Source organism: Meles meles, chromosome 5 (genome assembly GCF_922984935.1).
Source record: "Meles meles chromosome 5, mMelMel3.1 paternal haplotype, whole genome shotgun sequence".
In the NCBI taxonomy this organism is placed as follows: domain Eukaryota; kingdom Metazoa; phylum Chordata; class Mammalia; order Carnivora; family Mustelidae; genus Meles; species Meles meles.
Window position 1 is genome coordinate 43,295,923 of NC_060070.1, and position 72,089 is coordinate 43,368,011.

Consider the following 72,089-nt stretch of genomic DNA (forward strand, 5'->3'; position numbering starts at 1 on the left):
TATGTTGAGCCTTTACTTTAAGTTGATTGCCAATAATCTAGAGAAATACTTAAAGGAGTGTGTAGAAAAAGAAGACAGAGAGTCTGGGGAAAGGGACACATAGGGGAAGAGGAAAGAAAACTTTTGATTAGCTATTATAATTGTCTTCAAACCTGTAAAGGGCTTTCATGTGAGTCTGACTTATAATAGGAGGAACTTTCTAATATTTAGACCTATTTGATGAACAAATATATTTATTTATTTGGAGATTCCACAGGTTTTATTAACTCTTATGATTTAAAGTGTTCTGTAGGCTTTTCAGCAAAGAATGGACTTCATGGGAGAGAAAAGAAAGATTTAAAAAATCCTAAATAAATATGTAGAAATGAAAAATATGGTTATCTGAAAAATTTTTAAATACACTTGATAAGATAAACACTGTATATTACACACTGCCCAAAACAATATCAATGAATCGAGAAATATAATAGAAACGATACAACATAAAACACACAGAGAAAAAAATGAATAAAAAAAAGACCTATGAGACTTCATTTACTACATTTATATGTAGTAAATATACTAATAGAAGTCACAGAAAAGGGGAGAGGGGTGTTATGGGAGTAGAAAACATATTCGAATTAATAGTGTTGAGAAATTTCCAGATGTCTTGAAAACAGTAAACCTGATGATTAAAAATCCAATAAACACAGAGCAGAAAAAATATAAAGAAAACCAGACTAAGTCACATCATAATCAAATTGCTAAACATCAGTGCTAAGGAGTAAGTCTTAATTTCAGACAGAGAAAAAAGACACATTATGTACAGAAGAACAAAGTTAAGAAAGACAACAGATGTCTTGTCAGGAACTAATTAAACTAGGAGATAATGGAAGAAAATCTTTGACGTTTTGAAGAAAAAAACCTGTCAACTGAAAATTTGATATCACGTAAAATATCTTTCAAAAGTGAAGGCAAAATAAAGGCTTTTTCAGAAAAAAACAGAGAATTCATTGGAACCAACTATATATTACAAAAAATAATAGAGGAAGTTCTTTGGACAGAAGAAAAAATAATACAAGATGGATACATAGAGGGCTGATATATGGATAAATAAGAGACTTTTTTCATGAATGTATCTCTTTAATAGATAATTGATTGTTTAAAAAATAATAACAATGTTTTATAGAGTTTGTAACATATATAGAAGTAAAATATATGACAAAAAAGGCATAAAGGATGAGAAGTGAAAGTATATTGTTGTAAGGTTTTTACACCATATATAAAATGATATTACACTATTGGAATAATTGATAAATTAAACATGCACATTGTAAACTTTAAAGAAATAACTAAAAAACTAAATACAACACAGAGGTATGGATAACAGGTAATAAAGGAGATAAAATGAAGTTATTTAAAAATGTTCACTTAATCCCCCCAAAGACAGTAAATTAAAATGTTATGGGGAAAATAAAAAATAAGCATCTAAGAACAGATACTATATGATTCCTTTGATATGAAGTATCTAAAATAGTCAAAAGCATTGAAACATAAAGTAGAAAGGTAGTTGTCAAGGCCCGAGGGAACAGGAAGTGGGGGAGAGAAAAATAGGGCTTAGTGGGTATAGACTCAGGGTTGTAAGATAAAAAGTTCCAGGGATCTGCTGCACAACAATGAGAATGTACTACAAACACTTAATTATACACCTGCAATGGTTAAGATAGTAAATGTAATATTATGTGGGTTCTTTTTTTTACCACAATGAAACAATTTTTTAAGAGTAACAAGATAGTAAATTTAATTTAAACCATGAAAGAATTACACTAAATGTTAATAGTTTAAATATTACAATTTAAAAAGCAGAGATAATGTTAGAAAGCAAGACCCAATATAAACTGTCTACAGAAAAATCAGCTTTAACTATAAAGACATAGATTGAATCCATGTGAGAAGATAGACATAAGAAAGACATATCATGTAAACAAAGGAAAGTAGGAGTGGCTATATTGACATCACATAAATTAGATTTCAAAAAAAGAAATATAACAGAGATAAAGACATTTCAAAATTATAAGAGTGTCACTTCATCAGAAGAACATGATCCTAAATGTGTATGCAGCTAATAATATGGTTTTAAAATATCTGAGTCCAAAACTTATAAAACACAAAGAAAAAGTAGGAAACTCCACAAAGAAGATTGGACATTTCAACACTCCTTTCAGCAACTGATAAGACAGAAATGTAGAAAATCATGAAAAATATAGAAAAGTTTACCAACCACTATCAAACAAAGTGACCTATCAGCTATTTTTTGAATGTTAAACCAACTTCGTGTTCCTGGAATCAATCCCACTTTATTTTGATATATTATCTTTTTTATATAATTGTGTGCTATATAATCATGTATATTGACTTGTAAATATTTTCTTAAGGATTTCTATTCTACCTGAAAACAGAAGAATATTCAGTAGATCCTTGAACAACATGGATTTGAACTGTGTGGGCCCACCTTACAGGGATTTTCTTTCCAGTAAATATAGTACCGTAAATGTATTTTCTTCATAACACTTTCTTTTTTCTAGCTTACTTTATTGTAAGAATATAATATATAATACACATAATGTGTAAAATATGTGCTAATCAACTGTTGATGTGTTAATAATCTGGCTTCTGGCCAATAGGAGGATGCTACTAGTTAGGCTTTAGGGGAGTCAAAAGTTGTATGTGGATTTTTGACTATATAGTGGTCAGAGCTCCTAACCCCTGCATTTTTCAAGAGTTAACTGTATATTCTTGAACGGTCACCAAAATAGAATATATTCTGTGGGATGAAATAAGTCTCAATAAATATAAAAGTATTGAAATCATAGTAGATAAACAGGTATATTTTCTGACCATAATGGAATTAAACTAGAAAGAGAAAATATCTTTAAAACACCCTAAGTATTTGGAAGTTAAACAATACACTTCTAAATAACCCTTAGGTTAATGAAGAAATCAAAAGGGAAATGAAGAAATACTTTTTAGCTAAATGAAAATTAGAACACAACATCAAAATGTATAAGATGTAGCTAGTTCAGTGCTTAGAAAGACATTTGTGCCTTTAAATGATTATATTAGAAAAGAAGAAAGAACAAAATGAATGAAATGAATTTCCACCTAAACTAGAATAAAAAGAACAAATTAAACCCAAAGTAAACAGAAGAAAGGAAATAATAAATATAAGAGAAAAAGATAACAATGAAATAAAAAACAAAAAGTATTCAAAAAAATTAATAAAACCAAAGGATGGATCTTTGAATAGATAAATAAGATTGTTAAACCCTACCAAGGATGGTGGCTGGAAAGACATGACTACCAATTGACCCATGAGCTGGACCTGGGGGATCAGAGGCTCCTCACCCTCTCCCCCTGTCCTTGGAATGTTGGTCCTTCCTGCTTTTCCTGCTCCCAAAGGCTGTTCCTTGAGACAGTGATATGGTGTTGAGAGCCACTGCATGGTATACATGGCTGAATCCAGTTAAGGCATCTTTATAAACTTTTAAGATTTGTGGGTAGGTGTGGGGATCCACTGGTCTTGCTGCCACTCAAAACAAGCCTTGTATATAAGTTTCCTCTGCTTATTAAAACTGCCACATAACAACATATAGTGACCTGCCTCTCTCTTCTTTTGGTCTTTGCCTACCCTCTGAATACAGGAGCCAATTTCAGTTTTCACCTGGGAAGCTCCTGAAAGAATTGCAAACCAATAACCGTTTGCTATTATTAGTAGTATTAGCAGAGTGGAGTGAGAGAGAGATGAATTGCCTATTTCAGGAATAAAAAGGGATCATCATGAAAGATTATAGACATTAAAAGAATAATGAGGAAATGTTACACAAAATGTTATGTTCATGAATTATATGAGTTAGATGAAATGAACAAGTTTCTTGAATAGCGTAAACTACTAAAGGTCATTTAAGAAAAAATATAGAACATGAATCTGTATCTATTCTGTATCTGTATCTGCTATGTATCTATTAAACCACTTGAATTCATAGTTAAAAACCTTTCTTCAAAAAAACTTCTGGCAAAGGAGCAAGATGGCAGAGGAGTAGGAGACCATAATATCCTCAGGTCCCAGGAGTTGAGTTAGATAGTTATCAAACTATTCTAAACACCTACAAACTCAACAGGAGATCAAAGAGCAGCAATTCTAGGAACAGAAAAGCAACCACTTTCTGGAAGGTAGGATGTGCAGAGAAGTGAAGCTGAGGCAACACACAGGAAGATCGATGGTGGGGGAGGGGCTGGTTCCCAGCAAGCAGTAGAGCAGCAGAGCACAAAATTGGAACTTTTAGAAGTCTGCTCCACTGAGGGATGTCACTTCAGAGGCTAAGCAGGGGGTGGAGCCCTCACAGGAACACTGTAGTCTCAGGACCCATGGGGTCACAAAAAGACCAGGGGTGTCTAAGTGTGGCAGAGCTCCCACGTATTGGAGCAGGGAAGCTGGCTACAGAGACAGAACCAAGGAAGGGGGCTCTCAGCTCAGGCTTACCTTAAACCATGATCTGAGGAAGAGTTGAGTTACTGCTCTTTGAGCAGGGACACCACAAGTGGCAGATCTGGGGAGAACCTCCTTCCTCCTCCAGGAGGAGCAGCATGGGAGTGTGCTGCAGGAATCTGCTGGGTTTGGCTGACTCCAAACAGGGCTGTGTGCCAGAGAGAGAAACCCTAGCACACAGGCCAGGTGAACACAGTGTGTGGCCAGAGATCAAGGAAAAGGGAGGGATTGACTGCTCTTCTTTGAGGGTTCACTGAGTGATGGGGCCCTGAGCTCTCAGCTCCTAAGGGGCTTGAGATTGGGAGGCCACCATTTTCATTCCTGTCCTCCAAAGCTGTATGGAAAGCATTCAGGGACAAAGCTCCAGAGAGCAAAACCAAGCAGATTACTTAGTGTGGTCTCTGGCAAGGGTGGGGCAATTCCACCTCTGATAAAGACTTTTGAGAATCATGGCAACAGGCCCCTCCCCTAGAAGATCAGGAAGAACATCTGGCCAAGAACAAGTTAACCAATCAATGAAAACTGCAAAACTTCAGAGCTACAGGAAAACAGCACATAGAATTCATGGCTTTCCCCCCATGATTCTTTAGTCTTTGAAAGTTTTTTCTTTTTTCAACCAACTTCTTATCTTATCAATTCCTTTTTTAGAATCTTTTTAAATGTTCATCTTTACAGTCATGTTCCATCCTTCATCATATTTCCCTTATTTTTGTACATATATATACATATATATATGTGTATATATATATATATATATATCTTTTTCTTTCTTTAAAATTTTGGGAGGCAGTTTCTTCTAACAGTCCAAAATACACCCAAAATTAAGTTTGTGGCTGTGTTCTACTCACCAGTCATATATTCCCCTCCTCCTTTCTTCTCCCCCTGGTTTCAGGTTTCTTCCAATTTAATTAGTGTATATTTTTCTGGGGTTCTTGCTACCTTTTTAGTATTTTGTTCTCTCATTCATCTATTCTTATCTGGATAAAATGACAAGGTGGAAAAACTCACATCAAAAAAAAAAAAGAACAAGAGGCAGTTATGACAGCTAGGTACTTAATCAATATGGACATTAGTAAGATATCAGAACTAGAGTTCAGAATAATGATTATCAAGGTGCTAGCGGGGCTTGAAAAAAGCTTGAAAGATCCTAGAGAATCCCTTTCTGGAGAAATAAAAGAACTAAAATCTAACCAAGCTGAAATAAAAAAAAAGCTATTAACGGGGTGCAATAAAAAAATGGAGGCTCTTACTGCTAGGATAAATGAGTCTGAAGAAAGAATTAGTGATATAGAAGACCAAATGATGGAGAATAAAAAAGCTGAGAGAAAGAGAGATAAACAACTACTGGATCACAAAGGGAGAATTTGAGAGGTAAGTGATACCATAAGATGAAACAATATTAGAATAACTGGAATCTCAGAAGAAGAAAGAGAGAGGGGGGCAGAGGTATATTAGAGCAAATTATAGCAGAGAATTTACCTAATTTGGGGAAGGGAATAAGCATCAAAATCCAGGTGGCACAGAGAATCCCCCTCAAAATCAATAAAAGTAGGTCCACACCCTGTCATCTAATAGTAAAATTTACAAGTCTCAGAGACAAAGAGAAAATGCTGAAAGCAGCTTGGGACAAGAACTCTGTAACATACAATGGTAGAAACATTAGATTGGCAGCAGACCTATCCACAGAGACCTGGCAGGCCAGAAAGGACTGGCATGATATATTCAGAGCACTAAATGAGAAAAATATGCATCCAAGAATACTACATCCAGCTCGGTTGTCATTGAAAATAGAAAGAGATAAAAAGCTTCAAGGACAAACAAAAACTGAAAGACTCGAAACACCAAACCATCACCACAGGAAATATTGAAAGGGGTCCTCTAAGCAAAGAGAGAGCCTAAAAGTAACAGACCAGAAAGGAATAAAGACAATATACAGTAACAGTCACCTTACAAGCAATACAATGGCACTAAATTTGTCTCTTTCAAGAGTTCCCAAATGTAAATGGGCTAAATTTGTCCCCAATCAAAAGACACAGGGTATCAGAATGGATAAAAAAACAAGACCCATCAATATGCTGTCTGCAAGAAACTCATTTTAGACCCAAAGACACCTCCAGATTTACAGTGAGATGGTAGAAAACAATTTACCATGATAATCCTTATATCAGACAAATTAGATTTTTTTTTTTTAAAGATTCTGTTCATTTATTTGGCAGAGAGACACAGAAATAGAGGAAACACAAGCAGGGGGAGTGGGAGAGAGAGAATCAGTCTTCCTGCTGAGCAGGAAGCCTGATGTGGGGCTTGATCACAGGACCCCAGGTCATGACCTGAGCCAAAGGCAGACGCTTAATGACTGAACCACCCAGGTGCCCCAAACAAATTAGATTTTAAGCCAAAGACTATAATAAGAGATAAGGAAGAACACAATATCATACTTAAAGGGTCCATCCAACAGGAAGATCTAAAAATTTTAAGTATCTATGCCCCTAACATGGGAACAGTCAATTATATAAACCAATTAATAACAAAATCAAAGAAATACATCAACAGTAATACGATAATAGTAGGGGACTTTAATATTTCCATCACTGAAATGGAAAGATCATCTAAGCAAAAGATCAACAAGGAAATAAAGACTTTAAATGACACACTGGACCAGATGTATGTAAGAGCTTTATTCAGAATGTTCCATCCCAAACAAGAGAATACACAATCTTTTCTAGTGCACATGGAACATGCTCCAGAATAGATCACATCCTGGGTCACAAATCGGGTCTCAACTGGTACCAAAAGATTGGGATCATTCCTTGCATATTTTCAGACCACAATGCTTTGAAACTAGAACTCAGCTACAAGAGAAAAGTTGGAAAGAACTCAAATACATGGACATTAAAGACCATCCTATCAAAGAATGAATGGGTCAACTAGGAAATTAGAGAAGAATTTTCAAAATTCATGAAAACACAACTGTTCAAAATCTTTGGGACACAGCAAAGGCCATCCTGAGAGGAAAGTATACAGCAACACCAGCCTTTCTCAAGAAACAAGAAAGGTCTCAACTACACAACCTAACCCTATACCTAAAGGACCTGGAGAAAACACAGCAAAAGAAAGCCTAACCCCAGCAGGAGAAGACAAATAATAAAGATTAGGGCAGAAATCAATGAAATAAAAACCAAAAGAACAGTAGAACAAATCAACAAAACTAGAAGCTTGTTCTTTGAAAGAATTAATAAGATTGATAAACCCCCGGCCAGACTTATCAAAAAGGAAAGAGGAGAAAGGACCCAAATTAATAAAATCATGAATAAAAGAGGAGAGATCACAACCAACACCAAAGAAATGCAAACAATTATAAGAACACATTATGAGTAACTATACACAAGCAAATTTGACAATCTGGAAGAAATGGATGCATTCCTAGAGATGTATAAACTATCAAAACTGAACCAGGAAGAAATAGAAAACCTGAACAGATCCAAACCAGTAAGGATATTGAAGCAGTCATCACAAATCTCCCAATAAACCAGAGTCCAGGGCCAGATGGCTTCCCAGGGAAATTCTACCAAACATTTAAAGAAGAATTAATACCTATTCTCCTGAAACTGTTCCAAAAAATAGAAATGGAAGGAAAACTTCCAAACTCATTTTATGAGGTCAGCATTACCTTGATCCCAAAATCAGACAAAAATCCCATCAAAAAGGAGAATTACAGACCATTATCCTTAATGAATATGGATGCAAAAATTCTCACCAAAATACTAGCCAAGAGGATCCAACAGTACATTAAAAGGATTATTCACCATGATCAAGTGGGATTTATTCCTTGGCTACAAGTTTGGTTGACATCTGCAAATCAATCAAGGTGATACAATATATTAATAAAAGAAAGAACAAGAACCATATGATACTCTCAATAGATGCAGAAAAGCATTTGACGAAGTACAGCAAACTTTCTTGATCAAAACTTTTCACAATGTAGGGATAGAGGGTACATACCTCAATATCATAAAAGCCATCAATGACAAACCCACACCAAATATCGTCCTCAATGGGGAAAAACAGAGCTTTTCCCTTAAGGTCAGGAACATGGCAAGGCTGTCCACTATCACCACTGCTATTCAACATAGTACTAGGAGCCGTAGCCTCAGCAATCAGACAATAAAAAGAAATAAAAGACATCTGAATTGGCAAAGAAGAAGTCAAACTCTCACTCTTTGCAGATGATATGATACTTTATGTGGAAAACCCACTCCATAACTGCTAGAACTCATCAAGATCAAGAGCTTTTGCCCAGCAAAGGAAATAGTCAACAAAACCAAAAGACAACCAACAGAATGGGAGAAGATACTTGTAAAGGACATACCAGATAAAGGGCTAGTATCCAAAATCTAGAAAGAACTTATCAAACTCAACACCCAAAAAACAAATAATCCAATCAAGAAATGGGCAGAAGAAGTGAATAGACATTTCTGCAAAGAAGACATTCAAAATGGCCAATAGACACATGAAAAAGTGCTCAACATCACTTGGCATCAGGGAAATACAAATCAAAACCATAGTGATATACTACCTCACACCAGTCAGGATGGCTAAAATTAGCAAGTCAGGAAATGACAGATGTTGTGAGGATGCAGAGAAAGGGAAACCCTCCTACACTGTTGGTGGGAATGCAAGCTGGTACAGCTACTCTGGAAAGCAGTATGGATGTTTCTCAAAAAATTGAAAATAGAGTTTCCCTACAACCCACCCATCGCATTCCTGGGTATTTACACTAAAGATACAAATGTAGTGATCCAAAGGGGCATGTGCACCCCAATCTTTATAGCAACAATGTCCATAATAGCCAAACTATGGAAAGAACCTAGATGTCCATCAACAGATGAAGGGATAAAGAAGATGTGGTATATATACACAATGGAATACTATGCAGCCATCAAAACCCCTGAAATCTTGCCATTAGCAATGATGTGGGTGGAACTAGAGGGTATTATGGTTAGGGAAATAAGTCGATCAGAGAAAGACAATTATCATATGATCTCTCTGATATGAGGAATTTGAGAGGCAGGGTGGGGGGTTGTGGGAAGTAGGGAGAGAAATAAATGAAACAAGATGGGACAGAGGAGGGAGGCAAACCATAAGAGACTCTTAATCTCAGGGGAGTGGTGAGGGGAGGGATAGAGTGGCTGGATTATGGAGTTTGGGGAGGGTATGTACTATAGTGAATGCTTTGAATTGTATAAGACTGATGAATCATAGACCTGTATCCCTGAAGAAATAATACATTATCTGTTAGTTTAAAAAACAAACAAACAAACAAACAAACAAAACTCTGGATCAGGTGATTTCACTGGTCAATTCTGTGGAAGTAGACCAGTGGTCTAGTAGCCAGGTGGAGACTGTAGGGAACTGACTGCAAAGGAGCACAAATTCTTGGGAATTATAAAATTCTCCTATATCTTATTTTCAGCAATGGGTACATAACTTCTTTCATCTGTCAAAACTCATCAAATAGTATACTTAAATCAATAACTCTTATTATATGTAAACTACACATCAATAAAGCTAACTTAAAAAAAAAACGATACTACACCAACAACAGAAGAATGAAAGCTCATTTTTCATGTATGTTGTAGAAGGAGTTCATACACAAGGAAGGATATTGAACTAGACCAAATATCCTCCACCCCCACTGGACTTTAGAGGTGTCTAGGCAGCTCTTTACTAATACCAAAGGTCAGAGCCGACCTCCGTAGGTTCCGAAAGCTCGTCTCATATTATTGGACTAAACTAGAATTCAAAAGTGTCTTCTAATACTAAACACTGAAATTTCACTGCCTTTGGTTATTTTTTTAAGTCTAATTGAAGTTAATTTGGCAGCGTTATTGTTCCCAACCTCACCCAGCCACCTGGTAGCCTTGCCAAGTATATTTTCAAAACCATTAGGCAATATGCTGAATAGTTAACAATTATAACTTTAAAATGTAGGTTATAGAAAAACAAAAATGCTTTAGACTACAGCTGAGATACAGTATCCCAAGAACATATGCGAGTTTCCCAGATGGCCTAATCCCAAGGGAACATATGTAGATCTGTAGACGTATACTTATTATGAACCACCAGAAAGCCCATAAAATGAGTTTTTACAAAGAAAGAGAGAGACAAGATAGAGAGAATAATGAGTTTTTATTATTCAATATATTCCCTTTCAATCTTATTTTCTATGCCTTAATGATTGTCTGGAGACAAAATTATATTATAGACTATCTTAGACTCAACCACGTGACTTTGAGGAACTACGTCTTTCTCTTGATATAATAGGAGATTGAGGGGAATTTTTTTTCTCTGAAGTTATGTCAAAAACGTTCTAAATTTCAAAGTCAAGGAATATGTAAACAGAAAATTAAAGATACTTTAGCAGTTTGGTTTTTCTCAATTTACCTTTCAAATATAAATATCTTCTCTTACCTCTTGTTTCTCCAGTCAGTCCGAAATTCTTTTCATTTTCTTTATTAATCACAGAATTTTGATGATATAATCTATATAATAATTGTTTTGGCATAATAGCCAGATAAGAGTTTGTTTTCCAAACTGATTTATTATTTATGTCAGATATGTTCACATAGATTTACTATTTCTTATAGCTCCGCATTATTTAACACAATGCCAGACATTGGATTGATAACATAATTTGGGGATTCTAAAATACCAATTTTTCCCATCTTAACATTTCTGAAATAAAGATTTATCTTATAATCCATGTATTCACTTAATGTAATATTTTTAACATTTTCTAAGAAAAATAATTTGCAAATATCTTAGAATTGAAGAAAGATGGTATTTTTTAAACCAGTGACCTGTATTCTCTGCAGACCATGTAGACCCCATCCTTTTATCAAGTCAATGCTTTTATATGTTCTGCATGTTCTTCACCACCAAGACATTAGTAGAATTAATGTATAGAACTAGTTAACAGTGAACATGAACATCCCCACTACAGTAAGCAAGTTTTCTTTTCCCTTCCTACCCATCTAATTCTCTGTTCTCATTCCATACCCGATGTCAAATATGTAAATGACCAGACAATTCCTGATTTTTCCATGAGGTTGAACAACCCTAGATGATTGCTAGTCTGATTATCAACCCCAAATGATTATAAAAAAAGAAAACAAGTAGGAAGTTATTTCTTTAACAAATTAAAGTATTTCAAACCTACCTTAAATAAGTGAAAACAGATCTACAGTCCATATTTCCCAAATTCTTGATATTCATTCTTTTTGCCACAGTATGGCATGAATGTATCCTGCCAATGACACAAGTAAGTCTCACTATTGCTTTAAAACTAGAAGGATCTTAATCAAAACTGAATATGCAGTAAATGACTCTCATGATTCTGAAACCAGAGTGTTTGCAAAAATGACTTGTCATGCTCAGTGCAACAACTTGAGGACAGCAGATTTTGAGCTCACCCAAATGTTGTTCTGTGTATTTAATTATAGTTTTATGTGCTGTAACTGTGGGAAAGTTTATACAAGAATGAAAAAAGTATACTAGTGGTTGGGGGGATAATGTTTTTTCAATATTAGAAAAGAAATTGAGTTTATCTAATCACACATCACACTGTTAGAGACGACACTGCAAATATATACTTAAGAATTAGATGTTTATTTCTCTCCTTCCTCTGAGGTCTTTCTACACTTCAGTTTTATTTAATGACTAAAGTGAACTCCATTGATGTCAGTATTTTAAAGCAGAGTAGTGTCTCATCATTGAAATCTATTATAATGCTTCTTGGATAGTCTCAGGGAAAAACAAATAGATTAATGGAAGAAGACCCTGAGACTCATCCTAAAGCCTCCACTGAAATGCACCATGGTTAAAAGAATAAATATACATTTTGGATTTTCCCCCCTGCAGTATCTATAATTTGCTTTTCAGAGTTGACCACAGTGACATTTTTGAGCATTACTGTGTGGATGCCTCATTGCTACTATTTGCATTCGTATTGGACAAAAATGTCAGGATACAGTCCAGAGAAAAAATATTAGAGGAGAGAACAAAGAGTTGGCAATAAATATCCAATCTGAAGGTGACCTCCAATCTGTCTTTTCTATAATTAGGACTTGTTATTTCTCTTATCAAGCCTCTCACCTTAAGTTCCTTGCTTTGGCTTTAACAGGGAAGAGGGCCGTCTTCTGCGTATCTAATTAAGTAGATGTTACATTTTCAAGATGCTACAGCTTTCTTTTATCCAAAGTATACATGAAAGCTAATTTAAGGAAATAAATATTTAAATTGTTAATTCAGGACCATTTCTAATTTTATGTATCATAAGAAACTTTTCCTAAAAAAATAAGCCATGCTAAGGTTAATGATAGAAGTTGACCCCTGAACTATGCATCACTGTTGGCATAATAATTGTTTTATAGGGTTTTCATACCTGGGCTGATTTTTAAAATAATTCACTTAAATATTAACAGTTACTGAGGAGAGGAAAGGATGGGGAAAGAACAGAAGAGATTTCCAGGTGTCCTCTGTGGCAGATGAAGAGGGTTTACTTGTCCTTTTATGAGAAATCCAGCAGCTGTCAGGGTAAAGATTACTTCCAGAGACATAGAGAAGATACAGCTGGCACATGGGCAGAGGAAAGGTGGACAAGTCAAAAATGGAATCCTTCAAGGAACCATCAACACCAACTCCATCAGAAACTGGAGTTGAAACAATCATCTTCTCTGTCAGGCTTTCTAACGGGAGCTCTCCCCTAGAATTAGAAATGGGCAGAAATGGTGAGTGTTAAAGTCCCTTCTGGAGATAAGAAGTTGAAATAGAAATTGAGGGGTGAGGAAACTGGCAGCTCCTGTCATTGGTGGTGTTGGTGGGAGCAGGGGAATGGAAGTTCTGTGTAGGGAAAGTGACATTCCTGACTGGGGAGTCCCTTGCCATAAGGCTGCTTCTTTTCTTTTTCTTTTTCTTTTTTTAAAGGCTGCTGCCTTTTACATTGTCTTGGTCAGAAAAGTTATTGAGAAAAGCAAATTAGTTTTGCCTACTTTTCTAAGAAATGTTTGGCATCCTTGGAAGATTATTGTCATTTGAAGAGTTCATGGCTAATCTTAAAGCAGCACTTGGAATGAGACTTGTGTCTCCTTTCCTTGCTTCTTATTTTCCCGTCTACCTTTGATGACACAATCCTGAGAGGAAAACTTTGCTGCATCTCTATTCTCCCCTCCCCAGTTTCTTCTGACAGGAGATTTGGAGGTGGCTAGTAGGGATGAGGTGTATTGGCCAGTATAGGGTGGTGTGAGGGTTGTGGTCAATTCAGCTGGAACTTTATGAAGACAGAGGCAATAGCTGGTCACTGGTGTCCACCTGCTCTTAGTTTCCTTTGGACTCAGAGGTAGCTCCTGTTAAAACATGGGAATGTAGGAACAGGCTGAGTGTGACTAGATTAGATAGTAAGTAGGCATCAGTCATTAGGAAATATGGCAAGAAAAACACCAGCATGGCATCTACATTTCCAACTCTAGTCTTGCTTCTCTTGCCTTATTCATCTTCACTCCACAGAGTAGAATCCACTGAGCTTTTCCTCTCCCCTCTACCTCTGCAACTTCCCCCATTGAGTTTTCACATACCACTGCATTCAAAGCAAGAAGGATTTTTCAGCATAAGCCTCTCTCCCCCGGAATCAAGGTTTATCCAGGGATTCTTTAGTATGGAAGCACTCTATCAAATCACTTAGCTCAAGTATAGTTTCCTAAATCAGATCTCTTCTTCCCTCTTTGGCCCAAAGTCCCAGATCTACATTCTCTTTCACTCAACTTGCTTAAGGTCCCAATACCTTAGTTTAAATCATCTGATAGTTGGCTTTTATCCAAAAACTGATGAAGGGATTGACTTTGTAAGGGAAATAATTTGAGAAAGAGTCTCTCTTCCCTAGGCACTCAATGCTCTTTCTCTGGGCTAAATTCAGTTCCAGGGAAGCTGTCCACTTGCACCTAATACCTGTACCCATTCACATAACTACCTTTTCCAAGAATCACTACAATGTAACACTTTAGTCTTGTTTATACCCTATCTACTTATAAAAATTACTTGAGTTTGTTCACAAAAATGATAAATACAAAAAATGAACCAAATAGAAATCAAAATAGAGAATGAATAATAAAGCAGATATTAAAGCCCCTATCATTACTGAGAAGGATTAGAAAACCTAGTTTGTTTATTTTTTTTAAGTTTTTTTCATGTTAGTTCCAGTATAGTTAACATACAGTGTTTGTTGTATTAGTTTCAGGTGTAAAATATAGTGATTCAACAACTCTATACATTACTCAGTGTTCATCATGGTAACTGTACTCTTAATCCCCATCACTCATTTCATCCATTCCCCTCCCCCATCATAACCATCAGTTTGTTCTCTGCAGTTAAGAGTCTGTTCCTTGGCTTCTCTTTCTCTCTCTCTCTCAAACTCTCTCTCTCTTTTAGAAAAGCTAGTTTTGAGCTTCCTAGGAGTAACAGCAAAAGGGAAAATACAATATTTAGAAGGAGAAAGTCTACCAATTTTTTGTAAGAGATAAAATTTATCCTCTTTTCTAACTCAGAGAAATTGTTTACACAAGCATTGTCTATGAAGCAGGGAGTGGTTCAATGGATAGTGTTCTCCACCAATAAAGATAATAAAGAAGGAGTTTTCATAAAAACATCTGTGTAGTAACCTTTGGCAAAAGTACTACAGGGGACACAAGGGAAAGAACATTTGCATTTGCCAGGGGGTGGAGCAGAGGAGCTTTCACCAAGGAAAATGCAATGTTAGTGCTGATCGTAATTTTAGCAGATAGAAACAAGAGAATGGGGATTTTCTAGAAGCAGGGACATAGAGTTCATAAAGTTCTAAAAGTTAGTTGCGTGTTCAGTGAAACATCAAAAGCCAATCTTGTTGGATCGAGACATAAGCGACATAAGAGGACAGGCAGTATAGGACCAAGATGCACATCTTGGGTACCTTGCCTTTGGTGGATATTCTACAAGTTTGCATGAACCATGAATCAGTGGTATTTGTGAATCTCCTAGCTAAAGAGAATTCCTTTATTATTCCTGAGCCTTTGCTCAAACTAAAAGTCAGACCTATAATGGTTTCCATGTAAAACAGATTTGGTGTCTTTCTGCACAAGGGCTCCATCTATCTACAGGGATGGAAGGGCTCTGTTGTTTGTATACTATAGTCTTTCAGACAAACTCCGGGTTTTCTATGGTCTATATATCAAAAGGCTGATGAGAATTGGGGAAGAGGGCCTCTGTTAGTAAAATTAGGTTACTTATGGCCACAGGAGGGGGGAGGAGTCAAGATGGCAGAGAAGTAGCAGGCTGAGACTACATCAGGTAGCAGGAGATCAGCTCGATAGCTTATCTAAACATTGCAAACACCTACAAATCCAACGGGAGATCGAAGAGAAGAAGAACAGCAACTCTAGAAACTTATGGCCACAGGAAGTCAAAGGGGGCCATTCCTCAGCAGAACACAGAGATCCCCAGAGACAGCCTGAGGTGAGGTGTTAAAGGGAAATAAATCATCTCATTGCAATGTGCCTCTTAAGAGTTTTGGGGCTAGGGCTAGGAATTGGGGAACACTTGGTTTGAAAATCAGACAAATGTGTTCCATGTGGAGCCTAGACAGGAGACCACTTTCATTAATGACCTCTTGAGATTTACTAACAAGAAAACAGTTCTGTGTCTAATCATCTTAGGTGAGAAAGAGCCTATATTTCATAGATCTCTTATGTGGTTTTGTGATTGAAATTGACTCTGGGTGTGCCCAGAAATGAAGCATTTGAAAAATCATATCAGTAAAAGAGAGCAGACGATATTATAGCAGATGGGAGCATTAAGCTCCCCAACTAGAGGCTCCTCTCCTCTGGTACCTAATTTCATTGGAGTGGGGAATGATGCAAGCCCATGAACTTAGCCACAAAGAAGGCAAATTCAGCACTCCATGGAAACATTCTTGGGCTATCCCGAGCTTTAATTCTACACTCCTTTCTTGAGTTTTCATTTTCAATAGAAAAATCTGGGGCTAGGATTGAAAGTTCTACAGCAGCATGGGATCATCAAAATAAAAAGGCTTGGTATTGTAACTTGTGAGTGACGGCTATAACTACTTCTCCAGGATAAAATTCCCACAAATTGCTTATTGATGAATCAATTGCCCTGAATGCCAGTTACCATTACAAGATGTTACCAAGAGATATGCTAATTTCTCTCCAGAACGCTACTGCTTTATGTCCATTGCTAATCGTGGGAGGAAAAGCTGTGCTAGTTTCTAAGATAAAAATAATCCAAAAGCTAGACATATAATAATCCTTGCCCTGTAAATTCCATTCCAACAGTCACTTGTGTTCATAATAATAGAGTTTGAAGATATATTCTGACCTGTCAAAGAGAGTTCCAAATCACATGCATAAACATGAACTAGATATTCTGAGTATTCCCTGAATATAAGAGGCACCTTCTGAAGCAGAATTAACACCTTTGGATCCCCGGTGTTGGATACAACATTGCAGCCTTAATTTAATGACCAGCACTTGCATAACCTGAAGAAATAAATGTAACCTCCAGACTTATCTAAGAGTTGAGAAAAGTATTGCAATAAGAAATCTCAGTTTAGTTCAAAATGTCTGTCATTATAAATAGTAACTCAAACTTACTGTTATTTCCACTTGCTAATAAATGCAAATGTCTTTGTCTAGTCTATAGTATACCTGGATATAAGAAGTAGCTCTCTGCATCATATTACTTGAGGATTGTTTTCTTCAAAATTCTTCTTCACTACCCACCATTGCTAGGAACTAAAATATGTTCAAAAAGTTCTTGCAAAAAAAGATATCCTTAGGAAAATAGACACAGTGAAGCATTAACTCATTAGCATAAATTAGTTGGTGGTAGATTAATTACCATTTTCAACTCTGGGTTCTTAATTATTTTTTTGTTCTTACTACCTTCTAAAGGGTTGTTTCTTTGTGTCTGTGTCTTCAGAGATGGAGAACTCAAAAACTGAGAATCTCCTTAGCCATCTCTGTATACTCTTGTCTCTCTTCCTCCTTGGCCCTCTAATATCTGGCAACATGACAAGCAAATAGTTTTCAATAGGTGGCTATTGAGCAAAAGAATTAATAATTAAATATTAAAACATAGTTAACTCAGAAATTCAGGAGTGAAGTACAATAGTGTTTTTATCATAAACAAGTCAAATTTATTTTAAATTATTTATTTTAATTTATCATTTTCTAAAGATTTATTTTCTTTGAGAGAGAGTGCTGGGAGGAGAGACAGGAGGGGATGGAGAGAGAGTTCTAAGCAGACTGCACAATGAGTATGGAGGCCAATGTGGGGCTCGATCCCATGGTCCCAAGACCACAACTGAACTGAAACCAAGATTTGGATGCTCAGCCACTGTGCCACCTAGGCACCCCAAATTATTTTATTTTAAACATAATTATCCCCAGTGTATGGTTACTGTAGTGGAAAGAAGTAGATTGGGATAAAGACCCTGTTCTGTCCATATCTGGTCCATTCTACCCCCTTTGAATCATTCTACAGTTCCCAAATATCTCTACTGTACATCACTTCCACCGAACATTTCCAGAAGGAGATCAAGAAGCATGTTCAGTAGGTTGTATTGAACTTCAATATGATGGCCTTGCCTAAGAGCCAAAGAGTCCTCAGTCTATGATTACTTTGCTTGTAACTTTCACAATGAAAAGAAATAGAAAAATCTCACTGAGACATTTCAGTGCACATATGGTTAAGACATCCAAGCTTGCATTTGTTTCCAGTGTAGTTACCTGAGCTGCTTTGGCATAGTTCTAAATGAACTTGCTACAGAGGGGAAATACCAGTCACACAATGCATGCCTGGGTGAGGTAGAACAAGAATTATATTGCTGTATTTTTTTAGTCAGGATGGCTTTAATATGGAAGTACCAGAAAATGCAACATATTTAAACAAAAAGGAAATTTGTTGGCATTAGCTAGAATACAAAAGTCCAAAGGTAGGATAGCTTGAAGGTCAGCTAATTTAGTGGATTCATATTTTTTGCTCTTTGGTGTTTATGTCTCTGAATATATTATACATTATCCTCATCCTTAAAAAGAAATGGGGGTGGAGGCATCACTTCTGGGCCTCACAATCATGCAGGATGATAACAGGGGAAGAAAAACCTGCCCTTTGCTCTGTTCTTGCTTAAGACAGAAAAAAACATTTCCCAGAAGTTTTGCAAACTTCATGTCATATCTCATTGCCACACGTCCAATCAGGAATATGCCACACCTTGAAACTGAGGTCACCCTCCCAATCACAGGACTTCAATACAAAGTGAGGGGATGAAATGGGCATCAAGAAGAAAACTATCATTTCCAGCCAGACCATCATTGTGCCAGGACTATAGAATAACCATTAAAAACAATTCTGACACTTTCAGCTAAAAATGAAATTTCTCTCTAAGAAACTCTCTAAGTGTCTCTCAAACTTACCCAAAATAGCAAAAAGGATACAACAAGATGGGACCACAACCTCAAATCACACACTATAAAATATCTGCCAAACTTTATAAAATTGGGGTCAAAATAAATAAGAATGTTGAGAGACAACATGTACTTCCTTAGGCTGTTGGCAAAATACTGAGAAGCTCAAGTGAGTGACACTATCCAAACAGCTCTATCCAAGGATGTTGTAATTACAAGAACAAGATCTGGCTATGTGTCAGGGAGCTGGGAGTGGGTGGATACAGTGGAAGCAGGGAGTACGATTTGACAGAGTTGACCAACATGAGAGCCTAACTGCCAAACAGAGAAGGTGCGACATACACATGAATGGAGTTTCTGAAGAATAAAACAGAACATATGAAACAGAGAAAAGTATCCAACAATACAATAGAAGAAAACTCCTCTGGAATAATTGATAGAACTGAATCTATAGGTTGAAAGAAAAACCTTGACCTAGAAAAAATGATACAGAATAATCAATACCAAACTATATCCTGATAAGGTTCCTGATCTTCAAGAGCCAAAAATGAATTTTGGGTTTACCACAAGCAGAAAAATAAGTTTCTGAAGGAGGTCGAAATAACCATGCAGGTCCCAGAGACTTCGGTGACCATTAATGCTGTAAATCACAGATCAGGGTCTACAAACTTCTAAGGGAAACTCTAAAGGAAGTAGGGCTTTTCTTCAGATTAAATGCTGTCAGGAAGCAGCAGTATTTTTGTAACTGGGTACCCTAATAATTCTTATCTAAAAGGTGAGAAGAATTTAGCAAGGCAAAATTTGTGATTGGTGAAGAATCAGCAACCACTCAGATTAGACAGGATAGGGGTATATTTGATTATTTCTGTGGTTTGGACCATGTTCATGTTTTGGTCTGCTGATGGTTTTCTATGAAATTATTTGCATTCAGCAGAACACGTTGGCCTGGTTGTGAGTGCCAGACCAGCTCTCAGTGGTCAGGGACTGCTGTCCTCTTCCTCAATTGTCTGTAATAGAAAGTTTTATTGTGAATATGAATGTCTGTATTGTGTTTTGGGACTTCTGGTATTCCTTGGGAACTTGAATCATGCAAATAATATCGATACTTATAAGTTGCTATAATGAGCAAATGTGGTTTAAAGATTTCATTATGTTATGCATATGCTGTTATAATTTTTTGAATGTGGGGTTTGCTCTGCAGTAGTTAAAAAACTATAGTAGTAATAGTAATAACAGCTGCTGTTTATTGTGTCTAAGATGTACTGCACAACATATAAGTGCTCTATCCTAGCATCTCCTTTACCTCTCTCAAAACCCGGAAAGGTAGATATAATTACAGATAATAGAAGATAAACTTGGAGAGTGTACATAATTTCCCCAAGGTCGCACACAAAATACATGGCAGAGACACAATACATTTCAGTGTCTAACCTCAAATCCATATCATTTAAATTGATAAATTTTAATGAGTTTTCAGAAACATATTATTTTCTATTATCAGAACAGGAAATGCTAAAAACAGCTGTAGCAGCAGCAACAATAGCATAGAAAGTACATTTTTGTTAAAACAAAACAAAACTCTTGAGACTGCCTCCTTCCCCCATATAGGTTTTTTATTTTAATCTGAAATTTATTGGATTACCTGATATTTGCATAATGACTTTCTTATCATGATTTTTTTTCCAGCTGATCTCAACTAATTGGTTTAGAACAAAATTCTTTTTCTCCAGATTTCTAGCTTCACTGTTGGGTAAAATTTAGGTAGTTAAGTTTCCCCAAAGCACAGTGAGGAACCCATCTGTGGTGGTATAAGTCACAGATGATCATAGAGAACAACGGTCCTGATCTAGGTAGCATCTGACAGCCCTCCTCTGCTGGTCCCTTTTGGTAATGTGCTGATGAGCTGAGAGCCCAAGACAAAATACAGTGACATATTTGGTTGACAATTCTTTTAGAAGATTTCCCATTCTTGAGATGCCCTTGAACTAAAACATGCATAGAAGATGCCATCTGGCCAATAAAACTTCCCAGGAATTAGCTCATCAAGAATACTTTATCTTTTATAAAGTTTACCCAAGCCTCCCCAAAAGGCTACTAAATGAGGGTTGAGTCCTTGAAGTAGCAACACTTTCCCATACTGCCTTGTCTGGGTTTCTAATCTCTGATTGCCCTCTAGAATGTTGAAGAAATGGCAGAGGAGAGATGAGGGTTATATTGGTTTAAGGGCACTGGTGAAGGGGGGAACCCAGCTCTAGAGATCTCAGGTATGCAGGTATCCAATTTGACCTAAGGGAAATTCACGAGTTCCAGAGGAAGATGCTCCAGCCTGCACAGAAAGAGATGATAGTCTAACTCTAGATGATAGTTTAGTCAACACCTGGGTGAGCTCTGTGGTTCGGACAGAACAGAATCAGAAAAATTAGTGGAAGACAGACTCTATCCAGATATTGTATGAACCAATCAACAGGAATGAAGAATTTTTAATATTTATTTAGTTGGCAATTGAACTGATTTTTATATATAAAATTTTTAGAGAGGAAAACTTTTTGGCATTTTTATTTTTTTTTTTAAGATTTAATTTATTTGACAGAGAGAGATCACAAGTAGGCAGAAAGGCAGGCAGAGAGAGAGAGAGAGGAGGAAGCAGGCTCTCTGCTGAGCAGAAAGCCCAATGCGGGTTTCGATCCCAGGACCCTGAGATCATGACCTGAGCTGAAGGCAGAGGCTTAACCCACTGAGCCACCCAGGTGTCCCTTTTTGGCACTTTTAAAAGATTTTATTTTATTTATTTGACAGAGAGAGATCACAAGTAGGCAGAGAGAAAGACAGAGAGAGGGGGAAGCAGGCTCCATGCTGAACAGAGAGCCCGATGTAGGGCTCGATCCCAGGACCCTGAGATCATGACCTGAGCCGAAGGCAGAGGCTTAACCCACTGAGCCACCCAGGTGCCCCACTTTTTGGCATTTTTGTGTGAAAGTGTGAATCCAGCTGTCTCTTACCCTTCCACATTTCAAAGATGGCGCTTCTTTCTAAGGCTTGGATAACAACCTCTCAAGCTCCCAATGCACTTGACCACCAGAGTCAGGCCCTTTACAAGGCTTCCCTCACTGATTCTCCCAGGAATGTTGCAAATTGTGCGCACTTGTCTGTACCCTATCACCTCCTGACCCCTTACCAACCCCCATGTCCCCTCACACTGCTGCTCCCACCCTTAACTACTTCTCTCAGTGTAGGCACTGATCTATCCCTCACTTCTCCAAAGCTCAGCTAAGACCATGACATTTAGCCAAATCTTACTGCTGGTTTAGAAAACACGAAAGGTAATTTAAAAAATTACAAAAAGTTTGACAATTGGTGTAAAACTAGAATATGCCCAAGGCACCTAGATGGTGCACCTCCAGGATCCCCTTATTGGTACCTCTCTTCTGGTGTCTCATGACCTTCTTCCCAGACACCAGTGCCAACCTGAGCATTCTTTCTCATCCAGTCTAAGCCCTTGACCCCTTAGAGGCTTCCTCTCACTCCCAGACTCAGAGAAGTTTCTGCTGAGTTATAACTCCTTTCACAAAGGGGACAAACTTGTGACTGCATGGTGGAACCTGTCCCTCCTACTTTTACCACTTAAAACAAAACATTTTTTTTTTGCTTCATCTTTGCTTAACCACGAAGTTAAAATAGATGTTTTCCCAATACAAAAAGGGGACACTTTTCTCTTAAAGTTGAACTCATATCTTCACCTCTAATAGAAGTTTCAGACTTATCCCCCACCCCTCAAAAAATGGAGGGTCCAGTCTCAGGTACAACACCCTGAAAAATGAGGCATAGGCAATATATTGCTGATGTTACCGTAAATATTATCAATTCCACTGTTAAAACAAAAAGCAGTTGATCCTACCAGATTTTCTTAAAAAAGAAAAAATATATGTTGGTGGATATATTTTTCCCAATATCCTTCTTTCTAGAAAGCAAATCTCTATGGCAGATCCCTTGGACCAGAATAATGTCAGATTTTGGACATATTAGGGAATTGTATCAATTTGCTAATAAACAATTTAATAACATAAAGGCTCTTTTTTTTTCTAGTGAAAGCATATTTTGCTTTTGGGGTTTTTTGAGTGAGTGAGAGAGAGAGAGAGACTGTATGTGCATGAGAATGAGCAGAGGGGAGGAGAAGAGAGAGAGAGAGACTCTTAAGCAGCTCCACACCCAGCACAGAGCCCTATCTCACGACTCTTAACATCATGACCTGAGACGAAATCGAGAGTAGGAGGTTTAGCCAAATGACCTATCTAGGAGTCCCATGACAGCATACTTTGAACACTTCTTAATCATGTAATTAAAGGTTCTATGTACTCTTACACAGCAGAGGATCCAGTTGGGTCTCCTTAGTGAAATTAACACCACCCAAGTTCATTGTCCCTTGTTTAAAATTCCCACCTCAAAAACTTTAGTCACCCAGCCTCATCTGAGCCCTCCATTTTGCTAGAAGCCCTTAAGTTATTAAATGATTGTCTCAGTACCTCACATTTCTTCTCGTTCTTTATGAAATGATCTTGGTGCTAGGTTTTGCCAATTTCATTCAAAGTGGCTACCTTTATTAATGAATTATATAAATTGCTTTTTGGCCTCCTGTAGTCAATTATCTTCTCATGTGCCTAGATTCCACTTTCCTTGTTGAGATGGTCATTTCCTTGTATTTTTAGGACTCCTTTCACTCCTCTATTATAGAGTTTTGAATCCTGACCTCACCCCTAACCAACAAAATGGCAGCCCCATGTCCATCCATATGTAATCCCTTCTTTCTTTTTTTCTGAAATCCTTCAGCCCTCACTCTGCTCTCACAACCATCTTCCATTGCTTATTTTAGCTTTCCAGATAGCTGACAGAGTCAATATATTGGTCTGAAATTTGCCTATAGCAATTTAGTATCTAGAACCATGACCATTAGCCTTCTGAAGTAATGGGGAGTCTTAACTCTATTTTCTTTAAAATGCTACAACATGGCTTCTGTTAGGTCTCACCTAAGTTCTAACCTGAGTACAGTTGATGTCTTATTTCACTGGGTTCCATGGCTTTGCATTTCAATTTTGCTTTCCTTTTTAGAAATATCAATTGCATTTATGTTCAGAATTTCTGTTTATCTTATCACCATCTTAAATGTATCATACTCATAAATTAGTGGTGGGTGTGGGAAGGAAGCGGGACATAGGTCAGAAAACCAGAGCTAAAATCTACCATTTAACACTCATGTATATTGGGTAATTTCTTCAACCTCTTCTTAGCATTAAGTTTCCTCATCTTTAAAAGAAGGCTAATTGGAGCACCTGGGTGGCTCAGTGGGTTAAGCCTCTGCCTTCAGCTCAGGTCATGATCCCAGGGTCCTGGGATCGAGCTTCGCATCGGGCTCTCTGCTCAGCAAGGAGCCTGCTTCCCTCCCTCTCTCTCTGTCTGCCCCTCTGCCTGCTTGTGATCTCTGTCAAAGAAATTAATAGAGCTACCCTATGACCCAGAAGGGGCACATGCACCCCAATATTTATAGCAGCGATATCCACAATAGCCAAACTATGGAAAGAAACTAGATGTCCATCAACAGGTGAACAGATAAAGAAGATGTGGTGTGTGTATATATATATATATATATATATATATACATATATGTATATATGTATATATATATTGGCAAGATTTCTGGTTTTTTGGTGGCGGCATGATAATCCATTATATGTATATATATGTATATATATATGTATATATATGTATATATATATATGTATATATACATATATATACATATAATGGATTATCATGCCGCCACCAAAAAACCAGAAATCTTGCCAATTACAACAACATGGATGGAACTAGGGGGTATTACGCTAAATGAAATAAGCCAATCAGAGAAAGACAATTATATGATCTCACTGATATGAGGAATTTGAGAAACAAGACAGAGGACCAAAGGGGAAGGGAGGGAAAAATGAAATAAGACAAAACCAGAGAGGGAGACAAACCATAAAAGACCTTTAATCTCGGGAAAGAAACTGAGGGTTGCTGGAGTGGAGGGGGGTGTGAGGGGTGGGGGTATAAGGGATGGGGTGGTTGGGTGAGGGATATTGGGGAGGATATATGCTGGTGAGCGCTGTGAATTGTGTAAGACTAAAGAATCACAGACCTGTACCCCTGAAACAAATAATACATGTTAATAAAAGAAAAAAAAATCTAAAAAATAAAAATAAAATAAAAGAAGGTTCTACCTACGTTGGTCATCCAGAACACTTGCGACCAGTTATAAATATACACACACACAAACACATGCATAATTGGTGTTACAGCTTTAAAAATAAAAAAAAAAGAAAGAAAGAAAGAAAAAAGAAGGCTAATACTTACCTCACACAGATGTGACAATGATTCAGTGAGATGAGCCTGGACACAAACCCCTCAGGTCTGTTGATTATCATTCTACTCGAGAACATCTCACATAGCATCAGGAAGATTAGCCAAATGATGTTGAAGCATTTTTAAAGGTTTTTTTTTTTTTTTTTTTTGACAGAAGTCACAAGTAGGCTGAGAGGCAGGCAGAGAGAGAAGGGGAAGCAGGCTACCTGCTGAGCAGAGAGCCCAATGCAGGGCTGGATCCCAGGACCCTGAGATCATGACCCGAGCCAGAGGCAGAGGCTTAACCCACTGAGCCACCCAGGTGCCCCTGCTGAAGCATTTTTAGTTAAAATTTTAATATGTATACAAAGTATATGCCACACAGTTAGATCATTTTCTTCTGTTATCTTTCCATCCTTTGCATCCGGGAAGGCGCTAATACCTTACTTATCTGGGCATCCTAGCTCTAGAGTTTCTGTAAAAGCAGGAAGTAGGTGCAACATTCTAGTATATAGCACAGGGAAAAGGAGAGCTATGTTTGCATAGCACTGAGGAATCTTCTATTTTTCATATCAAAGAATGGAAACTGGTGAAATTATGAGAGTCTAAAAGCATCACTGTCCCTTACTCAACTCCCAGTCTTCCCCTTGGTGTTGCCAGTGGTTGGGTACAAAGGGGAGAAGGAACTACCTCTATTTTGTAAATCAACCATTCATTAGACCACCCAAGATAACCCTTGAATTGGACATGGCAGCCAGAAGCATGCATTATGTTTGCACTTCTTAAAAAAGATTGTATTTATTTATTTGACAAAGAGATAGAGAGCACAAGTAGGCAGAGAGGCAGGCAGAGGGAGAGGGAAAACCGGCTGTCTGACGAGCAGGGAGCCCGATGCTATCCCAGGACCCTGGGATCATGACCTGAGCTGAAGGCAGCTGATTTACTGACGTAGCCGCCCAGGCTCAGTGTCCCATGTTTGCACTTTTTAAGTGTGTAGGAAAACCTTCCAATTGAGCACAAAGAAATCAAGAAACATAGAGAATGCTGGGTCCTATCATTTCCCATTTTAAGCCTCATTATATAAGAGTATTCACCTCTAGAGAGCAGCTACACACGCACTCTTCAGCCCTCTCAGAGCTTGTGACACTCTGCCCACCAAAAAGTTTTAATGTACTGTTCGAAATATTCTTTCTCAGCTCATGCCATAAATTCCAATCATTTTCAGATCCAAAAGGCATCACCACCACCGTAATTTGTGAGAATGACCATTTTTACACACCATGTACCAAGTACTATGCTAGACATATAAGACACAAAGACTATATCATGTTGTTAGAGTCCTTAAGGAGCTTGTAATTTAGGTAGAGAGTTAAGAAAAATGTAAAAGAATAAAGAAAGGAGCATAAGTTCATTATAAGCAGACCAGTACAGAAGATTAGAGGCAACAGAGATCCTCACAGGGTTTGTGGTTGTGGGACAGAATGCTAATTCCCTCTCCCCTCCCCACAACCTCTCTGAATCTCCCACTGTCCAGCATTTCCTCTTCTTCCTTTTAGTAGTAAGGCACTGAATTTACCTGGGATCAGACTCTGAGATGGACACCACATTTCCCAGTCTCCCTTGCAACTAAGTATGGTCATGTGACTAAGTATTGCCTAATAAGATGTGAATGGTAAATGGTGTGAGCAACTACCAAGTCACACTTTTTTTTTTTTTTAATTTCTTTTCAGGGTAACAGAATTCATTGTTTATGTACCACACCGAGTTCTCCATGCAATACGTGCCCTTCATAATACCCACCACCTGGCTCCCCTAACCTCCCCCCCCCTTCAAAACCCTCAGATTGTTTTCCAGAGTCCATAGTGTCTCATGGTTTATTTCCCCTTCCAAATCACACTTTTCAATAAAATCTGCTTTATCCACCGTTTTCTCTTGCCTTTACTGTAGACTGGAACATGGACCTGTACACTTTGCCTTCACTAAAGCTCTTACTATTTGATTGAGTAGAATGATAAGATAGAAAAAACCTCTGATTTATCTCATACACAAGAGTAGCCTGGCCATTCCAGACTGCCTGCTTACCTAGACCATTGCATAGGAAAGTAAATATCTACGCTATTTGAGTTGTTTCTTTATCATAGCAGCTTAACCTGTACAGTGGTAAAAAGGAAGTCCTGAAGAAAAGTCTTGAAGTGTGGCCAGGATTTAGATGAAAAGGGAAGTGAAAATGAGGGATGGAGGGAGTAAGACAATAAGAGTTCTGAATTTAAAAATGAGAGCAAAGATGTGGATGTCACACCAGAGATGCTTAAAGGGGATTTGATGGATACATTTTGTTGAAGGTAAAGATACACACACAGGAGAGGTAAAAGACAAAGTTCACATTGGGTATGAGCCAAACTATAGAAACACTTAAGTAGGGGCTTCTGGGTGGCTCAGTGGGTTAAAGCCTCTGCCTTCAGCTCAGGTCATGGTCTCAGGATCCTGGGATCAAGTCCTGCATGGGGCTCTCTGCTCAGTGGTGAGCCTGTTTCCCCCCTCTCTCCCTCTGCCTGCCTCTCTGCCTACCTGTGATCTCTGTCAAATAAATAAAATCTTTAAAAAAAACCACTTAAGTAATAAAGTAAAATTCTTCACATAGGAAATGGGACCAATGTTTTAATAGAAGGGTGCTGAATGACCAGGGCAGCTGGCAGAGATGCCCTAGGAGGGCTAAGGAAAGGGGAGTCTGAACTGGAATGGGAAGAAAGAACAGATTCTGGAGAGATATTTGCTGGTCTTGGTGACTACTTGGGTATATAGAGGCGAGATTTTGAGCCTGGTGAGTGGAAGATAGTAATATCACAGAGGAAGTACTTTAAAAATTTACATACAAAGGAAACATTGATTTTATAGATCCTGAGATGATAGCAGTGAATCCATGAGGAAATATCCAAGAACAGATACGCAAAATTAAAGCTCTGGGGATCTGTTCAAGTTGGAGATACATAATTAGAGGCATCCAAGAGAGAGATTAAAGCCATAAAAAAAAAAAAAAAGAATGACAGAGAGATGAGAAAACAACAACAAAAAGAACAGTGTTATTGAAGGTTAGGGGAAGATTTTTTTTGTAAAATAGGGACAAATTGACCTAAGAGTCGGTGAGAGGGAGGCTAACAACAGAAATAGATTGAACTTGGCTCCTGGGTTCATGTTCTCTTTATCTGTATATCCTCACATCTAGTTTTACTTAAATTTTTTTCTCTAAAATCTGTTCTTTTTTATTCTCTATGCTGCCAAGACACTCATCACATCCTGCCTTGATTTACACAAACTCCTTCTCATTGGCCTCTTTCTCATCAGTTCCCTACTCCAGTCTCTGCCAAATGTTACTGCCAAGTCCATTTTCCTTTCCTGCTGTTCAGACTATGTTTCTCCCACTCTGCTTTGGCTTCTCTTCACCTTCCAGCCTTTCCATGACTCCACCTGTTTACAATTCTTTCTCATCCTTCCTACAAGCCCCCAGCCCACATCTCACCCCCACTCCTTCCCCTGACCCTGACCTCAACTCTGGCATCCTCAACTATCAGACTCAGGCACTCATAACTTCAGGCCAACACCCTACGTCATCCTCCCCCACAGACCTCCCAACTCATGTGCATCAATACAGCTCCTAGTGCTGCTGCAAAGAAACCCAACATATCCACATTATGAAGCTTGCTAGCTCTAATAACTGTATGTGGTGTGCTTCTTTCCCCCAGAGTATACATAAGAGTATTGCTTGTACTGTACTCCTTCCTGTCCCTATTACCTCTAGGGCCTTATATTGTTTGTTCTGGAAGAACATGATTTCATTACTGTCAGATGATTTCTATTTCTTGTAAAGCACTTATTGGTGTTACCTTGGGGTACTGTGTAAATAATACAAATCTCACAATGCCTCTTTGATGAGAGGGCTTAAACCCAACCAGGGTGTCCAAAAGCACCTTGAGTTTTATCTCAACAACGCCTGGAAGAAAATCTTATCTGTCAAGAAAAAGGAGAAGATTAATGTATAGAAAGGAAGATGTGATGTTTCTATTGTCCTCAACAAATAATGTACACCAAAAAAATGTATCTAGTGAAAAAGAAATTCAGTGGGCCTTATAGATAGCTCTGCATAAAATCCTTTCAGCTGTGGAAACATTTCTCAAGGACTTATTGCACTGTCATCATATACAAGCAACAATTTAATTGCCACCTTTGAACCTTTGCTCATGAAAATTTCACTTAGCAGAGATACTAATGTACTTCATTTTTGATGAAAATACTCACTATAGAGCCTGGAGAATTTTAAATAAGATCTATATTTATAAATACATAAGGACAAAAAAATAATAAACTAGTATACGTCTTTAGGAGCATAATTAAATGATTGCTGTTTAACCCTAGAAGTCTTTTCAAGAAAAAGACTTGAACACATATCATTAATTTAAATGCACTTGATATTTTCACAAAATGTAGAAATTGAGTATCAGAGAAAGATGTGTCCCTTTGTTGCATGTTATTTCCTTTAAAAGGTGAAAAAACTCCCGATATTCAATGTCCAAGTTTTATTTTCAACAAGAATCAGAAAACTGTCAAAGACAAACTGTTTTCCATCATACAAATGACTTGATCAGAGATAATAAAATTGTGGTAACCTCAAAGCCTAAATAACCATGTAAATGGGTTCTCTGTTCTTTGAGACAGATGGTGGATCACAACAGAGATGGGTTATGAATTCCAAAAGATTGTCCTCCAGGATATAACAAAAAATAACTGAAGAAGTAGATTTAAAATATAGTTGAAGTGGAACCAAAATAGAAAAATCACATCAATTTTTAAGAGATCAAGAAGACAGAAACAGAGAACATATAGCTTGTATTAGAACTACTCTGGGAAGAAAATCATTTTGAATTGAAGTATTATGCATATGTTAACAGAAGGAAGTTGGAATGTATTTCAACAAGATGAATAACATTATCTGCTTCATTATATGTCATGTCCTAAGTTGTCGGAAACTTTAGCCTAATATATCTATCGATCGTCTTATCACTTGCTGCTGGCCCAGAGGTATGCCAACCAACCCTAATCATTGTTGGGAGCTCTTAATCTCCTGTTTCTAGATCTTAGCTGAATAATATGAGAGTGAATTAGAAACTATTATGGAAGATAGTTAGGTCTAATTAAGGAGATCTTGCATTTCAGGAGGACTCAAATGAACCCAGATTTAAATATAGACCGCCTTATCTAGGTAAGGATCAACAGTCATCTATCAAAAGGCCAATAATAGGGGTGCCTGGGTGGCTCAGTGGGTTAAAGCCTCTGCCTTTGGCTCAGATTATGATCCCAGGGTCCTGGGGTCGAGCCCTGCATCGGGCTCTCTGCTTAGCAGGACGCCTGCTTCCTTCTCTCTCTCTCTCTGCCTGCCTCTCTGCCTACTTATGATCTCTGTCAAATAAATGAATAAAACATTTTAAAACAAAACAAAACAAAAAAGCCAATAATAAATGTTCAGAAAGGCATGGGCACATATGGTTTAGCAAAAAATCAAAAGTACCAATTTCAACACTGAATCCTTTGATATGTTTTCTCAGGTCATTTGGCAATATTTTTTATGTATATGTACACACACATACACACACACACGCACACGCACACGCATAGCATTCACCCCTGCTCCTCCCTCTACCTGGGCCCTTCTCCCTGTTATCCAGCATAATATCTATTCAGGCTTCAAATCTCCTTTAAATGTTATTTCCCTTACTTCACAGAAGCTTGCAGCTTTTCTTTAAAATTGGGGCTTGAACCCTTTTTTTTTTAAAGATTTTGACAGACAGAGATCACAAGTCAGCAGAGAGGCAGGCAGAGAGAGAGGGGGGAAGCAGGCTCCTGCTGAGCAGAGAGCCCAATATGGGGCTTGATCCCAGGACCCCAAGATCATGACCTGAGCTGAAGGCAGAGGCTTAACCCACTGAGCCACCCAGGTGCCCCAGCTTTTCTTTAATATGTGAATCCCAGTTGTGATTAATTGTAATGTCTGTGTCTTGGGTAAATGACAAACTCCAAAGAAGAGAGAACTTATCTTTTTTTTTTTTTCCCCAAACTGTATTCCTAATGCCTAGTACAGTACCTGGCTCATACGAATGGCTCAATGAAGATTAGTTGAATGAAAGGACAGATGGAAGATTCTTCTGGTGAGTAGGGTGTTATCTGAACACTTCAAAAAACCCTGCTTCTACATATGCAGAGATGCCTTGGGGTACAAAAGGAAGGCTTCTTTTGGATACATTATTACTTTGCTTCATTTACCTCATGGATCCAAATGCAAATCTCAAGGTTTTCCCTGTAGATACTTTGATGACCAAGGGAAGTAACAAATGTCTAGAATTGGGGAATAGATAAGAACTAGAAGATGTCTCTGGCTGAGTCATCCTGGAGAGGGAAGTGACTGCCCCATTAATCTTCAGTGGTATGCAATGGAGACCTCAGGCACTATGGCAGAAATAGATCACCCCCAACACAGAGATTATGACCAAGTGTCAGATAACAGAAGGTCTTCATGAGACCTGGGGTGATTTCATGAATACCTCAAGCATATTTTAATCTACTTCAATATAAGATTTGTTGATTATGATAACTAGAGCAGTGTAGCCATAGTACTTAAGAGAGTTGCCTTGCTCTTGGGAATAGAATGATTTCAAGAAAGGCCATCAAAATAAGTCTTGACCAGTGGAAGTTCTGAGTAACACCTAGATAAATCTAAGGAAGTGCTACTATAGTCAAGATGAACTGCGGATATGCAGTGTGTTACACATTGTGAAAGACTAGTTCACTGAACCCTAACTCCTTATAGAGAGACTTATCAGACAGTTCTGCTCAAAACTGCATTTCTGAGTTGGTATAGTATTACACTCATGCATGCTTTCACTTTTGTTCCATAGGCCACCAATAAATTTGAAAAATATTACAACTTCATCCTCTTCTTAGAGTCACAACTGTGCATAGCATATTGATGGAAAGTTCTGCACTAAAGAAGTCTTCAACTCTTTGACCATGAAAACCTGTTTTTCAGAAGACATTTATGTAAATTTAGACATTTAGTAAAGTTGCTGTATCAAACAATGTCTAACCTTCAGTGGCTTAAAATAACAAGGTTTAATTTCATCTCATGCTACATGTCTATTGTTGGTTGACTGGACATTCTGTGCCATGTGAACCTCATTCTGGGATCCAAGGTGTCAGAAGAGTCACCACCTAAGCATTTCTGCTTGTTCTGGCAGAGAGGAGAAAAGCTCTGGATGCTTTCACAGTGAAATGTTCTAGTCTGAAAGTGACAGTTGCAATTTTGGCTCACAGCTTATCGGTCAGAACTAGTTACATGGCCCCCACCAGACCATCTGCCTGAAGAGTAGACAAAAATATTCAGTGAACAGCACTAACAACTAAACCTGTTAACCTGACTGAACATTAATGGTCATTGAAATACAGTTAGAAACCACTGCTACTCATGGTTCTAAAAATAAGGATAATAATAACCATTCAATAATGTTCAGTACCTATGCCATACTTAATCAGGAATAAGAAATAAGAAACCTGCCTCTTTTTTCACACTTGTCTAGGAGGAAGAGGGGTATCACCAAAAAAAACACACAATTATTTCAGAAGATTTTATTAAAACAATTTCTTTTCACTTTGAAGTCTCTAGTGGAATTCCCACAACGGATAACAATCATTTTCCAGCCAATTCTCCATTGCTTCTTTCAAATACAAATATAAGATAGAAAGCATGGATAATTCCACAACAGCCTATTTCTCAGCTACTAGAGGGACATATACAATAATGCCCATTTACAGTGTCTCCTTCACAGATGGGCAGAGTTAATGCTGTCATCAGGCATGGGCCTGATATATAATTATATAAGATATATAATAAGAGGAATAAAATTGGCATAGAATTCATCTATAAAAAATTAAGTGTATTTTGTGCTACTATCATAACCTCTGAAAATTTATTTCTGATAAATCTACCAAATCAAACTGTCTAGTGCCTTGATATCTTACATGATAGTTGGCCATGACTGTATCACCTAATGACACAGCACAAAATGACAGTGATGATGTTCAGAAATAAGAAAAAATGTCTTTGAGATGTATTTACCTATATATCAAGCACAATGAAGGTTTTTATCAGTGGACATTCAAAAGTCCTTAATTTACTTTTTTCTGTGAGAAACACAGGGCATGTTAAATTTGTAACATTTACTCAGCCATCCATCTCCAAGTTCCACCCCAGTTCCTCCTTACAGATTTCTTATATACAGTCATAGTTATATTACCTAAAATAATGTCAAATGCTATGAGTGATGCTTTGCACATAGTAGCTTCTAATATAGCTACTAGTATAGCTATACTATATATTATATATATAGTATATATATATATAATACATTAGTAGCTACTAATATAATAATACTATAGAATATATAATATTATAATATTATATAGCTATAATAGTAGCTACTAATACACTATGTGTTGCTGGTGGTTGTTGCTGTTGCTGCTGCTGCTGTTGTTATTATTATTATTTCATGTCTGACAAATGATTCCTTGTATGTCTGTCATATGCCCTTCAGAAATTCTCAAGTATGATTTGCTTTAGTTGCTCAACCCAGTGATCCCACAAGGGAGAAAGTCTAATATGCAAGGCATCTTCTATATTACATTTTTCTTATTTGGGACAAAACAGGCAAATCACCTTAGAAGTGATTGAACTGACCACAAATGTGTTCATAATATTATGTGTGTGTGTATACCCCTAGGTAAATGTTACCAAGTAATTATCTGAAATGGCAAATGTTGAAAACAAAATAATTTTTGATCACTTCACAAAGATAACACAGACTAAAACAGCCCCTTCTCATATTTCATTACCTTTGGACTGTGGGAAATCACTTGCAATATTATTAAAGTATTTCACCATATATTTTATTTTTATAGTAATGAATCTGATATGCTCTACTCTCCTTTGGTTTCTTATATATCATCCATATATCATTCATTCCATTCACTTAAAGCATCATCCTCATTTCCTGGTATTTCTGTTGGTGATTGGTCAAGAGAAGTTGAATCTTTGTATCTTGTTGAACTCAGCTCAGACTGTATCTCAGTTGTTGAGGCTTTTTCTCCCCAGAAAGACTTGACTGCCCCCCTGGAGAAAAAGCAGAAACAAAACAAAAGTCCATCAAGAACTGAAAACCAGGGGCGGCTGGGTGGCTCAGTGGGTTAAGCCTCTGCCTTTAGCTCTAGTCATGATCTCAGGGTCCTGGGATGGAGCCCGCATCAGGTTCTCTGCTCTCTGGGGAGCCTGCTTCCCCCTCCCCCGGCCCCTGCCTACGTCTCTGCCTACTTGTGATCTCTCTCTGTATCAAATAAATAAATAAAAATCTTTAAAAAAAAAGAACTGAAAACCAAAACTAAGTAGATATATATAATTTTCTATATTTAGAAGTGCCTCCTTAGTCATAATGTGTTTTTAGTTTGTGGTATATCCACTATATTTATGGTAGTAGATGAGTCCTCAGACTGTACTCATGTAAGTGTTAGAAATATTCTTTTAAAAAAATGAATTGGGGCACCTGGGTGGCTCAGTTGGTTAAGTCTCTGCCTTCAGCTCAGGTCATGGTCCCAGGGTCCTGGGATCAAGCCCCACATTGGGCTCCTTGCTCAGCAGGGAGCCTGCTTCTCTCTGCTTGCTTGTGCTTGCTCTGTCTCTCTCTCCCTTCCTCTCTCTGTGTTAAATAAATAAAATCTTTTAAAAAAAATTAGAGTAAGTTAAACTAACCAAGTTTTAGAGTTGTGAAAACTACAACTGAACGATACAAATTTCATTCAAAACCTTTTTTTTTTTGCAATTACTATGTAAAATTATAAGCATTGCACATATTTCTCTCTCATGGTGGGAAGCAAGTCATGAGCTCAGGTAGCCTGAAGTAGAATAGTTACAGGAGGTATACGGGGTGTTCGACTGTTTCAAGACACATGTGGGAGGCCTCAGGGGTAGGGCTTTGGTTTCATCAAACAAACGGGGAGGAGGGGGACAACAAGGAGGACATCAAGTCAGGGTGATGACTCAGTTCAACCCTTCACCTACCAGTTTATAATTATGAAGATAAGTATAAAGATCACGAATATACAGATAATAACTCCTATGGTCAGCACAAAAACTAGGACTGCATCAGTGTCTGGTCGGCTTGATCTTTTCATTTGCAATTCTAGAGAAAAAACACATATCTGATGATTATCACCACTGGGGAAAAAAAAAGAGATATATCTAAATGGAAACTTTATAGCTAAAAAAAAACAAGAAATTTTAAACACAAAGAATTAGTGGAAAGAAAGTTATTATTAGCAAACTTGCTCATCACCTTTGAAATGTCCTTTTCAAACATGAAGAAAAGTCAAAAGAATTGAACAATGAACATCCTGTACTCCCATCACCTAGACACTATCATCAACATTTTATAATCCATTTACCCATCCTTCTATAAATTCATTGACCCATCTTATTTTTCAATGCATTTCAACATAATTTGCTAATGTCTTCACACTTCCCATAAAAATCTTTAACAGGCATATCAAACAAGTTCAATACTTGCTTTCATTTTTTTCTTTTGAAGTAAAATTTATGGAATTGCACAAAGATTTTCAATGTACATTTACTTAATTTTGGCAAATGCACACACACATATGTGATTCAAACCGTATGAAGACACAGAATATTGCTATACCCCATCAACTTCCTTGAGCCCCTCCCAGTTAATTCCTGACACATCCTCCGGAGGGAACTACTCTACTGATTTCCTTTTCCACCACAGATTAGTTCTGCCTATTTTAGAACTTCATAGGAATGGAAACATACACTACGTATTCCTTCATGTGAGACTTTTTTTACTCAGTTCGTTTTAAAGATTCACCCTTAATGTTGCAGGTATCAATAGTTTTTGTTTTTTGTAGATGAGTAGTATTCCAATTTGTTCATTCATTCTTCTACTGATAGACATCTAGGCCATTGCAGCTTTAAGCCATTATAAATATACTTCTATGAATATTTTTATGCAAGTTGTTTGCAAACATACATTTTTCACTTCTCTTAAATACCTAAGAGTGGAACTGCTGGGTCATAGGGTAGAGTTACTCTTTAGTTTTCCAAGAAACTCTAAGATCTTTGCCCAAACTGATTGTACTGGTTATACATGTTTTGTGAATTTTTTTCTCTGAGGTTTTGGCTTGTGTATTCATTTTTCTAATGATTTCTTTTAATGGGCTAAAGTTTTTAATTTTGATGAAGCCTAATTTATCAATGTTCCCTTTTATGGTGACTGTTTTCTGAGTCATAACTAAGTAAACCTTGCCTATTCCAGTATCATGCAGATTTTCTCCTATGTTTCCATTTTAAAGATTTATGGTTTTAGATTTTACATTTAGGACAATGACATATCTCTAATTTTTATATATGTTGTAAGATAGGGTTTGAAGTTATTTTTACAAAAATATCCACACAGCACTTTTAAATTATTCTTTCTCAAATCTTTCTGCTCTTCCTGCAAATAAGTCTATTTAAGAGACAAAGCCAGTCTATTGCATGTATTATAATATTGCTACATTGTAAATTGGTGAAAAGCCAGTTTGCATCAAATATTACTTACTTTACCAATTGTATAGCTTTCTTGTGGTTCTTCTCAGTTCCCCAAATTATAGGATCCTAAAGAATTTGTGTGGAGAAGGACCAGAGAGATCACCAGATGGAACTACTGAATTACACAGATAAGTGAACCAACGTTCGGGCCCATTTAATGATTTGCCAAGCTATGTTTTATATATTATAATATTTTAATTTTAGTAAGTACCACTTTACCAGAAGCAGTTTCCTATATGGGCAATCTCAATTGCTTATTTGTCTGGATTTTCGTCCTACTCTTTAAACACCATGGCGTACAATTTTTCATTTTCCTTAGTGATTCCAGCACTATAAACTCAATTAGTGATCTCACTAAATAGTTCCAAGTGTGACAGAGAAATCACATCATACTTACATTCCAACATTGTTGGATTTTTCAAATATTCTTTTTTTTTTATAATTTTAGATTGACAGAGGCAATGAGTTGTTTTTTTTTTTTTTTAAGCTAAAATGAAAGACACCTTTTAGGATTAAAACCTGAGAAGAACAAATGCAAAATTCCATTCCATTTATTCACTACCTTACAATACTAGCCATGAGAGGATGAAGACTGAGAGGTATAAAGATTTTACTTTATTTCAAGGGTAGTCTTCTTGCAAGGATCACTTTTATATCTAGACTACTTTTATACCTAAAAAAAAAAAAGGCTGCATTTTCTTTTGAAATTTTTAAATGAAAAATAGACTGAATTTCAATATTCTCACTTCTTAGAAAAACTAAGCTAAGGTTTACATTCGTTTTCTAGGGCCACAGTAACAGAGTACCACAAACTGGGTGACTTAAAAACAACAGAAATTTTTTGTCTCATAGTTCAAGAGACTAAAAGTCTGAATGCAAGGTATTGGTAAGGCCACCCTCACTCCAAAGGCTCTGGGGGTGGTCCTTCCTTTCTTCTTCCTACTTCTGGTGGCTCCGAATGTTCCCTTATGGCTTATGGCAACATACCTCCAGTCTCTGCCTCTGTTTTCACATGGCTGTCTTCTCCCTGTGTGTCTTTGTGGCTTCACATGACATTCTCTTCTCTCTCGTTCTGTATTTGTGCCCAATTTTCCCTCTTCTTATAAGGACACCAGTCATAGTGAATTAAAGGCTCACTCTATTCTAGTAGGTATGACCTTATCTTAACTGAATAAATCACATCTGCAATGATTCTATTTCTAAACACAGTCACATTCTGAGGTTCTAGGAGTTAGGACTTGAGAAGGGAGACACAATTCAATCCATAACAATGCCTAATTATAAAGACAACTATTGTGGAAGTGAAAAATCTGATGTATAGAGGATGGATAGGAAATTTTCATTAACTAAACCATATTTACCCTAAAGATATTTCAATTGTGTACTTGTTTCAAGGCAGTACCATACTGTGCTGACATTTATAGACAAAATATTTGTTTGATGTCTAAACAGCCAAAAGCGTCTATCACAGTGGTATTCCCAATTGTCATTTTTAAAAGAAACTAACTGATACCAAAGTGTTCTAGAAACATTTTGTCATTTAACCAGATCAGGTACTGAGATGACAGAGGTAACCCACCAGCCTTGGACTGCTACAAGAGAGAAGTTGGGAGTTGGGGGAAATTGGAGGGGGAGATGAACCATGACAGACTGTGGACTCTGAGAAACAAACTGAGGGTTTTGGAGGGGAGAGGGGTGGGGGGTTGGGTGAGCCCGGTGGTATGTACTAAGGAGGGCACATATTGCGTGGAGCACTGGGTGTGATGCATAAACAATGAATCTTGGAACACTGAAAAAATAAAATAAAGTTAAAAAAACAAAAAAAGTATTATGAGCTGTCAAGGCAAAAAATAAATAAATAATTTTTTTAAAAAGAGAGAAGTCAACTTTGTTTCATTTAAGGGCTAACATTTCAGGATCTGTGTTCTAGCCCTTAGCTTACACACTGTCAAATGCATATTGACTTCTATGAAACAAACTGAGGGTTACTGGAGGGGAAGGGGGTGGCGCGAATGGGGTAACTGGGTGATGGGCATTAAGGAGAGCATGTGACGTAATGAGCACTGGGTGTTACATACAACTGATGCATCAATGAACACTACCTCTGAGACTAATAATATACTATATGTTAACTAAATTTAAATAAAATAAACTTTTTAAAAAATCTTCCAATCATATGAGGAACTATGGTCCTAAGAAGGACTAGGTTGTGGGGACAAAAAACCGAGAATGGTTTCCAAAAAGTTTTAATATACTGAACTAGTACTCACTGAGGTATTTTTTAGTTTGATGAGGTTTGATCTTTTCTTGCCTTTTTTAGCACTTTATTGAAATTATCCTCTTAATAACACTTGATACCTCAACTTAAGATTATAAGCTTTCGGGGCACCTGGGTGGCTCAGTGGGTTAAAGCCTCTGCCTTCAGCTCAGGTCATGATCCCAGGGTCCTGGGATCGAGCCCCACATTGGGCTCTCTGCTCAGTAGGGAAACTGCTTCCTTCTCTCTCTGCCTACTTGTGCTCTCTGTCTGTCAAATAAATAAATAAAATCTTAAAAAAAAAGATTATAAGCTTTCATCATGAATGTTTTTTTTAAAGGTAGTAAAAACATTAAAGAAACTTATAGTTTATTTTTAAAAGTCAGCTCTGAAACACTTTAGCTTATTTCCATTTTAATAAACAGTGTTATGCTGAAAGATGTTTCTAAACTATAGCATACATTTCTTACTTGGGATTGAGAAAAAGCTTCAAGAAATCCATGAATTCTCTTAAAAAGTAGCTTTTAGCATATTTGTCTATGTGGGTATTTTTCTGGGAAAAACCTCCTGAGCCTTGATTGGATTCTCAAAAGAACTTGTGACCAAAGCCCCTCATACCTTCAACAACAATGACAACCAAAATAAAATGGTTAAGAGCAAAATGAACAAAAAGAAATAATTGGATATATTAGATATCATAGTCTAAACTGAAAGGACATGCCCATTGATCCATTTTGCAAGGGAGGCACAGTTTCTCACGTGTAAAATTATATTCAAGATAAGATTTGTTTTTTGTAGGCGGGACTATGCTGATGAAGTCCCATTGAAGGAAGATAGTTTTTTTCTCTGGTCCTCAGGACACTCAGTTCATTTGGTCAAGTTCATCAGTTGATTACTATAGTCTGCAAAAGACAGAAGAGCTTGTTCCATTTGCTATCAAGATTGAGATTTGTGGGGTGCCTGGGTGGCTCAGTGGATTAAGCCGCTGCCTTCGGCTCAGGTCATGATCTCAGGGTCCTGGGATTGAGCCCCGCATCGGGCTCTCTGCTCTCCAGGGAGCCTGCTTCCTCCTCTCTCTGCCTGCCTCTCTGCCTATTTGTGATCTCTCTCTGTGTCAAATAAATAAAATAAAATCTTAAAAAAAAAAAAAAGATTTGTTTTTTGTGACATATATTGAGGACTGCATTATTATTTCATCAAAAATATTTTCTTCAAATGAATAATTTTTAAAGGACCATGTTTTGATGTTTCTTAATTTTATCATTTTACTATATCAAAAATTTTGTAAGCATCCATGAGGATTCCATGTACCCATTTTCACTTCTGTGATAGAAGTAAGAGACTATAAGTCAGGTTAGAGCACTGTTCTTTGGAGATGCTTCAGGAATGCACTGAGTTCCCCAAAGTGAAACACATCTGACTCTACCTTGTGAAAAAGAAATTAAGCACCACCTTGTAGAAAGTCTAAATGATATAAGCCAGTGGTTTCCCAGAGGTTGTCTCCAAATCAGCAATACCTAGGAACTTGTTACAAATGTAAACTATGGTGTCACCTCACCCTAGATCTACTGAATCAGAAACTCTGGGAGTGGGGCTATCAGTCTTGTTCAAGGAGCTCTCCAGATGATTTTGTTGCCTTTTAGAGTTTGATATAAGCAAAAAAAAAAAAAAAAACATTACTGGGCACTTACCACTTGTTGTATAGACTGTGAATTTCACAGATGCTATTATTTCATTATTATCCAAAGTGGAACACTCAAAAACCGAGGGATGAACTTCCCTGCGTACTTCCAGGATTGCTGAATCATTTGCAAGGATAATGGGTTGCTATTTAAAAAGGAAAAAAAAAAAGTGCCAACATTCTTCATGTAAACTTAAGATCAGGAAACAATTTATTTCCCATAAGGAAAGAATAATCATTATCTCTCAGTCTAGGACAATAATTAATTATGCACATGGATTTTAGAGTCAGACAATCCAGACATCAATAATCCTACCACTTCTGCCTGTGTGACCCAGGACAAGGTACCCTCTGCTTCTCAGTTGCTTATCTGTAAAATGCGTATAATGATAAGGATTACCTCATAGATTGTTATGTGGGTTAAAAGAAACTGTAGTGTTTGATGTTGTCTGATATTTAATAAGCCCTCCATTAATGTTAGCTATTATTATCAGCATCCAATTCCTATATTTAAAAATAAAGACTTTGCTTCCAAAATAGAATACTTTATATAAAAGGGATGTTTTTAAATTCTGATAATAGCTGACCCCAAGACATATGCACAGTTTCACCCCCACTTAATAATATAATTATTATTGCATTAAAATTCAATTCAATTAAAATCTCAATAATAACAAAGTTGTAAGATTTTAACTTCATTTTTGCAAACTGCTTCTAAAGAGTTAGTTTTCTGGTAGACATCAAGCACTGGGAAAAAATTTTTATCACTCACTAGCAATGACCACGTTACATATGTTTATTACTTACTTGGTCTGGCCTTAGAAGTTTCCAAATATATTTGAAGCGATTTACAGGAGATGTATGAATACATGCTAGTCTAACACTTTCAAGACTTTCCGAAACTGGTCTACCCCCTAAAAACAAGAAAAATTAAATACATATATACTGTTAGGCATTATAAATTGTTTTATACAAAGGCTACTTTTAAAAGCCACTTTCAGTATTAAAATCAACTATATGCTGGAAGTTCTCAAAATTATTATTTAGGGTTTGAATGTAGATGAGTAGAGAGGAGTGATGGATGCAAGGCAAAGTCACCAAAAGCAGCAGCTGGGAAATACCATAGCTGTGTGTTCCTTCAGCAGAAAAAAAATAGCAAGGGCAACCAGTTTAGTGATATATTAGATTCAACTTTGAGATCTGCTAGTGGCTTTCAATTTACTGGTTAGGGACCACTCCCCAACCCGCCCTGACTAGAGATAATGAAATCTCAAAGTAGTGTAATATGATAAAGAACATCTTTCAAAGTTCCCAATTTAAAGTTTGCCAATCTGTTCATAAAATGTCATTACCAAAGTGTCAAAAGTGTTTCACTATAGGACAGCCTTGACCAGAGACTCTGAGTATAATAAGCTTCCAGTGTATTATGGAGACTATATGCTAAATTTTAGACATCACTGACAAATATAAGGCAAAGGCAGAAAGGTACTCTGAGCTTTAACTGTCTAGAGAAGTGGAATTTTAAGTTTTATTATAATTTCCTTTCAATATATCAATTGCTCAATTCCTTCCACCCATGGCAACCTGAGGTTAAGACTATTTCCCCAGAGTAAAGTCTTCCCCCTCATCTCCCTCCAGTACAGAGTCCAACTCACAGCCACAATCTACTGGTCCACGGCATTCTTCCACCCGTACAATACACTTGGATTCACCCCCAGGGCATCCATTTGTTAGTATGACTTCTCTAATACCAACACCTTTGGTGAAAGAAATCAGCAGATGTTAAGAAAAATTCATTCCACTTTCTTTATTTTTCCATCTAGGTCTTTTTTGAGACTCTTCTTCTAATTTCAGAAGTTAAATTCCTAAATTCAGAGTGATAATGCTTAGAATATTTTTATGCCCCTCATTTTGAATTATTTCATAAAACAGCATTTCCCAAAGTGAGTTACATGAAACACTAGTTCCTCTAGTTGTCACCATAAGAAAAAAGATTCCAAAATTATACACATTGAAAATGATACATTAACTAAAATTAAATTGTCCTCTTTATTACAGGATTTTGGGGGAACTTTTTAAAAAATATGCTAGTAAATTAATGAGCTATTCTGTGTGAAGTTATATAGCTCAAAGATGTAAAATTTTTAGATTTTTAACACCTTTAAAATCAGAAATCAGAATTTATCTTAGAATTGCCAGCATGTGAAAAATAGGCAGCATTTCTCCTTTTTTAGAGGTGCATAAAATACACTTCTCATAGCTGATGAAAGTCTTAGATTTGATGAAATACAGTAAGATGCAGGGTCTCACAAATTTGTCTGGCCAAGAAAGTTTTAGAAGTAGTCTTGGAGCTCTGAAGGACATTCCAAAAATCACATTTTAAAACATAAATAAGGGGAGCCTGTGTGGCTCAATGGGTTAAGCCTCTGCCTTCGGCTCAGCTCATGATCTCAGGGTCCTGGGATGGAGCCCCGCTTCGGGCTCTCTGCTCAGTGGGGAGCCTGCTTGCCCCTCTCTCTCTGCCTGTTGCTCTGCCTACTTGTGCGCTCTCTCTCTCTCTCTCTCTCTCTCTCTGTTAAATAAATAATTAATTTAAAAAACATTTAAAACATAAACATGCTTTTTAATATTTAGGTTGGTAAGATCTCTGTATTAAATAAAGGAGGACAAACTATTAATGACCAAATTTCAATTTCTAACAAGATACTCTCTTGAGTGCTATGGTGAGTGCTGTGAAGTGTATAAGCCTGAGGATTCACAGACCTGTACCCCTGGGGCAATAATACATTATATGTTAATTTTTTAAAAAATCAATCACATGCTCCACCAGCTGAGCCAGCCAGGTGCCCCTAAATTGTAATAAATGTAGTCAAATAGCCTGAAATTATATTTTATTTGTTTGCATGTTCCAATAAAGCCTTATTTATGGGGAAAAAACAAGATACTCTCTTGAGAATTACCACACTTTTTCATAACACGAAATCAAGTCTTTACTAACAGATCTCAGCTCTCCATTGGGTTTGCTTTTCACCACAGAATTGAGGAACATGATAAAATGTCCTTTCTCAGCAAACACATCCTATGGTAAGTGACCTGTGATAAGAGAATGTAGCCAGAGGCTAAGGAACAATCCATCTTGATTTCCCTGTCTACCAGATTCCCTTTCGGGCTCTAAAAATGTTAATCATAAACCCATTCTCAAGGGCAAGGGAGAGTTGAAGTCTAGAGATGACTTAAAACAGTGCTTCTCAAACTTTAGAGTGCATGCAATCACCTGGAAATCTTATTAACAGGCAAATTCTGATTCAGTAGGTCTGGAGTAGGTTCTGAGATTCTGCATTTCTAACAAGCTCCCAGATGATAATGATGCAGCTGGTCTGTGAACCAAACTTTGAGTAGCAAAGGAGAGGACTCTACATGAGATAAGGAGATCAAAGGTTGGAAGAGGAAAGATCTCTTTTCTTTTTAATTTTTCAGTTATAATTCCAGTAGAGTTAACATATAGTGTCTTATTAGCTTCAGGTATACAATATAATGATTCAACAATTCTATACATTACTCAGTGCTCATCATAAGTGTACTCTTTGAGGAAAGATCTCTTTTGATTAAAAGAGATGCCTAAGAATGGCTGCAGTATAGCGTCACTGAATTTATAAAAAGTACCTCTCTAGATGCACAGCCTTATTCTGAAATGCATAAATATTTTCCAAGCAAGTTTATTTATGAATTTATTTAGCCAAATGCAGTTCATTGCGATAATGTGTGTAGGTGTGAGATTTTCTGTAACTCCAAGTAACACTAAAAATCTGCCTGGGTATTCCAGAAAAAGAAAACTTTTTGACTGCTAAAATATTGTTTTGAGAGTTCAATAGAATTTTCAACTAAGTGCTTTTGCTCCTCTAAATAGTTGTTTTAAACTGAAAATATTTTAAATGTAAAATGTTGCCTTTTAAGGTATATTTCTCCTTAGAATTTATCAGCATCTGACATATGTTTTAATATTACTGTTTTGGGTTTTTTATGATGTTCAGTTAATCAATATATATCATTAGTTTTTGATGTACTGCTCAATGATTCGTTAGCTGCATATAACACCAAGTGCTCATCACCACACATATCCTTCTTGATAACCATCACCTGGTTACCCATCCTCCTCCCCCCTCCCTTCTGTAACCTTCAGTTTATTTCCCAGAGTCAAGAGTCTCTCATGGTTTGTCTCCCTCTCTGATTTCTTCCCATTTGGTTTCCCTCCCTTCCCCTGTGGTCCTCTGTGCTATTCCTTATGTTTCACATATAAGTGAAACCATATGATAATTGCCTTTCTCTGCTTGACTTATCTCACTTAGCATAATACACTCCAGTTCCTTCCATGTCAATGCAAATGGTAAGTATTCATCCTTTCTGATGGCTGAGTAATATTCCATTGTATATACAAACCACATCTTTATCCATTCATCTGTTGAAGGACATCTTGTCTCTTTCCACAGTTTGGCTATTGTGGACATTCCTGCTATGAACATTGGGGTGCATATGCCCTTTCTTTTCACTAATCTGTATCTTTGGAGTAAATACCTAAAGTAGTAGTAGTACAATTGCTGAGTTGTAGGATAGCTCTATACTTCTTGAGGAACCTCTATGCTGTTTTCCAGAGTGATTATACCAGCTTATATTCCCACCAACAGTGTAGGAGTGTTCCCCTTTCTCCACACCCTTGCCCACATTTGTTGTTTCCTATCTTATTAATTTTTGTCATTCTAATTGGTGTAAGGTGGTATCTCACCATGGTTTTGATTTGTATTTCCCTGATGACTAGTGATGCTGAACATTTTTTCAGATGTCTGTTAGCCAGTCATATGTTTTCTTTGGAGAAGTGTCTGTTCATGTCTTCTGCCCATTTTTTGACTGGATTATTTGTTTTTTGGGTGTTGAGTTTGAGAAGTTCTTTATAGATCTTGGATACCAGCCCTTTATCTGAAATGTCATTTGCAAATATCTTCTTCCATTCCGTGGTTTGCTTCTTAGTTTTGTTGACTGTTTCCTTTGCTGTACAAGAGCTTATGATCTTGACGAAGTTCCAAAAGTTCATGTTTGCTTTTGTTTCCTTTGGAAATATGTCTTTGGAGATATATCTTCAAAGAAGTCGCTATGGCCGATGTCGAAGAGGTTACTGCCTATGTTCTCCACTAGGATTTTGATGGATTCATGCCTCAGATTTAGATCTTTCATTCATTTTGAGTTTATCTTTGTGTGTGGTGTAAGAAAATGTTCTAGTTTCATTCTTCTGCATGTGGCTTTCCAGTTTTCCCAGCACCACTTATTGAAGAAACAGTCTTTTTTCATTGGATATTCTTTCCTGCTTTGTTGGAAGATTAGTTGATCATAGAGTTGAGGGTCCACTTCTGCACACTCTATTCTTTTCCATTAATCTGTGTGTCTGTTTTTGTGCCAAAACCATGCTGTCTTGATGATTAAAGTTTTGTAACAAAGCTTGAAGTCAGGCATTGTGATGTCCCCAGCTTCGGTTTTCTTTTTCAACAATCCCCTGGCAATTCAGGGTCTTTCTGGTTCCATACAAATTTTAAGATTGTTTGTTCCAGCTTCATGAAAAAGTTGACAGTATTTTGATGGGGATTGCATTGAACATGTAGATTGCTCTGGACAGCATAGATATTTTAACAATGTTTATTCTTCCAATCCATGAACATAGAATATTTTTCCATCTTTTTGTGTCTCCCTCCTTTTCTTTCATTAAGTGTCCTGTAGCTTCTAGAGTATAGATCCTTTACCTCTTTGGTTAGGTTTACTCCTAGGTATCTCAAGGGTTTTGGTGCTATTATAAATGGAATCAATTCCTTAATTTCTCTTTCTTCAGCTTAATTTTTAGTGTATAGAAATGCAACTGATTTCTGTGCATTGATTTTGTTATCTGCCACATTTCTGAATTACTATACATGTTCTAGAAACGTTGGAGTGGAGTCTTCCGGATTTTCCACATAAAGTATCATGTCATCTTTGCCAATTTGAATGCCTTTTATTTCTTTTTGTTGTCTGATTGCTAGGACTTCTAGTACTATGTTGAAAAATAATGGTGAGATTGGGCATCCCTACTGTGCTCCTGACCTTAAGGGAAAAGCTTTTAGTGTTTCCCCATTGAGAATGATATTGGCTGTGGACTTTTCATAGATGACTTTTATGATATTGAGGTATGTTCCCTCTATCCCTATATTTTGATGAGTTTAAATCAGGAAAGGATAATGTATTTTGTCAAATGCATTTTCTGCATTAACTGAGAGGATCATATGGTTCTTGTTTTTTTCTTTAATTAATGTGCTCTATCATGTTGATTAATTTCTGAATGTTGAACCATACTTGCATCCCAGGAATATATCCCACCTGGTTGTGGTGAATAATTCTTTTTGGAAGGAACTCAAACACTTGGAAGTTAAAGAACATCTTGCTAAAGAATAAGTGGGTCAACCAGGAAATTAAAGAACTTAAACAATTTATTGAAACTAATGAGAATGAAAACACAATGATCGAAAACCTATGGGATACTGCAAAGGTGGTCCTAAGAGGGAAATTCATAGCCATCCAAACATTTCTCAAAAAATTAGAAAAATTCCAAATGCACAAGCTAATCTTACATGTAAAGGACCTGGAGAACGAATAGTAAATAAGGCCTAAACCAAGCAGGAGAAGATAAATCATAAAGATTTGAGCAGAATTAATGAAATATAAACCAGAAAAACAGTAGAACAGTTCATTGAAACTAGAACCTGGTTCTTTGAAAGAATTAATAAGATTGATAAACCTCTGGCCAGACTTATCCAAAAGAAAAGGGAAAGGACCCAAATTAATAAAATCATGAATGAAGGAGGAGAGATCATGACTAACACCAAGGAAATAGAAACAATTATTAGAAATTATTACCAGCAACCATATGCCAACAAATTAATCAATCTAAAGAAATGGACACATTCCTGGAAACTTGTAAACTACCAAGACTGAAACAGGAAGAAATAGACAATCTGAACAGACCAATAACCAGCAAGGAAATTGAAGTAGTAATCAAAAACCTCCCCAAAAAACAGAGTTTAGGGCCAGATGACTTCCTGGGGAATTCTACCTAACATTTAAAGAAGAAATAATACCTATTCTACTGAAGTTGTTTTAAAAAAAAATAGAAGTGGAAGGAAAACTTTCAAATTCATTTTATGAGGCCAGTTTTAATATTGTTTTTTGTCTTTGCCCCTATATACACTCCTTGAAGGCAAGGAGTTTCCTCTGCTTTGTTCTAGCTCTTAAAACAATACATGACACATTGTAGGCAAAATTCAAAACATTATTTGATGAATGAATAAATATATAATTTCTGAAACACATTTTTAAATAATAGAGTAATACAACAAAAATTGCTAGAATTCCCATAAAAATAATTCTGTGAAATTTCTCAAGGCAGCAAAGTAAATTACAAATGAATATTCACAATTTTATTACATGTATTCTTCTAATTTGTGACTGACCCACTAAGGTTAAAGTAAAAAATGGCTTTAAAATTCTCTCAAGGGACAGAAAGTAGAATAATGATTATCAGGAACTGGGGGGAGGGGAGAGCAGAGTTAGTGTTTAATGGGTATGGAGGTTTTACTTCAGGATAATGAAAAAGTTTTGGAGATGGTTGGCAGTAATGGTTACACAACAATGTGAACATGTTTAATGTCACTGAGTTGAATATTTAAAAATGGCTAAAGTAGTAAATTTTATGTTAGATTTATTTTGCCACATTAAAATATGTTAACTCAAATATAAATAATTCAGGTGTATTTCTTTAAAAAAATCATTCTGCTCTAGGTTTGCATGGATTTTTCTGTCTTCTTACCATTTGGTTTTTGTCTTTCCCTAACTTCACTATCCTTTTTCCAAGGCAGTTCTATTTAGAATAAACTTAATTTCATTGTGAATTATCTATTGTCTTCTCAGCATGCTAGTCTATAGTAGTTCTCAAAGTGGTTGCCAAAAGATAGTCTTTTAATCAGCAGCATTGGCTTTATTTGTGAACTTGAAGGCCTAGTGAGTTAGTAACTCTGGGGTAGGTCCAGCCGTCTGTGGTTTTTTGGTTGTTTTTTTTTTTTTTTTAAAGATTTTATTTATTTATTTGACAGAGAGAGATCACAAGTAGACAGAGAGGCAGGCAGAGAGAGAGAGAGGGGAAGCAGACTCGCCGCTGAGCAGAGAGCCCGACGCGGGACTCGATCCCACGACCCTGAGATCATGACCTGAGCTGAAGGCAGCGGCCCAACCCACTGAGCCACCCAGACGCCCTTTTTGGTTTTTTTTTTTTTAAGATTTTATTTATTTATTAGTCAGAGAGAGAGAGAGAGCACAGGCAGACAGAGTGGCAGGCAGAGGCAGAGGGCGAAGCAGGCTCCCTGCCGAGCAAGGAGCCCGATGTGGTACTCGATCCCAGGACGCTAGGATCGTGACCTGAGCCGAAGGCAGCCGCTTAACCAACTGAGCCACCCAGGCATCCCCAGCCGTCTGTGTTTTAACAAGCCCTGTAGGCACTTAGGGTGAACACTTAAGTTTGAGAAACACTGGTCTATTATAGTATGCGTAGCCTTAATCACACCCCCATGTAAGAGACTTTATGTTCAGTTTCCATTCATGTCATAGTTTTTGAGTATTGTCTTCCCCTCAAAGTTAATACCTCTTTTCTCCAAGACATAACAGATGAATTGGAGAAATGTAGAATTTAGAATAGACTATTACAAATAGGCAAATTTCTTGATTTGCCACACAGTGTGTGGGAAGACATCTGTGAGATGCATCAGAAGATCCTTCAGCTTCTGAACATCTGTGAAATAAAGTTTTACTTGGTGAAGGCAGTTTATGCCAAAAAAATATAGGGGCTGGCTTAAGACTTACACGTTGTGAACTGAAAATATCTTATCTTTTGAGTTTTGTGTGTAAATTATAGCTTGAGAGGTAAATACAAGTACACAAATTACAAACAAAAATTGCCAGTTTTTACCTTCCTCCCCCTCCCAATATAATATTGTTGATATATCTGCTCTTTGCTACTTACCACATGTAACGGTGCACATCCCAAATTCTACTTCTTTGACTACTGTCGTATTTGAAACTAAACATAAAGTGCAAAGATACATTATTTAATCATATGAAAACTTCTCAAAGGGAAATACTCTTACTTGAGGATAAGGGATACAAGCACTTATCATATGGGAAGCAGATAGTTTTTAGTTTTATTGAATCAGAAAAGCAATGTCATTCCTAGTATATTTTCTATTATTGCTTAAATCAAAAGAAGCTTAAACCTTTGAAATGATGAGTTAAATTAGGAAATACTTTGAAAAGGTCTATATTTAAACTTATATAAAATTAAAAATAAATTTTTCATCAGCTCAATACATGGTGAGCTAAAGCTCTCTAGGTAAAACAAAACAAAACAAAACAAAAGCCTGCCAGTCAATTGTGAGGCCCAATTTTTTCTATTCTCTATTTTTCAGGAAGATTTGAGTGCATCATTTCCATCCAAAAATAAGTCCTTATACCAAATATCCATTAAAATTATGTTGTAGAATGGTTCTATACATTCTTAGGTTAAGATGATAAACTATTTCCAAGAATTTATTTCAACACTTTACTTAGCAGGATAATTTAGGAATATAAATGTATTTGAGTAGTTAAGTATTGTTGATTTTTAAATCACAAATTTCTCTGTTTCTACTTGTTCTGAAGTTTGGCATTATTTCCACCAGCTATAGGATATAACCAATTCTTCATAGCAGATTAGGACTAATGTCTCAAAATAAAAAAATATTACATGAGGTGTTAAAATTTTTTTAAGCATTGTATCCTAAATTAACAATATTACATGGGAAAGTGCAATGGAATTGAAGTCCAAATTGCTGTTTCTACAACTAATCATCTGAGTTTGAGCAAATTACATAAACTCTGTCAGGCCCAGTTAGCTCTTCGCAAAAATTTGGAAAGGAGAACCTATCTTATTTGATGATTCTCTAATGAGAATATTTGTAAGAATTAAATGAGTACATAGGTAAAAACATTCTGTAACTTATTTAGTGCTATAAACATGCCTAAGATATCATAACATCACACTCAGCGCACATCACATTTTCCTATTCTGATTTCTGTAAGACAATACCTTCATAAACACTGCTATTCTATGCTTACAAATACAGTTCCCTGAATGCATAGTATGCTCTGATGTATGTATGTTAAATAAATCAATATTGACATTGGGAAATTATTCAGACTATCAAGATCAATTCTGAAATGATGTTTTTGCTTGAGGCACCTGGATGCTTTCTGTTGGCACATTATGAGATATAAATTAAAAGCTTAATCTTGAACATAGAAAACACAGGTAGGAGAAAGAGTTAATACCTTTAGACTTTTATAATCTCTTTTCAAAAGTCACTAAAAAGCTACTAATTAATCAATCAGTCCTATATTCACTACCTATGCTACTTTGAGAAAGTTACTTAAGTTCTCCTAACTTCAAAAAAAAATGGATTTAATAAGATGATTTCTAAAGTCCCTTTTGGCTTTGAGTGCCCATGAGGTCATTCAATGTCTTCCATTTTTTATGGGAATCCTATCATGGTGGGTCAAATAAATTACATGTATCCAGACTTTAGTGTTGTATTTGTCAAAATTTTCTGTTATATGCCAGAGTAAGAAGGAAAAATATGGTCTGAATGTCAATAAATTTTTATGTGTAACTCATTAAACAGTAATATCCACTGATGCTAACTGGTTGGTGTTAATGTGTAAGGAATGATGTATCACAGGATTTTGTCCTATTTAATATTTTTATTAATGACCTGGAAAATATTGGTATCATGCTGAGTCCAGAGATTCTGAAAAACTAGGAAAGATATCAAATATGTTCGGAGATAAATCTGGCTCTAAAAGTGCCACAGTGGAATACTGCATGAGTCTAACAAAATGAAACCTTAGGGAAGTAAGTCTTGCACATTGAGCTGAAAAGTAACTGTCCCCAAAATACGATATGCGGTCTTAATTTGATAGAATAGGTGAAAATGAGTGGAGATTTCAATAGTAATTTCAATAGGCATCAAGACTGTGAAGAGGCCACCCTAAAAATCTACTTGGTTTTTAGACTTTACTGATAAAAGCCTGTCATCCATAATGATGGAGATAATGATCCTATACTTTTTTTGTTCTGACCAGATTTGGAATGTTTCCTTCAATTCTGGACAGCACACTTTAACTGTTGGTATATACCATCAGGGTCCAATATTAATTTTTGAATCCCTTTTTTAAGAGTTAATATATAAGATTGATATTTCATAACTTTTATTCTTCCTCAGAGGTGCTCCAAAGAAAAAGAGAAAATAGTTATATTTATATAGGATAAAACTTAAAGAATGAAACTCATTCTATTTTGCAATTATTATGTAGGTCTCTTGTTGGTCCCTTTTATAAATGTAAGGATATAGGTATAGGAGAACTATAAATCTAAGGGCCTAGGTATAGGTATACCCATCGATTTATAAAAGTTATAGAGTATATAAAAAGTATAAAAGGTGTAAAAGCTATGGGGAAGTATAAGAGGTAGGAATATAAATCTAACACAATATAAATTTTTCCTACATTTTTAAACATTTTGTTATTTCATCATCCATAATGATGGATTTTATTATTTATTAATTATCCCCAACTATGTGTTTTTAAAAGATATAATAAATAATATAGAACAATATTGAATATTAAATATTAGTTATAAAATGGAAGAAAGTTTGGAATTGCCTAGAAGGATGATGAAATTGTAAAATAAATCATAGCTATTAGATCATCCTTTGTTTTCTTATTTCTTTGCCCTAGTATTGCATTGTCTTTCAGGAAGAAGGAAAAGAACTCTGGAGACACATTTCTGGAAGTCTTTTTCAGCTTGCATTGAACACAGTTGAAATTTTTGAATCAATCAATCTTTCTTTCTTTCTTTCTTTCTTTTTCTTTTTGTCCATTAAAGGTAAAAAGAAAATTGACAGAGAAAAAATTTCACAGTTGTTGGGTGAATCAGAAGATGAAGAGAGAGCAGCACCTTACATGCTGATGACGGTGAAACCGATTGCATAAGCAAAATGAGTGAGAGATGATGATAACTTAGATGAATATCCTAGATAAATTTTCTCTAACACAAGAATTAATGAATTAATATTTCACTTCTAAGTATGAAAAGGATATATGGTATTCTCATCTAGTTAGTCTTTCAATAGGAAGGACTTGATCCTAAAATGTTTTGTGAAAAGAAGCTGGACCATACTGCTTTGCTAAAAGGTTATGGACAACATTCTTTCCTTTTTAAAGCTGTTTATCCACCAAAATTTACTTGATAACAGGTTTGTAAATGGACAGATCATGATGCAGGTATGTAAACAAAGGTGACTAAAAGAAAATAGATGATGTAGAAGTGAATAAAATTCACTGGACCAATGATTCTAATTGATGTTTTTAAACCCAAAATGAAAACATTTTGCAATCATGGAGTAAATAACATGGTAGTCTCCTGATCAACAAACCACATAGCTTCATAGTTTTCAAAAGTATTGTGTTTTGACAATGCACAAAGTAATAAACTGGGATCTATTAGAGATGTACCTGAAATCTGGAATCATTTATAAGATGGATACATTTCAGACTCATGCATAACAGTTAGTGAGCATTTAGTTGCATTCAAAATATCTTTCCCATTTGGGATATATACATCTTCAAAACCAGGAAATATGGAATAAAAATCTGGAGTTTTCTATATTTATATTCTAAAATTTCAAAATCGTTGTTTTCATTAAGCCTTTATTCTTATTTTTGTAAATTATTTGTAAAATGCCTTAAAAGTAAAAAAAAATGTCCATTTGATAGCAAATAGTGATGAATGTTTTTACTGGTCCATTGAGAGTTAAAAGGGGCTTTGTCAAATTTTAATAATGGCTCTGGAAATTTTCAAATCTTACACACCTCCAACTGTTTACAGTTCTGAATTTCTCACAGAAAAAGCAACTGTGCATAAAATTGTACATATAAAATTCCGAAGTTCACAGATCAGGAAACTGAGACAATGAGAGAATAAGTAACTTGCCTACATTTTAATTTGTATCCAAGACAACATAACTTCATTGCCTGGGTTTAACTTAAATTCTATTTAGCATTTTACAGGTAGAACAGTTCAATACTAAAACTAATTCAACCACTTTTAAAACTAGAGTGAAGCAACAGCTATTAAATTTTAGAACATGTTTGTTGTCTAGTCTCTTTCACATTTCCAAAGTCAAGGACCTCTCCAAGCTCCTTGTAATGTAATGTTGTGAAGGCAATGCCAACCTCCACCCCACTATTAACCTCAGATGGCTAATTTCTTTCCATAGCTGAAAATCACTGTCATCAGGAAACAAAAGAAAAGCAGATAAATATAACACCTATTCTATACGTATAGAAAACAGGAGATTGCCAGGGATATTAAAAGAATCTTGGCTGGGTTATTTACAGGGAAAGGTATGATTTCTACTGATTTCAAAGGCTGCAAACCAGCAGCTGGACTTCTACCTACCAGGATGTGAGTTACTAACCAATATAACACATGTAATAGCTTGTCAAGTTTTAGTGCTTAATGAGCCAGCAGAATAAGACAAATTTATGGACCAAGCACAGTCTCATTCTCCAGGTACCCAACAAAATCCCTAGTTGCTTGGAAATTGAGTGTACAAATCTTACACCACCACACTACAGAGGTGCTCAAGTGTAGAGCTGCATGAATGAAGCTGACATGGGGCTTCTGGGCAGTTTTGCAGCATTTTGGTCTAAGATGTGTCACAGTAAGGGGAATTCTTAATTCTTTTGAGTTCCAAGCTTAAGAGCAAACGTGGAAAGGAGTAAGACCTCAAGCAATTTGGAACAGGAAAAAAAAAAATCTACAATGGGAAAGAAAAACGTGTAACTGCAAGGAATCAAAATAATTCCCATGGGTGAGAGGTTACTCCCGACTCGTACCCCTTAAAAAAAGTGGGGGGGGGGCATCTTTTTCCTTCTCCAGAGCAATATTTAACAGCAATTCTGTAACAACTTTTGTGTACATGCTTATTTGTTTTTCCTGCTTTGGCTTTGGACAATTAGCACATTCTGTTCAAGGCCATTAGGCATATGAAAAAGTATAAATTCAAGGCTGTCTGCAAGAGAGCTCTACGGATGTTAACAGGGATAATAACTCTCATTGTCCTCCGACGGAGGGCAGGGCTTTGCCCTCAACTGGCCCCTGTCAAGGATCCTCCCGCCCTCACCATCCTCCTCAGCCACAGACTGGGCTTCATTCTCAGCCTCGGTCTCGGTCTCGGTCTCGGTCTCCTCCTCGGCCTCATTCTCGCCCTCGCCCTCGTGGGCCAAGCGGGGATCCTGGGCGGCGGCGGTGACGTTTGTCCCACAGGCGGACTGGAGCCCCGCCAGGAGCAGCCAGCCGACCGTCAGTAGCAGCCCGCTGGAGCAGCCCGCGCCCCCGGGGCTCATGGTTCTCGGCCCCGACGGCCGACCAAGGTGCAGTCGCAGCCGCCGGCTCCTGACAAGAGGTGCGTCGAAGACAGGAGCCGCCAGACTCCGAACCCCCGAGCAGCGCCCGGCAACCATTGAGGCGTCACGGCTCGTCACCGGCGAGCAGAAGGCCACTTGAGGGCCAAGTGCCGTTGGAACGCGCGCGAAGTCGCCCGTCGCACCTCGTTCGGCACTTCCGACGGCGCTTGGGCCGCGCCGCTTGCTTTCCGGCGTGGCAGGTGCACAAGCGGCGGCGACTGCGGCGCGCACAGCCTCCGTTACTAAGCAACCCGCTAGCCACAGCCACTGGCGTTTCTCGCTCACGCTTCTCTCCTATGAGAGACCTTCGTCCTTCTTACGTGTACTCCTCCGCAAACCATATCCCTAGACCCTGAAGCATTCTTCGTGTGACTTGGTTTCCAATTCCTCGCACAGATTATCCAACTCGTCATGTATCAAGAAGGATTTGTCATAGCCTTATTAAGTCCGGTGCCCCAAACTAGATCCAGATCTGCTGGAGAGGCTTGATTTGCAGAGCATATAGGAAGCGCTTTCTTTCTCGGATTTGAATCTTTTGTTAATAATACACCTGAGTGTGTGTTTCTGTTTTAAGATTTTGTGCTGTTCCATCAATTCCATGTGCTGCTGCTTCATGCTAGATTGGGGGATGGGGAGAGAGTGGAAGAGGGGAGCCCGCAACTATTGTCAAGCTTTTTCTACTCCATTCCATATTTGGATAGCTGATGTTTTGGGAACCAAATCTAGAATGTAACCTTTGTCCCTGTTAATTTCTGTCTTCTTGCTTTTGTGCCTGTTTTTTAAGCCTCGCTGATGTTTTTTTGGCCTCTCATTCTGCTGTCATATACTAGATATTTCACCCGTTTGATTTGGGAAATATGTTTCTTTCAGGTCACTAACACAAATGTTAAAAAGGGTAACAGGCCAAGAATAAAATGCTAAGAGGCCACTCTCTGACAATAATCCATTAACCCACACATTGATTTAACCCAAGAATCAATTATTTTACCAAAAAGAAATCCTGTCTTTTGCTAAGGTTGAATCAGACTAGAAGCAAGAATACCTTGGCATTGCCACCTGAATCAGAAAATCTTAGAGGTAAGTACAATTTCCCCCTACCCTCTTAATGGTATTCAGTATCTATATGTCCAATTATATTAAAGAAAGAAACGAAATCCCATTAAGTTCCTTCCATTGGTTGTGTTAATTTCAACAAGTCTGCTTTAATTAATTCAGGATTCTTTAGGAATAGAAACATAGACTTTTTGAGTCAGAAGTTTAGAAATCCTATAATACTCCAATCCCCTAATTTTTAAGTAAGGAGATTAAGAACTGGCTGTCCAGTAAATGGCTCAGGTAAGATCATCCAGCAAATTATTTTTAAAGCAGCGTCTCACAACCATATCTTCTGAATGCTCATTCAGTGCTTAGTGATTCCTAGAATATAAAGTTAGCAATGAAGAAGCATTCAGTGGAATAATTGAGAGTTAAGAGTTCAAGGACTAAAAAAAATTAGGGCTGAATTTTTTTTTTATCTTGTTATTCCAAATTTGAGTAGATCTAACAGCTACAATGTGGTAGTAAGAGAATATTGATGAATAGATGGTTCAGTAGATTTATATATGAAATTTGAGACAGAGCTCATTTGGCTATGCTTCTATATGATATTATCCCATACTTTGAGGTTTAACATCAATTCCTATGAGACATGGGCTGAAGAATAACCTACTGCAAATTGAACTTAAGGCATAAACTCTGGCATTTGGAACATATGTATATCCAGCAAAGGAAGACTAAGAGATAAGCAAGTAACTGAGAAAGGTGTTAGGAGAGTCTTTAGAGCCACTTATTTATAAGAAAAGTAGATTACTTGAAACAAAAGCAGAAATTTTAATTTGCATTTTTCTTACAAAGTTTTCTAGCTGAAATAAGTAAAATGATCAGTATTAAAGTCTGAGTTGGTACTGGGAGGGAGTCTCTGGTAATATTCTATATTAACTAAAAATACCATAAAATACTGTAGTGCCTGAGAAATTTAGGAGGGAAAATAAAGTGGGAAATTTAGGAATGATCTTGAGATACAAAGACCTTTGTGTCATGGTCAAATTAATAAGTCAAAATTTTTCCTTTTTAAATGCTGAGAAAAAATATTGTTTTCAAATACAAACTTTAAAAAGAAGATCTCTGGTGGGTTGCTGGGTGGTACAGTCGGTTAAGTGTCAGGCTCTTGATTTGGTCTCAGGTCATGATCTCGGGGTCCTGATTGAGCCCCACGTCTGGCTCCATGCTGGGCACGGAGCCTGCTTAAGATTCTTTCTCTATTCTTTTCCCTCTGCCCCTCCCCTCTGTGCATTCTCTCTCTCTTAAAAAGAAGAAGAAGAAGGAGAAGGACAACAACAACAATAACAACAACTGTAGTATTTCACAGGCAACATTGTTGAGTGCTTCAAAAATCAATTTAGGGGGGCGCCTGGGTGGCTCAGTGGATTAAGCCGCTGCCTTCGGCTCAGGTCATGATCTCAGGGTCCTGGGATCGAGCCCCGCATCGGGCTCTCTGCTCCACAGGGAGCCTGCTTCCTCCTCTCTCTCTGCCTGCCTCTCTGCCTACTTGTGATCTCTCTCTCTGTCAAATAAATGAATAAAATCTTAAAAAAAAAAAAAGAAAAAATCAATTTAGGACACATTTTTCTGAAAATATTCTTTTTGGGTAAAGGAAGTCCCATAAACTCTAAGGTATGTAATTTAACTCAAGGAAAAATTAATGACCAAATAAACAGCTTCAAAGATAGTCTAAATGAAAATTAAAGGTCTCAAAAAGGAGCTGAACGACTTTACTCTGAAATAAAGAATGTTAAAATATTATCTCTAATAGCAACAATACAAATCACTCATAAAATACTGTGAACATAATGTTATTCATCTAAGTTATAAGAAAAAGTATATCTGTCCTCAACAAACTTACACTATCTCCAGCTGAAGCCACAAATAAGTGAAAAGTAAATATTGAGGACACACTATCAAGAGGGGTTGACCCTATTCTAACCTTTGGATACCAAGGACCAAGAATTATATCCTCAGTCTTCGGACCTGCCTCACTTCAGTTCATTCATCTTCTCTTACCCGGCCTGGCAGTCTTTTGTGACTCTTCTCCACTCCACCCCAAAAAACATATCTTATCTCTCCTCGGCTGACTTTACCTTGAACCTCCTTTGTGTGAGTAAACTTGGCATACCCTCAAGGTGGTAAAATTCCTTTATCTGATCCCCACTATTATCTACCTTAGAGGACCTCAAAAGTACTCTAAGAAGAAACACCAACTTGAAGATTGGTGATAAAAACACAAGATAACAAAGGCCTAAATAAAGGATCGCCATAAAAATGAAAAAAGAAATGAATGAAACTACAAAGGAAGGATTCACAAAATGGAGTGACTACCTGCCTAAAATAGATGAGGGAGAGGAGCCATGTAAAGGGAATTAGGAAAATCAATAGGTGTTTTATTTAGACAGGTTAAGTTGAAGATCAGAAGGTTAAGGTTAAAGTTAAGTTGGAGGTATCAAAGGAAGTCAAGTGGAAATATCCAGTGGGCAGCTTGAGATGACCACACACACACACACACACACACATACACACACACACAAAACGAGAAGATAAAAACCACTGCCAGTGAAAAGATGACCATGAAAAATGCATATGTACCTCCAGTTAATATAATGGTTCTAAGTATTGCTGTAATATTACAAAGTTACTAACATTACTGTATTTATGAAAATAGATGTCACGTTAATACTCTTGAATTGATAAAAAGGATTCCGCATAATAATCCCCCAGAGAGAAGGCCCTCAAACCACTTTTATCCTATTTACCATTTAAAAAAAAAGAATTTCTTCTTCCTGATGCAAGTTCCTAAAAACAGAACATCTCTCCTATCTTTTCGTTTAGCACCCTTACCTCTGTTGTGACCTCATTCTGTGTCCATTCGTTAGAACTGTATTTTTCCACAGTGGAGGGATTTTATGGTAGAAACTCTAGGAAGCCCCCTGGATTTTTGTAGATAGGAATAGTGGTTTCAAATAGTCACATCATCTCAAACTATCACGTGTTCATTTATTAGCTTCATGCTTTTATTTCAGCCTCTCTCCCACTCCTTTATTTTCTCATCTCATGCAGCTGCCCACAAAGGCCCTTCTTTTTAAAAGCCTTCTTACAGCAATAAGAATTTACAAGGTTTCAGGGAAAGAGGAGTGCCCAAAAGATGTTCTTTCTCTACTTTAATAACAAGGGTTGAAAAAGCCTTTGAAAATTAAATCATATTCTAGAGAAATGTCTCATTTTGTGAAAGTAAGTGTTGCATTGTGAATAAGTCTTGATAGAAGGCAGATGGTAACTCTCAAATCCATCTATCTGTAGGGCTTTCTAAGTCACATTTTCTATGATTGAATAAGGTGCCCTGTCTGTAATTATTCAGATTATAGGTATGCAGCCCTACTCAACTACATGTGCCCCAAATTAATACATAAACCAGTTTCAGAATTTGCCTTGATTTGGGTTTCCCCTGCAACTTTTGTGACTATGGAGTGCCTCTTTCTTTTACTTTTGAGTCCATGGTAAGAACCAGTACTCTCATTTCCCTTGGTTACTCAGGAACAAAGTCTATTTCATAATCCCATTTCAGTACTGTGGCATGGGTGGTTCAGTGGTAGAATTCTTGCCTGCCATTTCAGTACTGTTTTACCCACACTCACTCCAAACCCACCTCACCTTCTTTCCTGTTTTGTTCATTGAATTCCTTCAAATAGACGTGCCTTTCACTCTGCATTTTGAATACAGATTTCTAGGTGACAAGGCTAAACTGTCCTAATTTCTGAACTCAAAGCTTACCCCCCACCGTAGTCTCATTTCTTTATGATTCTACCTCTAACTCTACTCCCTACCTCTACCACCGCACAAACCCCACAGGGTGTTATAACTGTGGTGTTATCCCATAGTTTCAGGTTATATGTTAATAACACATATACTATTCTTTGGTATACTCAGGCCCAGTCATACCAGAGCTATTATACCCTTTTCTGCATGTAAGCTGAGAAGAAACTGGGTATCTTTAGGGTCTTTAGTGGGAAATTTTGCATGGGACCATTAAGTATCTTGGGATTTCCATTTTATTTTCAAATGGCTAATGGCAAAGGATGGGTATTTTGGGGAAGAGAGCTTCAGAAGCAGATAAAAATAAGTTTTACACTTACCAAAAGTGCAGTTTTGCAGTTCACATGTACTCACCTTAAAAATACACTGAGGGCTTTGAAATGCTAGTAAAGAATCTGTCCCAAAATGAGATTTTTTTAAAAATAGGATTATTGAGATATGCCATACAATACACAGCGCATGTCCAAAGTGCACATTTTGAGAGATTTTTGAGATATATGTAAATACCTGTGAACTATCACCACAGTCAAAACAGTGGACATAGTCTTTACTCCAAAAAGTTCCTCATTCCCTCTGTAATCATCTTACTTCCCTATATCCACATCCTTGTCCCATGTAGCCACTGATTTGCTTTCTGTCACTATAGTTTGTATTATTTTAGAATTTTATATAAATGGAATTTAGAGTATGTATTCTTTTGTGTGGCTTCCTTCACTCAGCAAAATTATTTTGAGATTCATTCGTGTTGTCACGTATGTTAGTAAGTTTATTCTTTTACTTTGCTGGATAGTATTCCATTGTATGGATTTAACACAGTTTTTTTATCCTGTTCGTGGCCACTGGGGAGATGTTTCTTATTTAGAGCTCTTATAAATAAAGTTACTATGAACATTCTGGTAGATAAATCTGTGTGGACATATGCTTTGTTGTCTTGGGTAAATAAGAGTAGAATGGCTGAATCCTATGGTAAATGTATGTTTAACTTTGTAAGCAACTGCCAAACAGTTTTTCAAAGTAGTTGTGCAATTTTACATTTCCCCAGAAGTGTAAGAGAGTTCTAATTCCTCTGCATCCATGCCAAAATTTGGTATGGTCAGGCTTTTAAATTTTATCTGTTCTAATAAGTATAAAGAAATATCTTAATGTGATTTTAATTTGCATTACTCTAATGCCTAATGATGTTAGACATTTTTAATGTGCTAATTGGCCTTTTGTGAAGTGTCTATTCTAGTCTCTTGCCCATTTTTTAAATTGGTTTGTTTCCTTAATATTGACTTTTGAGAGTTCTCTATATATCTGAGATAAAAGTCTTTTGTCAGATACGTGTTTTGCCAAGTTTTCATCTGGTCTGTAGTTTGGCTTTTTATTCTTTTAACTGTGTCTTTTCAGGAGCAGAAAATTTGAATTTCCATATAGCCCATTTTATCTATTTGTTCTTCTACGGATGTTGTTAGTTTTTTTTGTTTTGTTTTTGTTTTTGTTTTTATGGATGAGTTAGGGGTCTTTTGGGGGTTTGTTTGTTTGTTTTGTTTTGTTTTGTTTTGTTTTTAATGAGCAGAGGTATGGTTTGAATTTCACTTTTTAACATATGGATATTCAGTTGTCCAGCACCATGTTGGGGAAAAAAAATCTTCACCAAATTGCCTTTGTACCATTATCAGAAATCAGTTATCCGTATATGCATGAGTCCTTTCAGCACTCTATTCTGTTCCATTGATAATGTCTGTTTTTACTCCTGTATCACACTGTTGTGATTACTGTAGCTTTATTATAAATCTTGAAATCAGGTGGCTTTATTTCTTCAATTTTGTTCTGCTGTTCTAAAATTTTTTTGACCATTTTAGATCTTTGCATTTCCATATGAATTTTAAAGTCATCCTGTCTGTTCCAACAAAAAATCTACTAAGATTTTTATTGGGCTTGCATTGAATTCTTTGATTTATGGATAATATAACTCTTACCATTAGTGAGTCTTCGGACTCATAAATAAAGTAAATCTCTTTAGATTTTTTTTAATATTTCTCAGCAATGATTTATAGTTTTAGCATACAGACTTTTTATATCTTTTGTGAGAATTATCCCTAAGAATTTCATATATAATTGTTTTATTAATGGTATTACTTTTTATTTTTGATTGTTTCTGATTTGTTCATTTCTGATTGTTCATTGCTAGTATATAAAAATCAACTAAATTTTGTATATTGATCTCGTGTAATGCAATCTTCCTAAACTTACTAACTAGTTCCAATAGATTTTTTTGTACAAGGGTTTTGCTCTTCTGCATAGACAATCATGTCATCTGTGAATAGACACATTTACTTTTTCCATTCCAATCTGGATATTCTTGCTTAATTGAAATAGCCATAGCGCCCAGTCTAAGGTTAAATAGAAGTAGTAAAAGTAGACCTCCTTGTCTTTTTCCTGATCTCAGATGGAAAGTAGTCAGTCTTTTACCATTAGATATGATGTTAGCTGTACATATTTTACAGTTGTTTTTTATCAAGTTCTATACCTTGTTTGCTGAATTTTTTAAAAAATCAGGACTGTATGTTGGATTTTGTCAAATGTTTTTTTCCTGTGTCATTGAGATGATTTTTTTTTTAGTTTCTTAATATGATGAATTATATTTGTTGATTATCTAATGTTAACTCAACCCTGCATTCCTGAGATGAAACCTACTTGGGCATAATGTATTATCATTTTTATGTAATGTTGCATTCAGTTGGCTAATACTTTGTTTAGAACATTTATATCTATGTTCATGAAGGATATTATCTGTAGTTTTCTTTTGTTGTAATATCTTTGTCTAGTTTTAGTAGTAGTGCAGTGCTGGGCTTATAGAATGAGTTGGGAATATTCTTTCCTCTTCATTGTTCTGGAAAAGTGGTAAATTGTCATTATTGTCTTTTAAAATATTTGGTTCATTTCCTCTGTGCATTATTTATTGTCCTGGATATTTCTTCATGGGAACATTTTTAACTACAAATTCCATCTCTTTAATAGATAGAGGTCTGTTCGGGTTGTCTGTTTCTTTTTGGGTGAGCTTTGGCAGTTTGTATCTTCCAAGGACTCCATTTCATCTTACTTGTCAATTTCACTGACATTACAGTGTTCATAATATTTCATTATTATCCATTTAATATCTGTAGAATAATGATGTCATCTCTCATTTCAGATCTTAGTTATTTATGCCCTTTCTCTCAGTCTGGCTGGAAGTTTATCAGTTTTATTAATATATACTCAAAGAATTGGCTTTTGATTACAATGGCTTTATTATTTTTATACTCTCTATTTCATTGGTTTCTTTAATCTTTCTTTCTTTTTCCTATTTTGGATTTAGTTTGCTCTTCTTTTTTTAGTTTCTTAAGATGAAAGATGAAGTGATTGATTTGAGACCGTTCTTATTTTTTAATATAGGTGTTCAGTGCTATAAGTTTCTTCCTAAGTACTGCTTTAGCATTAGCTCACTGTTTCTGCTATGCTGTTGTTTCATTTTCATTCGGTTCAAAATATTTTCTAATTTTTATTTTGATTTCTTCTTTGATCCATGGGTTGTTTAGAAGTGTGGTATTTAGGGGCGCTTGGGTGGTTCAGTCATTAAGCATCTGCCTTCGGCTCACGTCATGATCCCAGGGTGCTGGGATCCAGCCCCACATCAGGCTCCCTGCTCAGCGGAAAAGCCACCTCTCCCTCTTCCACTCCCCTTGTTTGTGTTCCCTCTCTTGCTGTGTCTCTCTGTCAAATAAATAAATAAGACCTTTTAAAAAAGGAGGGGTGCGCCTGGGTGGCTCAGTGGGTTAAAGCCTCTCCCTTCTGCTCAGGTCATGGTCCAGGGTCCTGGGATCGAGTCCCGCATTGGGCTTTCTGCTCAGCAGGGAGCCTGCTTCCCTTCCTCTCTCTCTGCCTGCCTCTCTGCCTACTTGTGATCTCTGTCAAATAAATAAATAAAATATTTTTTTTTAAAAAGTGTGGTATTTCGTTTTTAAAAATTGGGAATTTTCCAGATATTTTTTCTATTATTGGTTTCTAATTTAGTTATGTAAGGATCAGAAAACATTTTTTGTATTACTTTAATCTCATTAAGTTTATTGAAATTAGTTGGTTTAGAGTATGTTAGTAAATTTCCCTGTGTACTTAAAAGTGTATTTTACTCTTGATGGGTGGTGTATCCTATAAATGTTAGTTAGGTCAAATTGGTTGATAGTGTTTGTCAAATCAACTATATCCTTGTTGATTTATATTTACTTGTTTTATCAGTTATTGAGAGAGGGGTATTGCTGTCTCTAACTATGATTGTGGATTTCCCATTGTTTCTTGCAGCTGTATCAATTTTTACTTTTTATATATAGAAGGTTCCATTATTAGGGGCATACATGTTTAAGATCTTTATGTTCTCATGATTAATAATCCAGTTACTTTCTGAAATAACCTTCTTAATTTCTGGTAATATTCTTTTCTTTGAAATCTACTTTTTCTTATGTTAAAATAGTTAAGCCAGCTTTCTTTTGACTAAAGTTAGCATGGTATATCTTTGTCTATCCTTTTATTTTTAACCTCATTGTGGCTTTCTGTTTAAGTTGTATTTTTGGTAAACAACGCATAGTTGCTATTTGCTAAATTAAACTTTTTATTTTGAGACAATTGTAGATTCACATGTAGTTGTAAGAAGTAATATAGAGAAGATTCACACGCTCTTTACCCAGTTTTCTCCAAAGATAACATCTTGCAAAGCTATCGTAAAATAGCAAGCATAATTTAATATTTACACAATCAAAATAGAGAATATTTTCTTCACCTCAGTGACCCTACATGGTGTCCTTTTATAGCACATCCACTTTTCTGCTATTCAAACCCCTCCTTAACCCTTGGCAGTCACTTATCTATTGTTCATTTCTATAATTTGGTCAGTTCAAGAATGCTCTATAAATGTAATCATGCAGTGTGTATCCTTTGGGGTGCACATATAGTGTGTAGCCTTTTCTTTCTTACTCAGTGTACTATGTATATCAAAAGTATGTTCCTTTTTGTTGTTGAGTAGTATTCCAAGGTATGAACAAAACATAGTTTAACATTAACCTATTGAAAGACATCTGGATTTTCTAGTTTTTAGCTATTACAAATAAAGGTGATATAAACACTGTGTATAGATATTTATGTGAACAAAGCTTTCACTTTTCTGGGATAAATGACAGGAGCACAATTGCTGTTGTATGCTAAGTGCGTGTTTCTTTTTTTTAATTTTTAAAAAATATTTATTTATTTTAGAGAGACAGCAAGTGTGTGTATGAGTGGGGGAGGAGCAGAGGGATAGAGACAGAATTTCAAGCAGACTCCTCACAGAGCACAGAGCCCAGCGCGGGGCTCCATCTCCCAATCCTGAGATCATGACCTAAACTGAAATCAAGAGTTGGCAACTCAACCAACTGAGCCATCCAGGCACCTCAGTGCAGGTTTAGTTTTAAAAGAAACTGCTAAACTGTTTTCCAGAGTGGCTGTACCATTTTACCTTCCCACCAACAATGTATGAGTGATCCAGTTTCTCTGCATCTTTACCAACATTTGGTAATGTCACTTAAAAAATATTTTAGGCACTTTGATATATTAGACAGTCTAGATACTGTCCTTTGTCAAATATGTGGCTTACAAATATTTTCTTCCAGTCTGTAGCTTGTCTTTTCAACTTCAACTTCAGTTTTTGTTTTTTGGGTTTTTTTTTAAGATTTTATTCATTGATTTGAGAAAGAGGGAGAGTGAACAAGAGAACACAAATGGGGGAACAGCAGAGGGAGAGGAAGGGGCAGAATCCCAGCTGAGAGGGAGCCCTATGTTGGCTGATCCCAGGACCCTGGGATCATGACCCCAGCCAAAGGCAACTGACTGAGCCACCCAACCACCCCTCAACTTCTTAATAGGGCCTTTCACAGGGCAAAAGTTTTTAATTTTAATGAAGTTCAATTTATGTTTTCTTTTGATGGATCATGCTATTGGTATCAGGAACTCTTTGTCTAGTTCTAGATCCTGAAGATGTTCTTCTATGTTTTTTCTAGAAGTTTTACAGCTTTGTGTTTTGTGTTTATGTTCGTGATCTATTTTGAATTAATCTTTGTATAAGGTGTGAGATGTACAGTTTGTTGTTGTTTTGTCTGTGGATATCCAGTTACTCCTGTATAGTTTGTTGAAAAGGCTGTTCTTGCTCCATTGAATTGTTTTTGCACTTTTGTCAAAGATCAGTTGGCCAAATTTATGTGAGTCTATTTCTGGATTCTCTCTTTTATTTCAGTGATCCATGTGTCTATCCCTCTGCCAACACTAGAGTCCTGTTGACTGTGGCTACATAATAAATTTTTAAATAGACTAGATTGTTTTCTCCCACTTTATTTTCTTTTGCAAAATTTATTTTTTTAGCTGTACTAGTTCTTTTTCCTTTTTATATAAATTGTAGAATAATCTGTCAGTATATACAAGAAATTTTGATAGGAATTGTGCTAAACCTGCATATCAATTTGAGGATGCTTGACATCTTTACTGTGTGAATCTTCTGATCATGGCATTTATTTCCAATTATTATTTATTTATTTTGTAATCTTTACCATACATGCTATGCACATTTTGTTAGCTTTTTACCTATATTTAAATGATTTTAAATGGTATTATATTTTCACTTTAAGTTTCTGTGTATCTTTTGCTCATGTATAGAAATACAACTGATTTTTGTACATTTATCTTGCATTCTATGAACTCATTAAACTTATTTATTAGTTCTAGAAGTTTTGTGCAGATTTCTTGGCATTTTCTATATAATCACGTTATTATGCAAGTAGGTACAATTTTATTTCTTACTTTCCAATTTGAATAATTTTTATTTTCTTGTCTTTCTACACTGGTTAGAACTTCCGGTACTAGGTTGAATAAAGGTGATGAGAACAGACATCTTTACCTTGTTCCCAACTTAGAAGGAGAGCATGCCGTCCCTCACCATTAAATATAATGTTAGCTATTTGTAGATATTCTTTAAAAAGTTGAGGAATTTTTCCTTAGTCCTGTTTCTCTGGGAATTTTTATCATGAATGAGTGCTGAATTTCATCAGATGCTTTTTTTTTTGCATCAATTGATATGATCATATGATTTTTCTTTTTAGCCTATTAATATGATGGATTATATTGATTTATTTTTGATAATTGAATTAGGTTTGCATTCCTGGAATACACCTCACTTAATCATAAAGTATAATTATTTTTATATGTTGCTGAATTCTACTTGCTAATAATATTTTAAAGACTTAAAAATCAAAATCCTTGAGGGATATTTGTCTGTAGTTTTCTTTTTCTGTACGGTCTTGTCTTTTGGGGGTACTTCGGTAAAGCTGGCCTCACAGATTGAATTGAGTTGTATTTGTTTCTAGAAGAGGTTGTATAAAACTGGTGCTAATTCTTTAAACATTTGGTAGAATTCTTCAGTGAAACCATTTGGGCATTGATATATCTTTTGGGGGGGGCGATTTTTACATTTTGAAGTCAATTTCCTTAAAGTTGTAGGGCTTTTCAAATGATCTATTCTTTGTTGGGTAAGTTTTAGTGGTTTGTGCTTTCTGAGGAACTGGTCCCTTTTCTCTAAGCTGTCAGATTTATGGGTATAGAGTTCTTTGTAGTATTCCCTTATTATCTTTTTGATGTCTGCAGTGTTTATAATGACATCCTTTGCTTTGTTCCTGATATTGATAATGTGTGTCTTCTCTTTTTGTTTTGTTTTTGTTTTTGTTTTTTTTTTTGGTCAGTCTTTCTACAGGTTTGTCACTTTTACTGATCTTTTCAAAGAATGAGCTTTTTGTTTCATTGACTTTATTTTCTGTTTTTAATTTCATTGAGTTTTACTCATATGTTTATTTCTTTCCTTCTGCTTACTTTGGATTTATTTTATCTTTTTCTAGGTTCTTATTTCCTTTGAGACTTCCTCTTTGACCCATGGATTATTTATAAGTGTATTCTTTAGTTTTCTTGTGTTTGGACATTTTCCCATTATCTCTCTGTTATTGAGTCACAGTTTTATTCCCCTGTGGTCGGAGAACACATTCTATATGATTTCAGTTCTTTTAAATTTGCTGAGCTTTGTTTTATGGCCCAATATATGGTCTGTTTGGGTATGTGTTCCACTGGAACTTGAATCTGTATCCAGTTATAGGGTGGAATGTTCTATAAATGTCAATGATATTTTGTTGGTAAATGGTGATTTTGAGTTCTTCTATATCTTTGCTAACTTTTTTGTCTAGTTGTTGTATATATTACTGAGAAATTGGTGTTGGAGTTTCCAACTATAATGTTGAGTCATCTCTTTCTCATTTCAGTTCTGTAAGCTTTTGCTTTACACATTTTGCAACTCTTGTTTGGTGCATACACATTTATAGTTGCAATGTCTTTGTGGTAGATTGACCTGTTTATGATTATGGAATGTTAACTCCATCTCCTCAAATCAGGGAGTCCACCAGACTCTGATTGTCTTCATCCTCCCTGTGCCACAGACTGGAAACTTTTTCAAGACAATATACTGAGGCAACTTTAGGCTCATCTCACTTATTTCCAATTTTTCAGAGGTAACTACTTTATTGCCTGATAGCAAGTGTCTTGAAAAAAAAAATAACAGTTTTCTCATATATTTTTTTCTTGCTTTTGGAGAACTGGAGTGTGGGGAGTTGCTAGAGGTGGTCAGATAAAACTGATCCCTCTTCTTCCATCTTCAGCACAAGCCAGAGTCTCAAAGGGGGTTTTAATAATATTGTATGTAATGGACTTGTTTCTGTGCTCCTATTCTCTAAATGACAGTCTAGGAAATGCAGACCTTTTGAAAGCTCCAACTGAGTATTATGAGTAAAGAGTTAGTAAAATTTTGTCATTACTTTGCAATGAAGAGATTAGGTCTTACAGACAAGACTCTGGTATTTTCTCATGAAGGACAAGTTTTGTAGCTTCTCCAAGTCCACATATTCCATATATCAAGCACCACTTTGATTGTGACAGAGCTTCAGTCTCTGAATTTTTATCATTAATAGACTAATAGGTAGAGTAGTCTCCGATAGAAGACAAGTATTAGCCGGAGTGGGGGAGGGCTGGATAATAGACATCATTACTAGACATTATGATCAGACATCATTTCTAAATATTAGTTAACTTTTCCAAGTTTGAGATGGCTTTTTTTCCCCTTACATCTGAGTTGAACCAGCTTTTAGGTAAATATCATGAGTTAACCAAATCTAAGAACCTTTAAAATACATTAATCATGTATACTTAATAATCTGAGTTTTAAATTAATGCTTGATTTAATAACAGTATTTTTATTTGTATAGGGAGCATTATGATGGCACTAGTCTCTACCCTGTCAGTCTATCTTGGCTGAACATTGTACGTGACAGCAGTATTCTCCCTTTCCAACTGTTTCATAGAAACTTTGCACACCAAACTTAGAACTGGTTGACTCAATTGGTAGTATATCTCCTCTTTTCCTTTTTTATTTTTTAAAGTTATAATTTAAATTCCAGTTAGTTAATTTACAGTGTAATAGTAATTTCAGATGTACAGTATAGTGATTCAACACTTCTATACACCACCCAGTGCTCATCACAAGTGCATTCCTTAATTCCCATCATCTATTTAACCCATCCCCCCTCCTAACCCCCTCTGGTAATTATCAGTTTGTTCTCTATAAGTAAGAGTCTGTTTCTTAGTTTGCCTCTCTCTCTCTCTTTATTGCTGCTTGTTTGCTTGTCTGTTTTTTTAATGCCACATATGAGTGAAATTGTATGATATTTGTCTTTCTCAGACCGACATATTGCACTTGGCATAACACTCTATAGCTCCATCCATATCATTGCAAATAGCAAGATTTCATTCTTATTTATGGCTGAGTAATATTCCATCATCCATATATATATATCTCTCACATCTTTATCCATTCATCAGTCAGTGGATATGTGGGCGGTATCTGTAATTTGGCTATTGTAGATAATGCTATTAACATTGGAGTGCATGTATTCCTTTGAATTAGTATTTTTGTATTCTTTGGGTAAATGACTAGCAGTGGGATTACTGGATCACAGGAGTGCTAAACTTTTAACTTTTTGAGGAACCCATCATAATGTTTTCCAGAATGGCTCCATCAGTTTGCATTCCCATCAGCATTCCAAGAGGGTTGCCCTTTTTCTGTATCCTCACCAACACCTGTTGTTTCTTGTGTTGTTGATTTTAGCCATTCTGAAAAGTGTAAGGTGATATCTCATTGTAGTTTGGATGTGTATTTCCCTGGTGTTGAGTGATGCTGAACATCTTTTCATGTGTCTGTTGGTCATCTGTGTGTCTTCTTTGGACAAAATGTCTATTCATGTCTTCTGTCTATTTTCTTTCTATATACTGGACTATTCATTTCTTGGATGTTGAGTTTTATAATTCCTTTTATAATGTGGATACTAATCCTTTAACAGATACGTCATTTGCAAATATCTTCTCTTGTTCCATAGGTTGCCTTTTAGGTCTTTTTTTCTTAATTGTTTCCTTTGCTATGCATAATATTTTTATTTTTATGTAATCCCAGTTGTTTATTTTTTATTTTGTTTCCCTTTCCTCAAGAGACATATCTAGAAAGAAGTTGCTATGGCTGATGTCAAAGAAGTTACTGCCTGTGTTCTCTTCTAGGATTTTCATGGTTTCAGATCTCACATTTAGATCTTTAATCCATTTTTAATTTATTTTTTATATGGTGTAATGAAGTGGTACAGTTTCGTTCTTTTACATGTTGTTGTTCAGTTTTCCCAACACCATTTGTTGAAGAGACATTCTTTTTCCCATTGGATATTCTTTCCACTTTGTCAAAGACTGACTGAACTATATATATGCCGACAAATTAGACAATGTGGAAGAAATGGATGCATTACTAGAGACATAAAAACTAGCAAACTGCAATAGGAAGAGATAGAAAACCTGAACAGACCCATAACCGGTAATGAGATTGAAGCAGTCATCAGAAATCTCCCAATAAACAAGAGCCCAGGGCCGGATGGCTTCCCATGGGAATTCTTCCGAATATTTAAAGAAGAATTAATATCTATTCTTCCGAAGATGTTTCAAAAAATTGAAATGGAAGGAAAACTTACAAACTCTTTCTATGAGGCCAGCATTACCTTGATCCCAAAACAGAAAAAGACCTCACTAAAAAGGAGAATTATAGACCAACATCCCTGATGAACATGGATACAAAAATTCTCACCAAAGTACTAGCCAATAAGATCCAACAGTACATTAAAAGGATTATTCACCACAACCAAGTGGGATTTATTCCTGGGCTGCAAGGTAGTTCAACATCCACAAATCAATCAATGTGATACACTATATTAATAAAAAGAGGGAAAAGAACCACATTATCCTCTCAATAGATGCAGAAAAAGCATTTGACAAAGTACAGCATCCTTTTTTGATTAAAAGTCTTCACAGTGAGTGTGTAAACCTGGCGATTCACAGACGTGTACCCCTGG

At 36.4% G+C, this 72,089-nt stretch overlaps 1 protein-coding gene across 1 annotated transcript; it reads right to left on the reverse strand.

Annotated features, from left to right (window-relative positions):
- Positions 1 to 34,464: 34,464 nt before the first annotated feature.
- SPACA1 (sperm acrosome associated 1) lies at positions 34,465 to 55,728 on the reverse strand. The gene is made up of 7 exons (XM_046004325.1): positions 55,389 to 55,728; positions 50,132 to 50,188; positions 42,702 to 42,803; positions 41,854 to 41,960; positions 41,057 to 41,192; positions 35,564 to 35,684; positions 34,465 to 34,621 (listed from the first exon to the last, which is right to left on the reverse strand). The coding sequence occupies exons 1-7, from the start codon at positions 55,726 to 55,728 to the stop codon at positions 34,465 to 34,467; spliced, it is 1,020 nt and encodes a 339-aa protein (XP_045860281.1).
- Between the last annotated feature and the right edge of the window lie 16,361 nt (positions 55,729 to 72,089).

Excerpts from the sequence above, each read along its gene's own strand:
- SPACA1 (XM_046004325.1), bottom strand. The coding sequence starts at position 55,728 with ATGGTTGCCGGGCGCTGCTCGGGGGTTCGGAGTCTGGCGGCTCCTGTC. Across the intron at positions 41,961-42,701 it reads TGGACCAGTAGATTGTGGCT|GGGGTAGACCAGTTTCGGAA; the intron begins GTGAGTTGGACT and ends TCTTGTTTTTAG. Across the intron at positions 34,622-35,563 it reads ATCTTCATAATTATAAACTG|GGGGGCAGTCAAGTCTTTCT; the intron begins GTAGGTGAAGGG and ends CTTTTTCTCCAG.